Source organism: Caretta caretta, chromosome 9 (assembly GCF_965140235.1).
Source record: "Caretta caretta isolate rCarCar2 chromosome 9, rCarCar1.hap1, whole genome shotgun sequence".
In the NCBI taxonomy this organism is placed as follows: Eukaryota; Metazoa; Chordata; order Testudines; family Cheloniidae; genus Caretta; species Caretta caretta.
Window position 1 is genome coordinate 63301520 of NC_134214.1, and position 72089 is coordinate 63373608.

The 72089-nt window shown below is 43.7% G+C and overlaps 1 long non-coding RNA gene across 2 annotated transcripts; it reads right to left on the reverse strand.

Moving 5' to 3' along the window:
• Window positions 1-17313: 17313 nt before the first annotated feature.
• On the reverse strand, window positions 17314-59942 carry LOC142073289 (uncharacterized). Of its 2 annotated transcripts, none has more exons than XR_012670091.1 (4): window positions 59540-59942; window positions 54311-54427; window positions 53284-53330; window positions 17314-17450 (listed from the first exon to the last, which is right to left on the reverse strand). It is a non-coding gene; the product is annotated as an uncharacterized LOC142073289 (long non-coding RNA). The 2 variants fall into 2 exon arrangements; XR_012670090.1 differs by lacking the exon at window positions 17314-17450 and adding an exon at window positions 45258-46834.
• Between the last annotated feature and the right edge of the window lie 12147 nt (window positions 59943-72089).

Here is a 72089-nt window from a genome sequence, read left to right on the forward strand (position 1 = left end):
TTTAACAAAATGAACGAATAAACACAAGCAGTTTGTAAAGTTCCACCAAGTAGAGTTAATTTATACTTTTAGTACTCCAAAAATATGCCTTAAAAATTGACCCAGTCAAATGCAGACTGCCAATTGTTAACACTATGACGTGGGTGGATCTGGTTTTGTTATTTCTTATACTACCTCTTGTTGCTTTATGATTCGGACCCTCTTCTGTGGAACTGCACCTGTGAACATGTTTGATTAATTAATATTTTCCGGTCAGATGCTCTGTGCTGCAGATGCACCACTCATATCTTTGCAAATTTATTAGCTCTAATGCCACCTACAGAAACTCCGGCTGGTGACCTAAAGAAAAATGCATATTTGCCTTCAAGTTACACATTTCTGAAAATATATTCTGGGAGAAAAATGAGAAAATGTTACTTACAAATAATTGCATCAATTTCCTGAATGATCCATCCCAAGGAGTTTTTAATAACTGTGAGACATGTAAACTTTGGAAGGGAATGTGTGTCTCTGTGATTTTTCTTTACAGGAGTATCCTATAGAAACCCTACAAGTTACTTTTACAATTACCACCCTGAAAGGTCCTTTGTTGCAGCAGAGATGCCACCAATGTGTGTCTGTGTTATGGAACAACAGAATTGTTGCAATATCCATTATGCCCGGACATCGTCACATATTGATGCAACAGTCACATTGTGAGTCTGTTTCCTGAAGTTGCATCACAACATCTAAATAAACTCATGGCTCCTTAGCTGTCCTATGAGCTCATCTTGCCCCAGGATTTGGCATGTCCTGCAGATTTCAGGGCAATATGGCACTGAGAGCTTGACTTTGGAAGGGGGGAGGGGCAGAGCACAGACTTTTCAGAGGCCAGCTACTATCACTCAGATTTTTTTTAAACCAATAATTTAATAAACAAAAGCACCAACAGAAGTGAGTGAGAAGCAAGAGCAGATCCACCCACCTCTGAGACTTCTGAAGTAGAAGAGCAGCAGCAGGAACAGCAAGATAAAACAGCAGCCACCTACAGCGATGAAGGCAATGATGTAGACAGAAGAGACCTTTTCTCCTTCACTGTCTGATACATGAAAGAAAACATGCTGTATTTGTATTTTATAAACTAATACTCATATAGGTGTACATACATTTTCCATAGAGGATCCTCAATCAGGTAGGGTTAAAAAAAGAACTAGATAAATTCATTGGGGATAGGTCCATCAATGGCTATTAGCCAGGATGGGCAGGGATGGTGTCCCTAGCCTCTGTTTGCCAGAAGCTGGGAATGGGTGACAGGGGATGGATCACTCCATGATTACCTGTTCTGTTCATTCCCTCTGGAGCACCCAGCATTGGCCGCTATTGGAAGACAGGATACTGGGCTAGATGGACCTTTGCTCTGACTCAGTATGGCTGTTCTTATGTAGGCAGCAGTGTTAATATCAAATAGGTGACAACTACAGGTAAGATGCTGCTGGGTTAAGGTAATCAGTGGCACATTAAGAGCCAATTTTTCAGGCAAGTTGGAACCAACCATAAGGGAGCTTCTTTTCTTACACTTACTACTGGGATGTCTAAGCAGCTGTGAAGCCTTCGCTTCATCCTCTAAGATGGGATGGGTACTCAGTGATGCAAGGGCTTCTGTGGAGCCCTGCCTCATTCATTGCAAACCTTATGAGACTCAGGCAACGTAAGCTGAGAGCACCCAGCATTTCAGAGGCAAAGTGATCCTCCAAGTAATCCTGATTCAGAGATTCTAAGGCCAGATGATCAGCTAGTCTGACCTCCTGCATAAAACAGGCCATGGGGACCTACCCAGTAATGTCCGCATCAAGCCCACAACGTCTGTTTGAACTAGAACATCTTTTTGTTTTTTTTTAGAAAGAATCCAGTCGTGATTTAAAGACTTCAAGCGACAGAATCCATCATCCATCCCTAGGGAATTTACTCCAACGGTTAATGACCTTCATTGTTAAAACTTTGCACTTTATTTCTAGTCTGAATTATGCTAGCTTCAACTTCCAATTCCTGGATCTCATGGATTATGCCTGCTAAATTAAAGAGCTGTTGGAAAGCTCTTCCCCGTGTAGGTATTTGTAGACTGTAATCAAGTCAACTCTTAACCTTTTCTGGGATAAACTAGATAGTTTGAACTTCTTGAGGTATGACTTCCAGACATCAGATCATCCTTGTCAGTCTTTTCCGAACCCTTTCCAATTTTCAGCATCTTTTTTGACATGTGGTACCAGAAGTGGATACAATATTACAGTAATGGTCTCAGTAATGCTGTATGCAGAGAACAAAAGAATGGCCATACTGGGTCGGACTAAAGATCCATCTAGCCCAGTATCCTGTCTTCTGACAAAAAGAAAAGGAGGACTTGTGGCACCTTAGAGACTAACCAATTTATTTGAGCATGAGCTTTCGTGAGCTACAGCTCACTTCATCGGATGCATACCGTGGAAACTGCAGCAGACTTTATATACACACAGAGAATATGAAACAATACCTCCTCCCACCCCACTGTCCTGCTGGTAATAGTTTATCTAAAGTGATGGCCCACCTGATGATCACTTTAGATAAGCTATTACCAGCAGGGTGGGAGGAGGTATTGTTTCATATTCTCTGTGTATATATAAAGTCTGCTGCAGTTTCCACGGTATGCATCCGATGAAGTGAGCTGTAGCTCACGAAAGCTCATGCTCAAATAAATTGGTTAGTCTCTAAGGTGCCACAAGTACTCCTTTTCTTTTTGCGAATACAGACTAACACGGCTGTTACTCTGAAACCTGTCTTCTGACAGTGGCTAATGCCAGCTGCCTCAGAGGGAATGAACAGAATGGGTAATCACCAAATGATCCATCCCCTGTTACCCATTCCCAGCTTCTGGCAAAAGTAATAATGCTTTCCCACTCATAAAGGATATTCATATCCTTATGCATCCAAGGACCTCATTAGCCCTCTTACCTACAGCAATATACTGGGAGCTCATGTTCAGTTGGTTAACCACTGTGATCCCTAAGACCTTTTCAGTGTCACTGCATTCCAGGAGATAGTCTCTCATTTTGTAAGGGTGACCTACATTCTTTGTACTTTGATAAATCATCTCCTGTTTGTGTTAAAATGTGTGCTCTTCAACAAGCCCACCTTACCAAGGGATCCACGTCAGTCTGTATAACTGCCCTGCTTCTATCATTATTTAACACTCCACCAATTTTTATATCTTCTGCAAATTTTCCTGGCAATGAATTTATATTTGCTTCCTTAATCCTATTAGTAGGGCTCCATGTTTGTCACAGAGGTCATGGATTCCATGACTTCCTGCAAACTCTGTAACTTGTGCAGTGACCAGTCTGGCTGACCACAGGACCGCTCGAGCAGGGCTGGGGACACTGCTAGAGCAGCCCCAACCCTGGGGACAGCCACACCAGCCAATGCTGGAGTGGCCCCAGTCCTGGGGCCAGATGCACCAGCCACTGCTCTGGTAGCCCCGGACAGCTGGTCCTGGGGACCATCTGAGCAGAGGCCGATGCAGCTGGCCCTGGTGACCGCCTGAGCAGCAATCCTGGAGTGGCTGAAGCAGTGACTGGCCCCCTGGGGCTCCCTCCCCCACCCCCGGCAGTGGCTGGAGCAGCTGCTGACCTCCCGGGGCTCCACTCATGATGGCAGCAGACCCCCCGGGGCTCCCCCAGTATCTGGTGCCATGGGCAGTGGCCCCCCTAAGATTCAATCAGGGGTGTTTGATATAAGTCATAGACAGGTAACGGGCTGTGATTTTCTGTTTCTTCCTGTGACCTGTTTCTTGCCCGAGGCTGAGGAGGACCAGCAAAAATGTTTGTGTTCAGCTGAGACAAAATATTCACCTTTGTGCTGTGCTTTAAGTAGCACCTTTTACACCTGTGATTTAATCTGAGAGAATGTTGCTGTTGAAGATCTATTTAGATCAGAATCTGTGACATCATCTGAACTGTCTTGCCCACCTAGGTCTATGTCTGCTCACATGATAAATATTTGATTTCTGCACACCTCTCTTCCTGCTTGAATGTGGCATCAGGGATGGGTCAGCCTGCATCAGTGCTGAACACATTATAAATTGCCTACTTACTGGAACCTGCATTTCCACGGTTGAAATGAGGTTCAGATACAGTTAATGTGATATGTCTGGTTTGCTGTGGTACTTTGAAGGTGATGCTGTAGACTCCGCTGTCATTGAGCTGCAGGTTCTGAAGGAGCAGAGATGCATTTTCAGGGAAAAATACAGTCCGGCCTTGGTATGCGAGATGTGTATAATTATGTCCAGAGCAGTGAGTGGGAATCCCCTTGGCACTGACAGAACAGTTAGTCACTGTGTAGATGGTGAGTAGATCAGGGGTCTCACTGAAATTCCACTGAATTGACAGAGGATGGTAAAAAGACCTATTGAATTTATAGGAGACAGACAGAAGGACAGACTGACCAACAGTTGCATTGCCTGAACTTTGAGGGATTTCAATGAAGACAGGTTGGGAGAAACCTGCAATAAACAGACATATCAGCAAATCATCTGCACCTTATACCAGAAAAAAACATTCTAATTGAATACCGCTTTTCTACAGGGAAAATTGTAATCTGTTGGTGTTTTAAAGAGTTTATTTCATTGCACCTAGGTTTTCCTACATGAAACAGTAGAAATATTGTGGCAAAGCCTAGCACCATATTCTATATATTTTATTATTTTCCAATAACTTAATTGCTATCATAGGACTCAAGTAGGTTATAACAATGCTGCCGAAGGAGTCCGTTGGCTGGGAATTCTGATAAAAATTAAATCTGCATGTTGGGGGAGGGCAGCAGCCCCAGTTAATGCTCAGAAAGATGAGTCTATCATGTGGGAAATGATCTTTTTAAAATACCTTGACAACTTCTGTAACTACACAAATGGAACTGTTGAGCAATTCCGTGGCCCAGTTCAGTAAAGCAGTGGTTCTCAACCTTGCCAGACTACTGTACCCCTTTCAGGAGTCTAATTTGTCTAGCATACCCCCAAGCTTCACCACACTTAAAAGTTACTTGCTTACAAAACAAACATAAAAAGTATCACAGCACACTATTACTCAAATTGCTTACTGTCTCATTTTTACCATATAATTGTAAAAGAAAACAATTGGAATATAAATATTGTACTACATTTCAGTGTATAGAGCAGTATAAACAAGTCATTGTCCATATGAAATTTTAGTTTGTACTGACTTTGCTAGCGCTTTTTATGTGCATGTTGTAAAACTAGACAAATAGCTAGATGAGTTGATGTACCCCCGGAAGACCTCTGCTTACCCCCAGGGGTACATGTACCTCTGATTGAGAACCACTGCAGTAAAAAGCTGCTATCTGCCATGGGAGAAGGCATGCCCAGATTGCATTATTAGGGAAGGGGGGAGGTCAAAGCAAATCCTGCCTCCCAGAAAACCCTTTAACAATTTGTGGATCTATCAGGCTTTATCAAATGCCTCCCCCACACGAGCCTACTTGGGAGAGAAGCCCCGAAATGCCCCGGATGATCCAGGATTGGAGGGGTGAAGTGGGCAGGACATAGACACACACAGAGTGTGAACTTGAATCTCCAAAGGACCGTGCATGTAATGGATCTGAGCCGACTGGTATGAGCCTAACACACAGGTTTTAATTTGTGATTCCCAAACCAACAATCTTCTTCAATAGCTAACACCAAAGAAAGAGTTAACAGCACACAAATCCATGTAGAAAAGATCCCTGTATAATACAGCAGCCTTACTGTGTATATCATCTTTCAAACAACCTGTACTTCCTAGAAGCTAACAGAGTATAATAATACCACGCTGATTAAAATTACAGTCTTGCAGGCTATTAAATCCATTGCAAACAGAAACATCTTGGATGGCCACCATCTCATTTCCTCTTTCATCACATGACGTGAAACTAAGTGCTGTTCGTCACATACTGGGTTTAATCTAGTCCCAGTTAGTACATTTCTAATGAGACATTTTCAGCGCTCTCCCCTTCCCAGAATTACCAAAGAACAGCAGGAGGGAACAGCAAATCTGACTGCTCCTGTGAGAGTTCATGGCTCCTTAGACTCAGTGTACGTGGCCACAGCAGATGGTGCAGGAGGAGAGCCCTCATTACTGACCTCACTGTCCAAATGAACGCCTGTGATATGTCATTGCAGCCCAGGAAGGAAGTTACTGATGATCTGAGGATCTCTACACAATGCAGAAGGGCTTTCTTTGTAAATATAAAGAATTTGAGTTTTTGCCCATCATCTTCAACAGGCAACTACAGCTACTGAAATTTTGAAGTATAATTGGGGGGAATCAGAAGGACGCATCTACCTTAGAGAATTGCACTGTTGCAACTTGCACCAGTGGGACTGACCGAGCACAAGCCATCTCATTTCAGGTGCCCACAGAGCACCGCACCGACGCACAGTGCTCACTGCAGGTGCTGTGGATTATTGCACCTAGACCACAAGGGCCAGCACTGCTTCCAGGAGTGGGTATTTGATGTCTGTGGTTAAAGTGGTTAGAAGTGCACCAGTTCACTTTTTTTTTTGCTTTGTATAAGGGATGCTTCACATAGTTCTATCCTGCCTGAGATTTTGGACATGCGGGGGTGGGAGGGAGGCAGGGCTCTGCCTTCACCAATCACAAGCCAGGGTGGGGTGTTACTAGCCTTCCCCAAGTCACTCCTGGCATGGCAACCTCAAGTTTACCATGACGAGCACTGTTACTTTTGGGGGTGGTGCTCAAGCAGGAGAGAAGCTTGACGTTCTCCTCCTGTTATTTGTTTCATTTATAAATGTCCTAGTTTTACATTATGTTGTGTAACCCTTCTGCCTGGTCAGAGTTGGCAGCAACAAGGGCCAGGTTCACTATCTAGGGGTTCCATTCCAATAACACAATGCAAAACCAGCTCCAGCCCCCACCCAGTGACCTGGGACAAATATACACCACCCCCGCTGGGCGCCTCCAAGAGGCAATACTTCCCCTCTCGCAAGCACATAGTCTGAGTGTAACAAAAAGCCTTTTAATCACAGAGAGAAACCATGTGGCATTATGTTGGGGATTCATACAAACAGGATTCATAACACAACCCATGAGCAAAAACCCACCCCAAGCAAATTGGGGCATGCCCTTTCCCTTTGGTTCTTGAGTCCAGCAACCCAAAATCACCCAAAGTCCCAAAAGTCCAACGACCCAAAAGTCTCTGTCCCTGGTCAGGGCAGCCCCAGAGTTCAAAAGTTTATCTGCAGAGCTTTACCTCCCAACCTGGGTGGAGATGGGGGGGGGTGGTTTAAGGGGCACCTTACGTGGTCCAAAGCTGATGGCCCCACCTCTCCATGGGGCTCCGCTCTGCCAGCCACCCCATAGGCTGCTCTAGGCATCCAACAAACTGCTCTGCTCCACCAGCCGCTCCGCTCTGCTCCGCTCCGCTCGCCGTCCCGCAAACTGCTCTGCTCCACCAGCCGCTCCGCTCTGCTCCGCTCGCCGTCCCGCAAACTGCTCTGCTCCACCAGCCGCTCAGCTCTGCTCCACCAGCCGCTCCACTCGCCGTCCCGCAAACTGCTCCACCATATATCTTCAGGCTCCCCCAGTACTTAACACAACACTCAGTGATTTCAGCTCTTAGTAAATTTAGCTCTTTTGTGATTTCAGCTTGTAGTAGGGGAGCCTCAGTGCTGGTGCACTGTCAGCCCAAAGTGAATTCAGCTCAGCAGCCTGTAACTAGACTCCTAATGGAATCAAAATTAGCTATGATATTCCACAGTGGAGAGAGGAGGAAGTGCAATTAGCATGTAAGGCCCTCACCAGGGGGCCCATACCATCAAGTATCAACACCTGCTCCCAGCCTCTCTCAATTCACAGAGTTTTGGAACCCATGTCCCTTGCCTAGCAAGTGCTACTTAGTTGATGGCGAGTCCCTCCATTATAACAAAAGGCCAAGTACAGTTCCACTGTCCTTGATTCCCATAATCAGGGTAATAACAATTTATTCTTCCTGCCCCAATAACAGAGTCACTGGGGATCCCACAGCAGCCAAAGTGACCATTTGGGCAGCTGTGGCCTCGTTCTAGGTGGGGTGGGTGTGCCTATGCAAATGAGATCGGCCTCTGAAGTTCTTTTCCACAACTTGCCACACCTCACCACCAGATGTCAGGGTGGAGCTCATCCTGACTCTCCTTACATCTGGATAATAATTTTGTTTTGTTTGGGTTTTTTTTTTTTTTTTTGTGGTTAACCTGTTTCCTTCTCTTTTTTGGTCTCCCCTGATGAGACTGAGACAGGAGAGGTCCAGGCCTGGTTTTGGAGGGAGTACTTTATACTTCCTTACTCCCCTTCGCTGGTGCAACTAAGCCCAGAAGAAAAGGATGATAAAGTTTCAACAAAAGCTCAGCTCGGTCTATCATGCAGTAAACAATTTACAGCCAAACAAAGTGAAGGAAAGGCACGGATCATATTGTGTTGCAGTGTATTTCTTAGAAATGGAAAAAGAGACCAAACCAAATATGAATATATAATTTAAAGTGATCTGCATGGGAAAAGAAATATTGATTTGTGCCCTTTGTTGCTTCTTTAAGATGTATGAAATATGTTGGTGGCTTTTTGGAGAGGGGCTACGCTCTTTTTCTTCTGTTTTTAACTTAGAAATATAAATATATATTCAATTCTCTGCCCCAACACTTTCTTAATGCAGAATTAAGGTTAGCTCTCTTTCAAAGGGGATTAACATCTGGCAGTTCTGGGGTGGTTTACATAAAGTGGGTGAAATGGTTGAATATCATAGAATCATAGAATATCAGGGTTGGAAGGAACCTCAGAAGGTCATCTAGTCCAACCCCCTGCTCAAAGCAGGACCAATCCCCAATTTTTGCCCCAGATCCCAAATGGCCCCCACAAGGATTGAACTCACAACCCTGGGTTTAGCAGGCCAATGCTCAAACCACTGAGCTATCCAATATAGGCCAGGAGCAGACAGCTGGTGTTCACAAAGCCTGCCCTAAATGTGACTTTTGACTTATTAAGTGTTATGGGGCTTATTCCTTCACCCGCTCGCTTCCCTAGTCCTTCTCGCATGAACAGAGAGCAACAATACCCGAAGTCCAAAAATGCAAACAATTCAATGTTTATTGGGGTGAACTTCCAGCAAGCAATGATTCCAGTTTCCTTCCTTAGTGTCCCCTTTCCCTGCTCTGACACCACAGAACCTTGCCTGTGTCCCTGTTCCCATTCCCCCCTTTAGCAAAACATTATTCCAATTCCCCCACTCCCATTCCCCCCTTTTCTTTCTGATTGACTGCAGACTTTTAGTAAAACTTGAGTTCTGCTTAGCTATACCTCAACCAATCATTTTACTGAAATTTAACTAACCAATCCTAACATATTGTAACATGATTATTTAACCAATTATATCCCACAACCTTAATTAGTTTACACCCAGCAAAATTAATTATACAGCAGACTGGAACAATCACAGAACCAGACAGAGATTATACAGACAAACAATAGGGAAATGGGACTGCAGTGATAGAACAACAAAGAAATGAGGATTTCACATCCCAGCTGTTGATACGTGAGTTCTTGCCAGACGGGACGCTATCAAACTAAGTTTCCTCTTACATCTTCTAGGCACTTCCCTTTCTCTGGAGGTAATAGGCGTTATCAGGACAGGATTGTATTCCTAACAGCCCAGTAGCACTTTCTTTCAATGTGACCAGTTTGGAATGTAAGGATGTGACCATACGCTTCCCAGTTATGGCTGCCTCTGCTGCTTAGCCAGAGGCCTTAGCCTAAGAACAGGGCCTCAGACTGTTACAGTGAGAAAAGGCCTTATACAGGCAGACAGTGATTTTGATTCTTTCTTTCTTTTATACCTCTATAACTAGCTAAATGATGAACATATACCTAAATTCTTAAAGTATAGGCCTTTGCAGACAGGCCTGAATATCTATGTCCTAACAATAAGGACACAGTCTGGCCATCTCTCTCACTGTCCCCATGTGCTGTGTTCCCACAGTGCTCCATGTTTGGAAGGATACAGTGCTATGATGTCTGCCAGAGACAAGTTGTGACATTATTAAAAAGAGGGTAGCGGCACAAGGTGTTAACTGGCCCATTCATCTCAACAGATGTCCACGTCTACACCAGACCATGTTGTGGAACATCAGTTTTCAAGATAATCTCATTATGGCCCTGGGTTTCAGAGCAGTCGAATATTAAAAGTTGCTCCTTATTGGGGTGCTGGTGGCTCTATGTGAGAAAACCAAATGTGTACGAAGATGACCACCAGTATTCAAGATAATGCCACTGTGCACGTGGGTTTTAGAGCATTTTGAAAATTAAAAGAGGCTTATACTACTGGAGGCTCAAAAATATTACAAGAATCTTAGCATGTTGCTATCATGATTTTTTTTCTTCTGGGGACGTGTGTACCAGGAATCTCTTGCTAAATGACCTCAAATTTGGACCACTAACCCCAGCCTGGATTCCCATGAGTCACTGCAATTTCGAAGGCAATCTGAGTAAACATGTGGATTTTGGTTGGAGCACTTAGAAAAACTGGCTGTTAAAACAGTAAGCTGGCCTTGATCTGAATGATGACTTAGAACAACGCTTCCTCAGCACTCGTCCCCTTACGCCCCTACTCTACTTGCGCTACATTGATGACATCTTCATCATCTGGACCCATGGGAAGGAGGGCCTTGAGGAATTCCACCAAGTTTTCAATGATTTCCACCCTACCATCAACCTCAGCCTGGACCACAAGAGGTCCACTTCCTAGACACTGCAGTGCTAATAACCGATGGTCACATAAACACCACCCTATACCGGAAACCGACTGACCGCTATACTTAACTACATGCCTCCAGCTTTCATCCAGACCACATCTACATTGTCTACAGCCAAGCTCTAAGATACAACCACATTTGCTCCAATCCCTCAGACAGAGACAAACTCCTACAGAATCTCTATCAAACATTCTGAAAACTGCAAAACCCACCTGGGGAACTGAAGAAACAGATTGACAGAGCCAGAAGAGTACCGAGAAGTCACCTACTACAAAACAGGCCCAACAAAGAAAGTAACAGAATGCCACTAGCCGTCACCTACAGCCCCCAACTAAAACCTTTCCAGCGCATCATCAAGGATCTACAACTTATCCTGAAGGACAACCCATCACTCTCACAGACCCTGGGAGGCAGGCCAGGCCTCGTTTACAGACAACCCCACAACCTGAAACAAATACTCACCAGCACAACAAAAACACCAGCCCAGGGACCAAACCCTGCTACAGACCCCGGTGCCAACTCTGTCCACATAGCTATTCAAGGGACACCATCATAGCATCTAACCACATCAGCCACACCATCCGGGGCTTGTTCACCTGCACATTTACCAATGTGATATATGCCATCATGTGCCAGTAATGCCCCTCTGCCATGTACATTGGCCAGACCAGACAGTCTCTACGCAAAAGAATAAATGGACACAAATCTGACATCAGGAATCATAACATTCAAAAACCAGTAGGAGAACACATCAATCTCTCTGGTCACTCAATAACAGACCTCAAAGTGGCAATTCTTCAACAAAAAAACTTCAAAAACAGACTTCAACATGAAGCTGCAGAACTGGAATTAATTTGCAAACTAGATACCATCAAATTAGGCCTGAATAAAGACTGGGAGTGGTTGGGTCATTATAAAACCTAAACTTAATTTCCCCAATACTAATTTCTCCCTACTGTTACTCACACCTTCTTGTCAACTGTCTGAAATGGGCCACTCTCTTACAACTTCAAAAGTTATTTCTCCTCCCTTGGTATCCTACTGTTAATTGATTTATCTTTTTATCTTGTTAGACTGACCTAACACTTGGTAAGACAACTCACATCGTTTTATGTATTTATACCTGCTCCTGTATCTTTTACTTCATACATCTGATGAAGTGGGTTCTAGCCCATGAAAGCTTATGCCCAGATAAATTTGTTAGTCTCTAAGGTGCCACAAGGATTCCTTGTTTTTTTTTCTGATACAGACTAACACGGCTACCACTGAAACCTGCTCCATTATAGTGTTTCTAGCCTATGGGGTTGTGAAAAGCTTGAATATGTGACCAAGTGTAATCGATATAGTGAGTCTACAGGAAATTTGAAACAACAGCTCTCAGAAGGATCAACTGCCCCATCAATCTGAAATCTTCTGCTATTCCAACAAACGGCAAGGTCATAGGGAGTCACAGCAAATGGAGAGTCACAGGGTATGTCTATACTGCAGTTAGACACCCACGGCTGGCCAGACCAGCTGACATGGACTTGGGCTAAGAGGCTGTTTAATTTCAGTGTAGACGTTCGGGCTTGGTGCAACCACAGTTCTGGGACCCTACAACCTCATAGGCTCCTAGAACCCGGTAAAACATTTTTTGGTCAGGGGTATGAAAAAAACCTGACACTTCTGACAGACATAAGTTTCACCAACAAGCACCGGTGTGGGCAGTGCTATGTTGGTGGGAGAGTATCTCCTGCTGATATATATAAGGTCAGTGGCCATTGCAAGTCCTCAGTATATCTGAAAATCAGGCACCAGGTATCTCAGAAATGGAGGGACCAAAAAAGAAATAATAATAAAAAAGATCAATGAACACTTCTGAGAACATGGCTGTGTAAAATAATCCAGTTTACAATTATATACATTGTGGACACAAGAGGGTACTCTCCTTAAACTTTCCAGAGCCATAAATTTATCTGCAGAGCTGAGCAAAGATCAGAATTTCTGCACCCCAGGAAATTCTAATATTTCAAGCTTGGAGCCACTTTGGGACAAAAACAATCTTGAAACACTGAGAGTTTGTGCAGAATTAAAAGCTCTGAAAAATTTAAATTTGGAAATATTGAAATGTGTCATTTTGACATTGTCAATTGAAAGGAAATATTTCAAGAGTCCCAAATGAAAATATTTCATTTTGCTTTGCTCAGCTGACTGAAAACACTTTGTTTCAGACAGTTCCCCTATTGCAGTGCATTGCTTCATTGGAGTTGTAATTCAGGCTACCCAATGCCCTCGATCTCCCTGTGATGCTTTGTACCTTGGGGGGACACCCTACATCCCCATGTTCATCTTTAGAAAATGATTGTGTGGTATCCAATGCAAAGTTTGTCATGTTGGGTGTCTTCGGCAGGCTTATGATGCACTGAGCATGGTTGTTATAGTGATGTATAGTAATTGTTACAGTAACGCTATAGTGAGCTTATAGGTTATGATTTCATGTATATAGTTATGAGGCTGAAAATGTATTCTCACAGCTTAAAACAAGCCCATGCAAAACTCTCCAAGAACAGAGAGGCAGTTCATACCTCATCAGGGCATGGATGGGACAAACCCAGCCCAGCCTCACAGGAACAATGGACATGGCTTAGGCAGCAACAAAAGAATCTGTTAGACCAGGGATCGGCAACCTTTGGCACATGGCCCATCAGGGAAATCCGCTGGCGGGTCAGGACAGTTTGTTTACCTAGAGCAACTGCAGGTTCGGCTTATCGCAGCTCCCACTGGCCACGATTCACCATTCCAGGCCAATGGGGGCTGTGGGAAGTGGCACGGGCCAAGGGATGTGCTGGCTGCTGCTTCCTGCAGCCTCCATTGGCCTGGAACAGCGAACCACAGCCAGTGGGAGCTGCGATCGGCTGAACCTGTGGACCCTGCAGGTAAACAAACCGTTCTGGCCCACCAGCAGATTTCCCTGACGGGCCGCATGCCAAAGGTTGCCGATCTCTGTGTTAGACCCTTGAGGGAGTCACCCCCTTCCTTTGTTCAGTTTGGAACTGTGATGACGTAATGCTCACCTGACTCGGGGGGGAGGGGGGGAGGGGTTGGGAGGGCAAAGCCAAGAGGAAAGAAAGGACGTGATAAAAGGGAGAGACATTTTGCCATGCTCTCTCTCTTCCACCTACATTTACAGACACCACCACTCGTGGTGAAAACTCGTGGCGAACGGGGGAAGTCCCGGATGACTGGAAAAAGGCTAATGTAGTGCCAATCTTTAAAAAAGGGAAGAAGGAGGATCCTGGGAACTGCAGGCCAGTCAGCCTCACCTCAGTCCCTGGAAAAATCATGGAGCAGGTCCTCAAAGAATCAATCCTGATGCACTTGCATGAGAGGAAAGTGATCAGGAACAGCCAGCATGGATTCACCAAGGGAAGGTCATGCCTGACTAATCTAATCGCCTTTTATGATGAGATTACTGGTTCTGTGGATGAAGGGAAAGCAGTGGATGTATTGTTTCTTGACTTTAGCAAAGCTTTTGACACGGTCTCCCACAGTATTCTTGTCAGCAAGTTAAGGAAGTATGGGCTGGATGAATGCACTATAAGGTGGGTAGAAAGCTGGCTAGATTGTCGGGCTCAACGGGTAGTGATCAATGGCTCCATGTCTAGTTGGCAGCCGGTATCAAGTGGAGTGCCCCAAGGGTCGGTCCTGGGGCTGGTTTTGTTCAATATCTTCATAAATGATCTGGAGGATGGTGTGGATTGCACTCTCAGCAAATTTGCGGATGATACTAAACTGGGAGGAGTGGTAGATACGCTGGAGGGGAGGGATAGGATACAGAAGGACCTAGACAAATTGGAGGATTGGGCCAAAAGAAATCTGATGAGGTTCAACAAGGATAAGTGCAGGGTCCTGCACTTAGGATGGAAGAATCCAATGCACCACTACAGACTAGGGACCGAACGGCTAGGCAGCAGTTCTGCGGAAAAGGACCTAGGGGTGACAGTGGACGAGAAGCTGGATATGAGTCAGCAGTGTGCCCTTGTTGCCAAGAAGGCCAATGGCATTTTGGGATGTATAAGTAGGGGCATAGCGAGCAGATCGAGGGACGTGATCGTTCCCCTCTATTCGACATTGGTGAGGCCTCATCTGGAGTACTGTGTCCAGTTTTGGGCCCACACTACAAGAAGGATGTGGATAAATTGGAGAGAGTCCAGCGAAGGGCAACAAAAATGATTAGGGGTCTAGAACACATGATTTATGAGGAGAGGCTGAGGGAGCTGGGATTGTTTAGCCTGCAGAAGAGAAGAATGAGGGGGGATTTGATAGCTGCTTTCAACTACCTGAAAGGGGGTTCCAAAGAGGATGGCTCTAGACTGTTCTCAATGGTAGCAGATGACAGAACGAGGAGTAATGGTCTCAAGCTGCAGTGGGGGAGGTTTAGATTGGATATTAGGAAAAACTTTTTCACTAAGAGGGTGATGAAACACTGGAATGCGTTACCTAGGGAGGTGGTAGAATCTCCTTCCTTAGAGGTTTTTAAGGTCAGGCTTGACAAAGCCCTGGCTGGGATGATTTAACTGGGAATTGGTCCTGCTTCAAGCAGGGGGTTGGACTAGATGACCTTCAGGGGTCCCTTCCAACCCTGATATTCTATGATTCTATGATTCTATGACTACCACCAAGTGACTGAAACGCTCAAGGAAGAGACCCTGACTGAAAAGTAACCAGCCAGCCTGTGGTGAGAAGCATCTAAGTTTTTAAGGACACAGGAAGTGTTAAGATCAGCTTAGAACGTGTTTTGCTTTTATTTCATTTGACCAAATCTGACTTGTTATGCTTTGACTTATAATCACTTAAAATCTATCTTTATAGTTAATAAATCTGTTTGTTTATTCTACCTGAAGCAGTGTGTTTGGTTTGAAGTGTCAGAGGCTCCCCTTGGGATAACAAGCCTGGTACATATTAATTTCTTTGTTAAATTGACAAACTTATATAAGCTTGCAGCGTCCAGCGGGCACAACCGGACACTGCAAGACGGAGGTTCCTCGGGTAGCGTTTGGGACCGGAGATATTGGCTAGAGTCATTCACTTGCAAGTAGCTGGGAGCAGCTTACATGCCAGAGGCTGTGTGTGAACAGCCCAGGAGTGGGGGTTGTCACAGCAGAGCAGGGTAAGGCTGGCTCCCCGAGTCAAGGATTGGAGTGACTTAGCAGATCACCAGTCCAGATAACACCAGAGTGGAACATCACACTCCACAATGAGCCAGACTCTATGGTTGGACCATGTCTCCATGATATACCTGCACCCATGTGACTCCCATGATGCACCACAGCATTCAGTGACTGGGAAGACCGTTGACTCATAGGACAAGTGTGACCAGGGAGCTCAGCCCATAGGAGAGAATGGGTACCTGAACTGTGACTCCCAGAACAAAATGAGCCACAACAGAAAGAAACAATTTTATTTTGAACTGACTCTAACCAAAATGTTTTGGGTAATTTCAGTCCAAAGTATTTCCATGTAGGTTGAACCGAAATGGAGTGTTCTGTTGCCACAATTTTCATGGATCCCTAAAGCCAGGCCTTTTTGGCTAGAGAATGAACCATGGAGAGGCTGTGATGCCAGGAAAAATAAATAAACGTTCAGCACGGGTTGTATCAGTTTAATATACCAAGGGTTTCTTCACAGTGAAAGGGAAAGAAACTTACTTTAAAAAGAATCTAAGATTCTCTGTTACATTTTCAGGCTCCCAAATTAAGGGGAGCCCATGGACATGAACTTCCTGCGAAATGAAAAATTTAAACAGTTGCAAAAGGAAGACCTTCTTTCCCCAGATAAGTAGCAATTCCATACCCCACTCACCGAATTCATATTATCTTCACTCCATGTTTTCAAAATTACTTTAGAATGAATAAAGAGCAGCTCATTCCAGGATCTTCACAGAGCACCCAGACCACAGCAAAGCCTAGAACAAGATACAATAAGTTTCTTATTCTGGATACTACCTGGTGGCTCCAAATGCTACACATACTACATATCATATGCACCCAGAGTGGTAGTGGAGCAAGTACACAACAGGGTACATGTCATTGGAACTCATATTAGTGCTGAAGATGTCCCGTATTCTTTGGGGCTGGAACCATCTTTACGTTGTGTTTGTACATTGCTTGGTACAATGGTATCCTGATCCCTGACTGGGGCCTTCAGGCTCTACCCGAGTACGAAGAGACAGTAACGATAATCTACAGGTTTCAGTGCCTCAAGCTGCACCTAAACAGATGAGTCCTGAGTTCACAAAGACACTTTGGATTTAATCCATCATCCATTTACATGTGTAGAATACACTCTTCTGAAGAGCTGGGAAGTCTGGAAAAACCATCTAAGCAATATTGCCATTTCTGTGCTGTTCCCATTAAATAGGATAATTTGATTATTTACAGCAGCACTCCTGGACTGCATGGCTCCCAGAGTAATTGCATGTGCTGATCATGCCTAAAACCAGCTCCATATGTTGGGGTTACAGTTGCTGTTAAGAGAAGATTAAAGAGGCGTATTCAGTCTGTGACTCTGATCTGCGCTGCCTCTGCCCAGCTTCCTCTCCAATCTTTGCATAAATTGTTGATACCGTCCTTGGTGACGAGCTTTCCATGTGAGATTCCTCATGATTTGGGACCTAGATAAAAAACAAACAAAAACCCCCACTGAGTTAAGAAACTTGTTCATGGGGATCAGTCTTGATTAAAAAGAGATTTCTTGTTATATTTATGTATCTCTTTATCATATAACACCAAGGAGCAACAATTGGTTCAGCAGCTGTTCCTTCTCCATCCTCCTCCCTTGAGCTTAAAGTTGGGCCAGGAACTACTGACTGCAATTGAAAACAATAAAATCAGGGACAAATTAAGTTTACAGAGGCCAAGACTGACATTGTGACATACTGCAAAAGTACTGTCATCTAGTGCCCTGGACCAATCAATGTATGCAAAACAGGCTCAGCCAATCAGGGACATAGCTCAAATCACATGGTAGAAATAACATGATCTTTCTCCCATGTGCTTACCCCATGGACCTATCCCTAAAGACCAGGCCCAAACTCGGGACACGCCTTGCACAGCAGATTGGTGCAGAACACAAATATCCAAAGAGAGGTAAACATTTGCAAAAAGCCTTTTATGGAGAGATCACAGAAGCTACCACAGTAAGAGCAGAGCAGTGCTGATTGGCTGAGGCAGTTTGAGCTCAGGACTGAGATCAAGCTCATTTGTGACTCAAGTTGAGTCAGTCACACATGGGCCTGTTTGTTGGTGGGTCAGTGGAACTGTCTGAGCTTTTAGTCTGTAGTGGATGTCACAGGGAGCAAAAGGAGTGTTAGTGGGAAGGATGAGAGTCAGCTATGCAGAGCTTGGGGGGAGGGAAGGACAGGCAGAGAGAGATGGGGGATGGAGATGGTGACATATGCGGGACCCAGTATCCGCACTTATCTCAGCTTTATATAAGTTTGTGTTTAGCATGTGCATGGTGGTTCGTGCAGCTTTGGTTTTAAAGTGAGCTGGTTCCTTCATCCCCAGCAGCAGACAACTTAGTCTTACAAAGACAGGCATCAACAGGGTATGTAGAAGCAGCACAGAAAACCACACCTTGCAAAACTATAGCAACCCTTGCTATTGCTGCAAGAAAATCATGAAACCACACTGACCCTCAGCAAGGGGAAACAACCACCCAGAAGAACCAATGTCAGCAGCTGCAAGAGCGTCGCTGCTGAGGAATGTGATCAGAGTGAGAAAGACTGAGAAGGAGAACTCCTGTAATGCCGAGAGAGCTAATGGGGAGTTTTTACATAGTGCCTGGCAAATGGGGCCCTGGGCTGGATAGCCGATAGGTGCTATATACTAAATATAAATACTAAATAATAATCAATGATCACCACCATTATCCAGGCATCACAGAACAGATTTGACCTCCCTCTCAGATTAACAATTCTACTTCCCTTTTACAAATGCTAATTCCCATTCATATCTGTGTCCTTCTCTAGTGAATTCACCTTTGCTCACTCACAGAAATGCTGCAAAAACCAGTTAATAATTCTGGAGCAGCGTCAGAGCTCTGCCTCTGTGGGCTCATGCTCGCTCTGGCCAGCCAGCTGGGAGGGGAAGGCTGCAGGGTTTGCTGAAGAGGCCTCCAGGGCCACAAAACCCACAGTTTCAGCAGCCAGGTTTCAATAGCCTGCATGAAAGTTAAGCACTCCTCTTCCCCGAAGGCCCAACCTCCAGTATCTGCCGCCATGTCTGGGGCAGGGAGGAGTGTTAACGGCCGATGTCAATACTCCTACATCTCAGCACTCACATAATGCAAAACTGTATGAAGCTTGCAGATGTTGTAAGTACTATTCAATGGGCATGTCTAGACGAGAAAAACAGGTCAAGATTCAGAATGTGTTAGCCAACATATTAGTGTAAACAGGGTTTAGCATATTTAAAAATGTACTCTGTCTTCATGGTCAACCATCAGTTTCCCACTAATGTTTTAAATGTGTTAAACTCAGTCTACACTAAATGGTAAGTGGTGTTTAAAATGCTTTAAACCACATATTTTCCCAGTCTAGCCATTGTGCACAAGGGTTGCAGAATCATATCTCAATAAGTACTATGCAGAAAATAGGCATTACTAGTTAGGAGCATCCTGACAGCAGCCTATCATTTCTTTCTGCCTTTTTCTGTTATGTCCTGTGAATGATGTATATTGTTGGGAAGTAACTCTGGGTGTGCAGATTGTTTGCAAACAGCTTGTTACAAGTATTCAAAATTCTTGATTGGATACATGGATGATGTCACTTACAGAACCAGGCTTCTGGTGCAAATGCTTATATTTGTTTGTTCAAAATTTGCCTTCTTTAAATATTTTCCCAAACTTGCTTATGAACCAAATCCCTTGCTGCTCTAAATCAGCAGTGTTCCATTGGAATCAACTGACTTTTTAATTGATTTAGCTTAATTTGGTCAGGTAATGAATTAATCTAAAATAACACAAGCCAGTTGTAAACTGATCTAACTAAGAGTGTCCACACAGGAATTTACATCAGTTTAACTAACTCAGCTTAAAAACTGATTTTAGCCAAACCAGTGAAACTTGTGTGTGGAGACCAGATCCCCGTGTTTTATTATGTTTTACAGTACCTCTTCTTGCTTTATGATTCGTGTCCTCCTCTGCTGAACTGCACCTGTGAAAATTGTTTGAATAGTTAATATTTTATAGTGACAGGAGCTATTCTGTGCTTCAGTTAAATCACTTGCATCTATGCACTGTGCTTTTGAAACCAAAGACATCCAACAGTGACACAAAGAGAAATGGATTTTTGCCTTTGAGTTAGAGATTTCTCTGTGTGTGTGTTCTGGGAGCAAAAGTTAGTTGCAAACAATTAATCTCACATTCTTGAAAGATCCATTGGAAGGTGTCTAAAGAGCATGGGACTGATTCTCTCCTCACTAACACCAGTTTTACACTGTGTCTGCAGCAACTTCAGTGGCATTACTCCTGATTTCCACTGGTATAAGTGAGAGGAGAAACAGGCCTTTAGGCAGGGGTGAAAGTAAAACTGAGCTCTTACTGGTGTGGGACCTCCCCGGGCCCCCCGGAAGGGGCGGGGCCTCGGGCGGAAGGGGTGGGGCTGGGATTCAGCATCCCCCAGCCAGTCCATCTGCGCTCCCTGGCTTGCGCCGCCAGGGGCTCCAGCAATGATTTAAAGGACCCGGGGCTCCGGCTGGTGCTGCTGCGGTAACGGTTGCGGCGGCCGGAGCCCCGGGCCCTTTTAAATCGCGGCCCCGGGCCAGCGACTTCTTTTGCTCCCCCCGACCCCCTGGGGCAGCTACTTCTTTTGTTGGCAGCGGGGTTGGGGGGGGGCAAAAGGAGCAGCGTTTTAACAACGTCGCTGCCCCTTTTGCGCCCCGCCCCCATCGGCGTCCCTGCCGGGTTGTCACTGCCCCCTTTTGCATCCCCCCATTGGCAGCCCGGCTGGGAGGGACCTGGCAGGGCCGCCGATGGGGGGTACAAAAGGGACAGCGACGTTCAAGTGGCAGCACTTTAAAGTCCGCGGTACAGGCCGGTACTGGCAGCTACCTTTCACCGGTACGCCATACCGGCCTCTACCACCTTCCTTTCACCCCGGCCTTTAGGTTTAATCATTTGAACTACCTACAGTATTTTAGTTACATATCCCTCAAAAATACTGTGTCTCCCTGTGACATTTCCTTTTGGGGGAGGTCCTAAAGTGTCACTCACAACTTTCCATCCCTATTGTACTAGAGACATCACCTGTGATTATTTGTGATATGGGACAATATATTGTTGCAGTGCCCTGAGATTGAGCTACAAACACACCAAAGTTTGCACCTTGAGTCACAACATGGAGACAACGTTGCATGGCACCAGCACAATGTCTTTATATTCAAATGTGATCACTTTACATAAGCTATTACCAGCAGGAGAGTGGGGTGGGGAGAGAGAAAACCTTTTGTAGTGATAATCACCCATTTTTTCCACGGTTTGTGTGTATAAAAACGTCTTCTGTACTTTCCACAGTATGCATCCGATGAGGTGAGTTGTAGCTCACGAAAGCTTATGCTCAAATAAATTGGTTCATCTCTAAGGTGCCACAAGTACTCCTTTTCTTTTTGCGAATACAGACTAACACGGCTGTTATTCTGAAACCTGTCACTTGGATTTGTTTTTTAAAATATTTTTGAAGAATCTGAAGCACCAACAGCCGTGAGTGAGGTGTACGAGCAAGACCACTCACCCTTATGCTGTCTGCAGCAGAAGAGCAGCAACAAGAGGAGCAGGAGAAAACTGAAGCCTCCAGTGATCTGAAGTCCAAGGAGAAGGTCTGGAGACTGAGTTGTTTCATTTCCTGTTCCGACATATAAAAGGAAATAAGTTGTCTGAGTATTTTATAAAGAAATAACTCTAATGGCTAATGTATATTTTTCAGAGAAGGTCTTGGTAAGTCACAGGATTGTGCTGAACTCAGGCAGCAGTGCTAGGACAGCATAAGTCCGTGGTTCTCAACCTTTCCAGACGACTGTACCCCTTTCAGGAGTCTGATTTGTCTTGTGTACCCCCAAGTTTCATCTCATTTAAAAACGACTTGCTTACAAAATCTGACATAAAAATACAAAAGTGTCACAGCACACTAGTACAGAAAAATTGCTCGCTTTCTCATTTTTACCATATAATTATAAATCATTGTATTTACATTTCAGTGTATAGTACATAGAGCAGTATAAACAATTCATTGTCTGTATGAAATTTTAATTTTACTGACTTTGCTAATGCTTTTTATGTAGCCTGTTGTAAAACTAGGCAAATCTCTAGATGAGTTGATGGACCCCCTGGAAGATCTCTGCCTACCCCTGGTTGAGAACCACTGGTACACATACCCCTGGTTGAGAACCCCTGGCATAAGTGATGGTTTCAGATAATGTCTCTCAGCACTTGCTACCTGGATGACTATGCGGCTGTGGAGCCCTTGCTCCCGCTACACCTTGAAAGATGTGCATTCAGTGACACAAGGGCTTCTGCAGAGCCCGGCCTCATTCACTGCATGCTTAGGAGACACAGGAAGAGGGATTCAGCTGCACAAATAATTGATTTCTCAGTTTATGGGTAAGAAAAAGGTGCCCACCTTAGGACTTCTAGCCTAGTAGTGAAGGCACTTGTTTGGGATGGCAGAGACCCAGGTTCACCCCTGAGCCCCGGGGCTCCCAGCCGCCTCTGCAGCTGGTAGCTCTGGGATGATTTAAAGGCCCTGGGGCTCCCAGCCACAACCGGAGCGCCAGGGCCTTTAAATCTTGAGTTAAAGGCCCCGCCTCTTCCGGTTGAGGCCACGCCCCGCTCAGGACTCCGGCGTACTGGTAATTCCTTTAAGTTACTTTCACCCCTGGTGTCATCTCAGATTAGTCTGTAGCCTGGAAGTCAGGGCCCTCTCCAGGAAGAGGGGAGATCTTCATTCACATCTGTGGTCAAAAGCAAGGATTCAAGCTTGGGTCTCCCACGTCTCAAGTGAGTGCCCTAACCACTGGGCTAAAGGTTATAAGGTAAGCAGTAGGAACTCCTCTTCCTCCAGCTGTTTTGTGACTCTAGACCATCTTGCCCCCCAATTTTTATTTGTTTATTTTGTTCTGGCTGAAATTATTCAGCAAATTCACGTCAAGTTTGAAAGTAGTTTTTGGTTGACGCAAAATGTCATTTTTGATTAATAAACGATTTGTCTGAAGATGTTCACCCAGCTCTAAGTGGGAGTTCAGAGCAGTGAGCACGTCACAGCACGTGCTTGGAGAATCGGACCCTAGCGCTCCGTGTCATTCCCTGAGCACAGGAGTGCATCCTCGGTTTATTCCGATGACTGCCAAACAGTGCTAAAAATCATACTGTCCATTCTATACATGCATGAAATGCAATTTCCAAAGGAACATCAGAAAGGCCATACTGGGTCCGAACAAAGGTCCATCCAGCCCAGTATTCTGTCGTCTGACAGTGGCCAATGCCAGGTGCCCCGGAGGGAGTGAACCTAACAGGTAATGATCTAGTGATCTCTCTCCTGCCATCCATCTCCACCCTCTGACAGACAGAGGCTAGGGACACCGTTCCTTACCCATCCTGGCTAATAGTCATTAATGGACTTAACCTCCATGAATTTATCCAGTTCTCTTTTAAACCCTGTTATAGTCCTAGCCTTCACAACCTCCTCAGGCAAGGAGTTCCACAGGTTGACTGTGCGCTGAGTGAAGAAGAACTTCCTTTTCTTTTTTTTAAACCTGCTGCCCATTAATTTCATTTGGTGGCCCCTAGTTCTTATATTATGGGAACAAGTAAATAACTTTTCCTTATTCACTTTCTCCACGCCACTCATGATTTTGTATACCTCTATCATATCGTCCCTTAGTCTCCTCTTTTCCAAGCTGAAAAGTCCTAGCCTCTTTAATCTCTCCTCATATGGGACCCGTTCCAAACCCCAAATCATTTTAGTTGCCCTTTTCTGAACCTTTTCTAATGCCAGTATATCTTTTTTGAGATGAGGGGACCACATCTGTACGCAGTATTCAAGATGTGAGCGTACCATGGATTTATATAAGGGCAATAAGATATTCTCCGTCTTATTCTCTATCCCTTTTTTAATGATTCCTAACATCCTGTTTGCTTTTCTGATTGCCACTGCACACTGCATGGACATCTTCAGAGAACTATCCACGATCACTCCAAGATCTTTCTCCTGATTAGTTGTAGCTAAATTAGCCCCCATCATATTGTATGTATTGTTGGGGTTATTATTTTTTCCAATGTGTATTACTTTACATTTATCCACATTAAATTACATTTGCCATTTTTTTTTGCCCTATCACTTAGTTTTGTGAGATCTTTTTGAAGTTGGACTATAACTCCAATTAATTAAACTCAATGTTCACTGACATGTTTAAAAGCATTCGTCCTCAATGAGCACTAGCTCCCTGCCAATTTCAGTTTTCTATCCCTAACTTTTTTTGGCACCAGAACTATTAAATGTGGGCTGTAAGAAACTTTTTGTTATGAAGAAAGTATATTTTTCCATTTTCCAAAATTGCTAAACTAGTTTTGCTCAATCTTTCCAAAACAAGTAACCTTTGATCAGACACCACACCTTGAAAATTTCAACTTAATCAGTGAAAGTTTGGGAAAGTTATGAGAACTAAGAATAGAACTTTAACCTTAGCTGGCACAAGCATGCCTGCTTAATGAACGGCACACAGCAATATGATATAGGAAGTGAGGAGGTGTTCTTGAGCAGTACTGTGCCTTAGAGAAGATTATTATTACATATTGTCTGGATTCCATATATTTACTTCCCATTGTTGTGTAACAGCCACAGGCTAATTCTGATTTTTGCGTCATGTTTTATTTTGGTTTTCACTTGAAACAACAACAAAACTGATGCCTGGTTGAACTCTACACTAGAGTTAGGTTAGGTCGACGCAAGGCAGCTTATATCGACCTAACTATGGAAGTGCCTACACTCAAATTTCACTCTTGCTGACGTAAGTGCCCCACTACACTGACTTAATAACTCCACCTCCAGAAGAGGCATAGCATCAAAGTCAATGTAGTTAGGTCGATGCAATGTGAGTGTAGACACTGTGTTACTTACGTTGACTATTACTGGCTTTAAGGAGCCATCCCACAATGCCCCATACTGACACTATCGATAGAAGCGTTCCTGGTGAGGATGCACACTGCCAATACAAGAAGCAAGTGATGTACGCACAAGTGATGTAATTATTGCAGTGGCTGTATGATGAAGTAAGTTACCTTACTTGTAGCGTACACATGGCCTGAGAAAGAGAACCATCCAGCTAGCCTTAGACTTAATTCACTTTTATCTACAGATGACCCTGAAACTAACCCATAGATATGAATATGCCCAAATGATGAGTGCTCTCCAAATAGTGGGCCAAACCAAATCCCCAAATCTAAACAACCTCAAATACTGGGGAAGTTGGGATCCAGATTAAAATTCTGGAGGCTGGACCTACATCCAGTTTTATCAAAAGAAGATGAATTCATCTTTTAAAGTTTAACAGCCTCTTGGAATCATACTGAGCAGAAAAAGATTTACATTCAGTACTAATTAGTTTGATTCAGTATTGTCACTGTGAAAAATGTTTGAAATGAAATTTGAAACCGCACAAACTCAGCTATTTTTGGGTTTTGTTACAACCTGGAAACTCAGACTGGGGTCCTCAGAAGGTTCACATATCTTTCCAGAAAACCTAGGCTGACTTATGGCTTTGCTCTGAAATCATGCACAATTCCACATGGCTCTAATGCAAAACCAAATGAAATGTGATGATTTTGAATTGACGTTTCATTTGAACATAAAATTCAAGGTAAAAACTCAAGGGGTGAGAGGCTGTCTTGGACATGTGAAGTTTTCTCTGCAAAATATGAGGAAGCTCCTCACAGCAAAAGGTGCTCAGGTCTATGGTAGACACAAGGCAGTTTGAATTGACCATGGTCATTGTCTAGAACTGTTCTTTTGGCCAAAATTTGCCAGGTGCTATTGCTTTAGAGAAGAAAGATCCCTGTTTCCTTTCCAATCACGGTCTAGGATCCCATATTCCTTACATCACAGTTGGTCAAATACCATGTGGATCTTCCACCACTGGTGATCAAGCCTCCTGTTCTCACATTTCATTGGTCATTGTTTATCAGTAAACCATGACAATCTGTGTGGGTAATGGAGAGGAAAGGGATATTTAGGACCAATATGTTAATGGATGTGGATAGAAGATGGTCTTTGACCATTCCATTGACAGACTGGGCTCATGGGGTATGTCTACACTGCAAGAGAAGGTGTGACTGTAGCACATACCCATGCTAGCTTTAAACTAGCTATCGTGGGTTACAATAACGGTGAGGACATGGTGGCACAAACCCACCCAGGAGCCTAGGTACGCACTCAAGTTGCTAGCCTGTGCCACCACATGTACATTCTTGTTACCCCTGATAAAAGATCTTAAGAATGAAGTGGCTGAGCTGCTAAAAATCATGATTAAAGCCAGCTAATTGTATCATTAAAAAAGCTATTGAGCTATGGAAAGTATTATTAATGTACTTATTAATAAATGCTAAATGTAATACAGATGATCCTGTAAATTACAGTTAAATGAGCCTTACTTCAGTATCAGGTAAACTGATGGAATTGATAACTATAGAATGTTATAAGACACCTAGATGAATGTCATTGGGTGAGCTGGTCCTATAAAAGGGGTTCAAGGTCCTACATTAGCCCTGTTCCAGTCCTGGTTCTCAATTCCTGGTCCCTGTTCCTGATCCCAAGATTGTGGCATTCTGGGACTTGTAATCCAAAGGGACCATGAAAATAGCAGACTGGGGAGCAATGTATCCTGGGTAAAGGGGCAGGAATATAAAATAACTTCTTTTACTCTAGTAAGAGAGTAAAAGAGAGACCAGGGAAGAGCCAGGCTCTATTGTGATGGTCTCTACCTGACGGAAATAAGACCTGTTATTGGTTTCTCCAAGCAAAGGCCCAATAAGGGTTAAAAAAAAACTTGGCCGGGGGGGGGGGGGGGAACTAGAGAGACTTCGTAAAGCAACTTGACAAAGAGCTTTGTTTTGGGCTACAAAACTAGAGACTGGGGGAAACCTGGAGAGATCAATAGCTGTTTATGAGTCTCCATCACAGAGTTCTGCAATTAACTCAGTTTTGTTGGTTTGGACTCTTTCTTTTATCCCAGTCGGAAAGGATCTTTGGGGTTTGGCCAAAGGACTACACTACCCTAATGAGAAAGGGGAAACTGAGGCAACAGCTGCTCTATGATGACATTACCTTTGATATAATTAACATGATCTGAGAGAGACCAAACAGTTTGGCATTTGGGAAGGAACATTTCTCTCTCGACTCTGCTAGAATTCTCCCAGGGCATCAATAAAATAATACTTGTTATTAGTTACTTGTACTTTCCAAAATCCTTTGTAAAGTCCTTCACAAGTGGCTATTATGACAAGTAGTGATGGGGTGAGAGGTAAAGTTCTGCCATATATTGGAAACTGGTTAAAAAATAAAATCAACAAAGTGCAAGTACAACTCTTCAGTATGTAGTATAGATGATTACTATTATTAATGGAAGTGTCCAATATATATTAGGCATGCTTCAAACACTCAAGACGGATGGCACCTGCTTTGGTTGTGCCTGAAGGATCCACACCAGGACCGATGTTTATGTATTAATGATCTGGAGAAGGGAGTCAACTGTGAAGTGAGTGGCCAAATTAGCAGACAATACAAGATATTTAGTTTAGTCACAATTAGAGAAGACTGAAGAACTGCTGAAAGATTTAGCTAAATTAGATGACTGGGTAATGATATAGTAGATGAGGTTTAATGTACATAAGCACAAAATGATGGCCATTGGAGGGATCTGCTTGTCACTGTTACCAATGGACAGACAGACTTCCTCAGTGCTGTGTGTATTGTAAGTTACATACATACCACTGCCTGTGTTTCCATGGTTGAAATGAGGTTCAGATACAGTTAATGTGATGTGTCTGGTTTGCTGTGGTACTTTGAAGGTGATGCTGTAGACTCCGCTGTCACTGAGCTGCAGGTTCTGAAGGAGCAAAGATGCATTTTCAGGGAAAAATACAGTCCGGCCTTGGTATTCAGAATGTATAAAATTATTTCCAGAGCAGTGGATGGGAATCCCCTCAGCACTGACAGAGCAGTTAGTCACTGTGTAGGTGGTGAGTGGATTAAGGGAGTTACTGAAATGCCACTGAATGGATAGAGGAAAGGGAAATGGTTCCTGGAGCCTGTAGGAGACGGGCAGAAAGACAGAATGACTGATAGTTCCATTGACTGAATCCTGAAGAATGTCAATGAGAAGAGCGTGGGAGGAACCTGCAGAAAACACACAGACAGAGATCAGCAAATCTGCACTTGGCACCAGAGAAAACTTCCCCCTTACAATAATTCATAGTGTCTGTAGGAAAATAATAACCTAATGCCATTGGTAAAGACAGCTTCCCACAAAATATGCAGTGTTACAAACTGCACCAAAACTGGGCACACGGAGGTAAACTCTAGCTGCATGTGTCATGTTTTATTATATTCCAATCCAATCATGGTTACACCATCAATACTGTAGCTCCAAGGACATTGCTTTCCAGGGGTACACTGGGCTGCAAATTTGAACACAATGAAATCTGCATGTGAGGAGAAGGCAGCAACCTTGGTTCATTCTGAACAACAAATCTCCAGGGCTACGCTCATCCCCAGAGACATCCGGGGCTGCTCCAACTGAAACCGGTGGAAATTGTGCATATACATCTGAGGAGATGGTTGGACCCCATGAAATCTCTTAGAATAAAGCTGTTTCCAGGGTTTCAATGAATGAACCAACAATGGGCAGGGTCATGACAGTAATAGCGAGAAATGCAGTTCCATCATTTTGGGAAATAGGCTCTCTTAGAATAACCAAAAGAGCTCTCAAGAATGTTTCGTTTTTACTCATTTAATAAAAAGAGTAAGGGTTGATGGGTTACTCTCTTGGCATCTGCACTGGGAGAAAGAGGGAGGGTGAAGTCCAGCTGACTCCTGCCTTTCAGAAGACCCTTTAAGGACTTGGAGATGTAATGCCTTGTACCAAGCCAGCCCCAAAGACCTTGCTTGGTGCAGAGACCCCTTGGTACACTCTGGAGACGCCACAGGGGAGATGGAGGAGGTTGCTTAGGACTAGGTTAGTGGGGGATGGGTCACTCCCTTCCAAAGACATCGAAAGGAGAGACTGGGCTTGGAGGTGCCAGGGAGAGGAAGAGGGAGAGGACCTTCTCCTTGGAAGTTCAAGTTAATCAAACTTCATCCTCTCAGTGATGTTGCATGTGACAGACCTCTGCCTACTGCTGTGAACCCAGCCCACACTGTGTGAGCTCCGAACCAACAGAAATCAGTGGGGTTCAAACAGCATTCATACTAATCTACAGGGAAATAAATTGAGGTACATTGTAGTAGTTAACAGCAAATGAACCCATTCAGAAGGGATGTCTGTACAATAAAACCTAATCATATGCTGCACCTTGCATGCTCACTGTTCTCCCAAGGCTTAACTGACTAATACAATCAAACCATTACAGGCCATTAAATTAAATCAAATACAAACAGAAAACCTTTTTTGGACAGTACGAACCAGTTCCCTTTTCCTCACATGATGTGAAACTATGTAAATGCTGATTACAATTTAGAAACAACGCAGAGCCTATTCGTCAAGTTCAATGTAGGACATTTTCAGCTCTCTCCCCTTCCTGTACTTACCGAGGAACAGCAGGATAGACCAGCAGCTCCTGCGTGACTTCATGTCTCTTCAGAATCAGTAGATGTGTTTGCAGCAGAGACAGTGCAGGAGGAGCCCCTCATTACTGACCTCATAGTCCAAGTGAACGTCTCTGAAATATCATCTCAGCCAGGAAGGAAGTTACTGATGCTCTCAGGGTCTCTACAATAGGCAAAGGGATTTATTTATAAATGTAAAAGATTCAGCTTTTTGCCCCCATCACTTGAAACAGGTATGCAAAATTGTAGACGTTTTGAAATAGAATCTAGCTGACCTCTTCCTAAAGTTAGTACTTACTAAAATAAGGGCTGAACCTCAGTGTGAGCCAAATTCTGTTCTCAGATACACTGGTGTAAATCCACAGTAACTCCACTGAAGTCAACGGATTTACATTGGAGTAACAGAGCAGAATATGACCCTTTGCTCATAATTCCACACCCACTGGGCTCAAGCTCTGTATTGCATTGCTATCTCTGACAGGAGATCAACCGTAACACTTTTCAAACTTTATCTGAAGAGGCAGTGTTCTTTAACAAAGAGACTATTTCTTAAGCTGTGGCAGGGCATTTGTATTTAATAGATGCAACAGTAAAACAAAGTTTTAAACAGTCTTGAATAAAAATCATTTTCCCTTTCAACCTGGTTACACTTCTTTGGTACCCGTGATGTCATAATTCTATTTCCAGTTTTCATAGGTTCTGAAGGAAAAACAAAGCAGATAAGACCAGGCCTTCTAATATACAAAAACAAGCAGGAAAAAAAAATCAGACCGTCTATAAAAAGAAGCACAAAATCCCATAAACACCATTTTTCTCTTAGCTAAGATATTTAAAAATTCTTAACACAGCAGCAAGTACGATTAACAATTGCTACCTTGCCTCACAATGCAAATTATTAAAAAATATCAGTAAGTTACATTTGAAGGCTCTGATTTAGGAAAGCATCCTTAGTATCAGGAAAATATTTAAGCACATGGTTAACTGTAAGCGTTGTGCTTACCTTCAAAAGAAGTTAATGGGACCGAAGTACATAATTAAGGCTCCAATTCTGCAAAAGTTTGCTTATGTGATTAACTTTACCCACTGTAAATAATCCCAACACTTCAACAGATTTACTTACAGTGCTCAAAGTTAAGCAGCATATGAGCAACTTTTTGCAGGACTGGGACCTAAGTGCTTTCTAGAATCATGGCCTAAAATAGGTTTTAGCTTGGGTCCCATTCTAGAATGTATCACTTCATAGATTTCAAAATAATCAGAGAATGTACTTTAAAGAAAAACATAGCTGGATCCTCAAACTTAATTCAGGGGAAACACTACATAAGACCACTAATTAATCAGAAAACTTTGGGGAAAGTGCAGGGGGTTGGGGACGGGGAGGATGCACTGAAGTATGCTTATATAGATGGGAAAATACTTTCGTTTAGCTCTTAATTTTCTGGGCCTAGTACATATTTACAAATCTCTCATGGTTTAGCAGAGACACCTCCATGCTACTTTCAGCACAAGGATTACCTAAACTAACATTAATCCATGTTACAGTAAACCCATCTAACAGGTTGTAGTCCATGTCTCAGTAGTTACTCAGTTTTACACAAATAGAATTAGCAGCCACCAAAAATTAAATACCCTGATCTCCATGTCTGTGGAAAGATAGAGCACAACAGTATTTAGAACCACATCTCAGAACACATCCTTTACAGTACCTAAGTGAGTCCTTCTGTATTCTGGTATATTAACCAGTATAGCTCCTTCAAGAATTCTGTTCCTAGGAGAAACACTAGTTGTTAATTTCAGTCATGTGTCATAGCTGATGATTTACTAACAAAGAGTCAAATCATCACAAACGTTGAATGAATGTATTTTGCCTAATGCCAATAATCCATCCAACCATTTTGAAAAGAAAATATCCATGTTATCGTTTTGTTTCTGTAACACCAGTTGAAAGGAAATTACTCTCTCTAAAGTTATTCTTGAGTATCTACCTTCTGAGTTACTTGAGATGTGTCACACTTCACCAAAAAGCCAAAACATGGTTCATAACTAGGCGTGGAATTTTCAGGGTCTGTTACTCAAGTGTCCTTCTCCATAGCCATGATGAAAAAAACCCTTCAATTTTACTCTTAATTCCACACAAAAAGATTCTAATTATTGTTCAATTTTTTATTCTGATGGAAAATTCCTAACCGGCTCTACTGAAAATCAAAATAATTTTCCATTTTCACTTTTCTAACAACCTTTTTTTTTCTGAGAAAGGCAGACACTTTTTGGTGAAAAATTGAATTGTTCTAAAACTGTCCAAAAAACTTATAATAGATAATTTTAACCCTATCATAAAGTCCAGTCAGCTTCCTACTCTTGGTGAGGTGTTAACTTCAGTGTCTCTCTGGGCCCAAATAAATATTGAGGAGGGACTATAAGAAACAGTCAAACCCCAGGTTTCTAAGAATTTCTATCAGTCTTGCTTCCAATAAATACAGTAAGAATGTATAAATATGAGAGCACTTTTGGACAAGGATAATGAATATTCTGTCCATCCATCCACTCACCCATCTAACTAACAGTCAAGGCACATCCTCATCCCCATGGAGCTGAAACCCTGTTTGTAATTTTCCTTGGCCATTGGTGTCTATAATTGGTAATGTCAGATGACATGAAACTGATACGAAAGGGAAGGGGACATCATTTCAAGAGAAGGGGACATGAAACTGGTACGAAAAAGAAGGGGACATCATTGAACCTGGTCAGTTCATAAATAGAACTGACCAGATTCAATTAGAGGAGCAAATTCTGCTATCAGTTAATGAGTGCTGCCCCATAGGTTTCAACAAGCTTGCAAGTTCTGACAGTGAAATTTGGCCCAGTTACTTTGAGACTCAAGCAAAAATCCGTTGTTGCATGGGGTGAATGAAATGGTGCAACATCAACCCATGCACAGAGACTTCTTATTGTTCCAAGAGGAATCTCCATATCACCAGAAAGAGACATAGGCAACACAACAATTTAAATATAATTCAGTGTACTGAATATTAAAGATGTAAATATTTCCTGTGGAATTCTATATATACAAGACAACCCCCTGTAGACAACATGTTTGCCCCCTCAGTCAGACACACGGCCGGCCCTTCAAGAGCTCATGCTAACCACAATGATAACGCTGCTTTAGGTAAAGTGACTCCAGTTTCCTGCTTCACTGGTCTTGAGACTGAGAAAAAGGAGGGCTTTCTCTTCTTGTGTTTTCACAGAGCTATGACCACCAGGTGTTTTAAACAGAGGGAAAGCCCTCTTATCACCTAACCCAATCTTTGTCACTACCGTGGCCGGTGGACATAGCTATGTGACAAGCCTGTTATTTTACACAACACATTTGATTTACATCTTGCTGGGGCCTACAGAGACATATTTTATTACCCAACACACAAACCTACATTATTATTGCAGTAACAGATTCAGGTCCAGTTCTGCTCTTACATACTCTGGAGTAATTCCAGTGACTTCCATGGCATTCCTCCAGAGTACTGAGAGCAGAACATAACCTTAAACCTCCAAATATCCCACCAGGCATAGTGAAGCCAAAGTTTAGCCAACATTTAGTACTGATTGAAGAATGGGTTTTATCCCTCCACTAGTTCACATCTAGGTTGTGTCTGCATTTGAGTTTTTGTCTTACCCATAATTATTCCCAACAGATGCAGACTGACTGGTGGTGGAAATGGCAGAGGTGCGTGGTTTGGAGATGGCACATGCATTTTTTCCAATTGTGTCATCTAGATCTGCTCAGGGAAGGTAGTAAAAATGTCTGCATATCGTTGATGCTGTAGCATCCACCGTTGGTACCAGTGGTGGGGCTGCACTCACTGGGCATTACAAGTAATGTACTGTAGACAAGGCTCTGACGAAGAGGCATGTGAAGGGAGGAGAATGGATATTCTCTCCCTCGGAACATATTACATTTGTAATATTGCTATGCAATAAATAGCACTGAAGATAACAAAGGGATTAACTCTGAGCTATCATAGTTAAGAGTTTCAGAACTCATGTTCTGTCATATTTTCCTGTCTCATCCCATACCGAGGCCAGCTAGATGGACATCCCATAGGGCTGTGTGGAAAATACACCCAACAATCTGTGAAACTTCATGAAAATAATCACAATTTCATTCTGGGGCATACACTGCCTCATACTATAAATTGACACTTGATTGAGCCTTCTTTCCCAGCAAGGGACTAGGCCAGTGAAATAAGGCTGCTTTCAGTGAGCAAATGAGAGAATGGAAATGGGACTTCCACTTCTCCCTCAATTCCTCTCATTCTGGTCTAATCATTTTGAATAGAGTCTCTGAAATTTGTACCTTGTGCCTTTAAAACCCCCTCACATTTCTGTAAATAATTACAGTTGTACAAAGCAGTAAATTCAGCTACACAGATACAACTTCTGGGGCAGCAGCCTGAAGGTGACAAACATGCAGAGAGCCGTTCAAAGCAGCAGCGGCAAATATGTTGTGGTCGTAATAGATGCCACAAATTCAGCCCACGCACAAGTAGCAGCTAATAGAGCAAATGTGGTAATGGGTCGACTCTTTAGAATAGAATATGGGTATATGTGCATGAAATGAGCTCAAGCAGAGCATTTACAGACTTTTTTTTTGCTCTTTTTTTTAATTCTTTTTTTAAAGGAATGAAACATATTTGCTGGCTAATCTTAATATTTTCTGAAGCAAACATTCTCTACAGTCTGAAGTGTCTGCTGAGTGCACTGGGTCACTACTGGTCAAAACCTTATACAGAAAAACATAAAAACCATAAAAAATTGCTTTGCCTAGTTCAGTTCAATGTGATTTGTGAGGGCCTGTTATCCATCACTTGCAAATATTTAGTTGACTGCTGGGAATTTCTGACAACGCTTGCAAGTGCCAGGAGTTTCCCAAAATTTAGTCCCCATGATTATTCATCCAAAAACCTGTTACAGAAGTTAATTTTAAAACTTTTCAATGATCAAGTCAGAGAACAGCAACAATACCATGCAACTTAGGCAACCACTCATACCACACCCATGCTGAATGCCAGATACACTAATGGAACAATTTGCAAGTAATTAATAGGCTGAAAATTTTTCATAGAAACTATTTGGTGAATACTTACAAATAATGAATATGCATGCAGAAATCAGGAACATTTCTCAAATGATTTGCTAACCAAATGGGATAACATGGTTTTGGTAATTAAATGTTCATGGTAAATAGGCCCAATGGCCTGTGATGGGTTTTTAGATGGGGTAAGATCCAAGTTACCCGGGAAAGAATTTTCTGTAGTATCTGGCTGATGAATCTTGCCCATATGCTCAGGGTTTAGCTGATCGCCATATTTGGGGTCGGGAAGGAATTTTCCTCCAGGGCAGATTGGAAGGCCCTGGAGGTTTTTCGCCTTCCTCTGTAGCATGGGGCACGGGTCACTTGCTGGAGGATTCTCTGCTCCTTGAGGTCTTCAAACTACAATTTGAGGACTTCAATAGCACAGATATAGGTGTGAGGTCTTTTTTAGGAGTGGTGGGTGAAATTCTGTGGCCTGCATTGTGCAGGAGGTCAGACTAGATGATCATAATGGTCCCTTCTGGCCTAAATATCTATGAATCTATGATGTGGTGGCACAGGCTTCAGCATGTACTAGCAACCTGAGTATATAACTCAGCTTGTACTCAGGCACCTAGCCTGTGCCCCCATGTCTTCACTACCATTGTTATACATGTTAGCTAGATTAAAGTTAGCACTGGTGTTTGTAGATTCCATGGCCAGAAGGAACATTGTGATCATCTAGTCCAGGGATTGTCAACCTTTGGCATGTGGCCTGTCAGGGAAATCCGCTGGCAGGCTGGGATGGTTTGTTTACCTGCATAGTCCACAGATTCGGCCAATCGCAGATTCCACTGGCTTTGGTTCACCGTTGCAGGCTAATGGGGTGGCGGGAAGTGGTGGCTAGCACATCCCTCGGCCTATGCTGCTTCCCACAGCCCCCATTGGCCTGGAAGGGTGAACTGCGGCCAGTGAGAGCTGCGATCAGCTGAACCTGCAGATGCAGCAGGTAAACAAACCGTCCTGGCCCACCAGCGGGTTTTCCTGACAGGCCGCGTGCCAAAGGTTGCCGATCCCGGATCTAGTCTGACCTTGTATATAACACTGACCAGAGAACTGCCCTAAAATAATTCCTAGAGCAGAGCTTTTAGAAAAACCATCATCCAATTTTGATTTAAAAATTGGCACTGATGGAGAATCCACCACAACCATTGGCTGGTACATTTTTCCAAGGGTTAAATTACCTCACGGTTAAAAAATTATACTGTATTTCCAATCGGAATTTGTCTAGCTTCAACTTCCAACCACTGGATTGTGTTAGATCTTTCTCTGCTAGATTGAAGAGCCCATGATCAAATATTTTTTCCCATGTAGCTGCTTGTAGATATGATCAAGTCCCCCCCTTAACCTGCTCTGTAAACTAACTAGATGAGCTCCTTGAGCCTATCACTGTGAGGCAAGATTTCTAATGTCTATCTGTGCTACAATTGCACCCTCATATTGCAGTGCAGACATACCCAGAGCCCTTAATTCAGCCCTACATTGGCTGTGGAGATCCTCTGCATGAAGAGTATCCTCAGGGACTCATTTCCACCCCATTTAAGGCCACCTTATGCTGCCAGAACAGCACAAAGGGACCTTCCTGTGAGTGATTATCAGGATCTGCTGGTGCAGCCTCCGTAAGCATTACATTCTCTGCAAAAGCTCAAGCCCAGCCTTTGGCACTCCACTCTGTTTTACTGAGCGATAATATTGACGAGACTTACCTGGGTATTAAGAACATAAGAACGGCCATACTGGGTAAGACTAATGATCCATCTAGCCCAGTATCCTGTCTTCTGGCAGTGGCCAATGCACCACTGGAATTGTAGGTGAATAATTACCACCACTTGCTTTGCGACCAGGGCTAGCCTTACCATAAGGCGAACTGAGGCGGCCGCCTCAGGTGCCAGACTGTGGGGGGATGCCACTAGGACCCAGAGTGTAGAAAATTGTGTCTGCTGCTGGTGCATATGTATTCTCTCTGCTCTAGATGCACAGAGATGGTGGAGTGCTGTGCAGGCAGGAGAAAAGGTGAGAGGGAATAAGAGAAAGCAGCAGGAGCTGCAGGGAGAGAGAGGAGGAGGAGCCTCTTATGTACCTCTCTAGCACCCCCAGGAGCCTGGACTGATTAACACCAGCTTCTCAGGGAGCTTCCTGTTTCCTGCTGCTTCCCTGAACCCACTTGAGGAGAACAGGCAGTCAACTGAAGTAGTAGGAGCCAGTTAGGCCCTTAAAACTCTGATATCTTCCCTCACTCAGGCCCTGCTACCAGCCTGCTAATCTGTCCCCTTCAACTGAGCGTTGAGAGCCACTATAGCTGGCACAGAACAGCAGTCATGAGTGAAAGAAGAAAACACCCTTCTGGGGCAGCATTCAGAAAAAGAAAGAAAGCAAAGGAAGCTTTTCTATCTAAGCAGGGAGGAGCTCTCCTGAGATACATAGACACAAATGTTCACAGTGAGCCTTCCGGCCCCAGTGAGGATGTGAGTGGTGAGGAGATGCCTGATCTTCCAGTTAAAGTGCAGGGGACCTGGAAGCTACTGCAGCATCCATATCTCCATCTCAAATGGATGTAACCATGCACATTCCTGAAGAAAAGTGTAGATCAGAGAAGAGTGTGGTGGAGGCACAAGGGACAGCTGCTGCTGAGTTTAGTTTCTTAAGTCTAGATGATCCAGGACTGTGGACCCACTTGAGCAGTAGCCTAGGGAACTTCCTTGTACTGCATGGGCCACAGCAAGTGAAAAACTTCATGTTCCTCAAAGACAATGAAAATAGAAGTTTCCATCCAACACATTACTGGCGTGAAATCCCCAATGGTGACGAAGTGGAGAGCCCATGGCTTACGTACTCAAAAACCCAGAATGCTGTATAATGTTTTTGTTGCAAACTCTTCCAGTCTAATGTTCCAGACACATTGGGTTCTACAGGAACAAAGGACTGGAAAAAATCTGGCTAGAAATCTAGCATGCCATGAGAAGGCAGCAAATCACCAGAGAGCATTCCATAGGTGGAAAGAGCTTGAGATGAGACTAAGGTTAAAGGCCACCATAGATGATCAGCTTCAAGAGAAGATTGCATCAGAGTCTCTTTACTGGCAAAATGTTCTGAAAAGGCTCATTGACATTGTGAGAATGTTTGCTACCCAAAACCTAGCACTGCATGGCACTTCAGATCAGCTGTATGTGCCAAACAATGGAAACTTCCTTAAAATTGTAGAGCTGATGGCTGAGTCTGATGCTGTACTCCAGGAGCATCTAAGAAGATTCACCACCCAAGAAATGTACACATACCACTACCTTGGAAAAACAATTCAAAATGAGATCATACAGTTACTGGCAACAAAATTCAAACAGACAATTGTGGCAGATCTGAAGTCAGCAAGATATTACTCTGTTATTCTGGACTGCATACCTGACATCAGCCATACGGAACAAATGAGTTTAATGGTGCGTTTTATAACAACAGCGGAACCTAGTGAAAATGTCCCTGCAATGGTGACTGTCAGAGAGCATTTTCTAGAATTTATTGACATTGATGATACCACAGGAGCTGGTATGACAAATATGCTTCTTAAAAGCTGGAAGATACGGGAATTGCGATAGCTGACATGAGAGGTCAGGGCTACGATAATGGTGCCAACATGAGAGGAAAGAACAGAGGGGTGCAGACACAGATTCGAGAGTTAAACCCTCGAGCTTTTTTGTCCCATGCAGGTCTCATGCATTGAACTTGGTGGTCAGTGATGCAGCATCAGCTTCTAGTGAGGCTGTTGAATTTTTTAATGTAATTCAAAGCATCTATGTATTTTTCTCTGCGTCAACTCATCGATGGAAAATTTTGAAGCAACATCTGGGAACATCCTCTCTGATACTGAAACCACTGAGTGCCACAAAATGAGAAAGTCGAGTGGAGGTGATAAAGCCGATCAAACACCAAATTGGGAAGATAGTTGCCATTATGGAGGATAATGCTATGACAGGAACTGGGAGAACAGTGGCAGAGGGAAATGGAATCACCAGAAACTTCAAATTTCTGTGTGGCTTAGTGTTGTGGCATGACATACTGTTTGAAATAAATGTTGTAAGCAAGAGACTCCAAGGTGTTGACCTTGATATATCTGGAGCAATGGAACAACTGGACAAAGCAAAGTCATACCTACAGTCTTACCGGTCAGATGCGGGATTTCAAAACGTTCTGAAGAGTGCACAGAAGTTGGCAGAGGAACTCCACACTGAAGCAATTTTCCCACCCATTCAGCAATACAAGAGTCACTGAAGAAGAAAGAAAAGGAGTACTTGTGGCACCTTAGAGACTAACCAATTTATTTGAGCATAAGCTTTCATGAGCTACAGCTCACTTCATCGGATTTTGATTATAAGGCATGGAATAATCACATAAGAGACCCCAAATAACAATTCAAAGTTGAATTCTTTAACAAGGTGCTAGATTGTTCAATATAGTCAGTTGAAGAACGTTTCATGCAGCTCAAGGAACACAGCAGAATATTTGGGATGTTGTAGGATATTCCAAAACTCCTCACTGTAGCTGAAGAAGACCTACATCAGCAATACGGGGCACTAGAGACAGTGTTGACATATGATGACATGCACAATATTGATGCGAGTGATTTAGGTGATGAACTGAAAGCCCTTTCAAGATACATTTCAGCAGGATCAACTCCAAAGACTGTTCTGGAATATATGTGCACAAATAAGATGACCACCCTCTTTCCAAATGCTTTTGTTGCTCTGCGCATACTTCTAACACATCCTGTAACAGTTGCCAGTGGAGAATGCAGCTTCTCCAAGCTGAAGTTAATAAAAACACATCTACGCTCCACAATGACACAGGAGAGGCTTGTTGGCCTTGCAACCATCTCAATAGAGCATGAGCTGGCCCTGACTGTGGACCTTCAGGAAGCAGTTCAAATCTTTGCAATGAAGAAGGCATGGAAAGCACCACTTTGATTATTCAAACAGATAAAAAATGCCAGTGTTTACTATGCAGACAAGAAAAGTTACATTTACTGTCCAGGCATTTGAAAGTTAAGTGTTACTTAAAATTTTTGAACAAGGCATTTTAAGTTGTTAGTTCTCCTTTATTGGGGTAAGTAGCAGAGCAGTACCATGAGAGGAGTAGAACAGGCAGAAGGCAGAACTGAGACCATTCAAAGTTTTGGCCCAAGCGAGGGGGGATGGAGGCATCATTTGAGCTCCCCGCCTCAGGTGCCAAAATGTTGTTGACCAGCCCTGTTTGGGACCCCAAATTTTGGCTCTCTCGGGGTATATTTTGACCCAAGGCCATCCCCGAGTGCCTGCGAAAAGTGCTGGGTGGAGAGTACTTGAGAGAGAAGTCCTCAGTTCGCTCAGTGAGGGCCTTATTCACTGGTGCTTTGTGACCTGCAAACTGGCCACAAAGCAGCTGACTGGCTGAGTCCTCTCCCCACTATCCATTCTGGTAAGGTGCCTGCCTGGAAGGCACTGAGGTAGCTTTATTAACTCTCCACTCACTTTGGTGGAGCTCTCAGAAGAATGAGTGAGAGGAGGTCTGATGTTATCTGATTACAATATGACCATATAGAGCATTGTTGCAACCACTGTTATATATTTGGAGAAAATCTCATGCAAAGGTTTTTGAGTGAGGTGTCTATAAAAAGGTTATGTTTTGCTGGCTATGATTATGCTATCTGTATGCATGTATCATTTTTGTATGTGAAGTTATAAGTATTGGAATATCCACCAGCTTTATGGAGATTGTCTGTCCCATTCTTTGCAGTTCACCCTAATTGAGTGGCCACAGCTATCCCCCACTGGGACACCAGTCACAGCCAGATATACCATGTAAGATATCTGCAAAAAGTTATAATTTGCCAGATATGATCATCTTGTTTATACGTTTGTATCACCTTTGTATTATGAGTTATAGATATGTATTGTGACAGGGTTGGGCCAGATGGCTACAGGACAGTGATAGAAGGCAGATATATTAGCCCCAGATTAAGCAGGTCCCTTTTCCCTAGGTAATATAACAGGGTGGTTCCAGAACAATCAGGAACTTGCTGGAACCAGTTAAGGCAGGCAGGCTAATTAGGACAACTGCAGCCAATTAAGAAGCTGCTGGAATCCATTAAGACAGGCAGGCTAATCAGGGCACCTGGTTTAAAAAAGACCTCACTTCAGTCAGTGAGGGGTGCGCAAGGAGCTGAGAGTGAGAGGGTGTGCTGCTGGAGTTCTGAGGAGTACAAACACTATCTGGCATCAGGAGGAAGGTCCAGTGGTGAGGATAAAAAGGTGTTGGGAGGAGGCCATGGGGAAGTAGCCCAGGGAGTTGTAGCTGTCACACAGGTGTTACAGGAAACACTGTAGACAGCTGTGATCCACAGGGCCCTGGGCTGGAACCCGGAGTAGAGGGCGGTTCCAGGTTCCTCCTATCCCCTCCAACTCCCTACTAGATACAGGAGGAGTTGACCTGGACTGTGGGTCCCACCAGAGGGGAAAGTCCCTGGCCTGTCCCCCGACCCACTAGGTGGATCAGCAGAGACTGCGGGGATTGTTCTCCTTCCGTTTCCCTATGCTGCCCAGTGATGAGGTTAGCTGAGTGAACGGCAGGTTTGAGCCACTAGCAAAAGTGGCCAAACTGAGGGCTGCCATGAATCTCTGAGGCGAGCAAATCTGCCAATAAGTGCAGGACCCACCAAGGCAGAGGAGGAACTTTGTCACAGTATGTTTGTCCGTATTTCAAACTTGTGCTATGCTTCTGGGTGACACCCCCAGACAGTTTGGCACCAGCGCTGCCTGGCCTGCTTGATGGCCCATTAAGGACCATCAGCTATACAATTGACCCATTGAGAGAAGGGAGATACACCTTATGACTCAGCAAGGCATGCAGGGACATGCCTATGGAGAGAACTCTAAGGCTTCCAAGCCATGTGCAGGGCAGCTTGTGTTTGAAACAAAGGAAGCACAGGCCGCATGACAAGAGACTATAAAAGGCAACTGTGTCTTCTCCATTTTGTCTTCAATCCTGCTTCTTACCTCTGGAGGAATTTTGCTACAAATTGAAGATCTGAACAATGGACTGAATGACCCATCCAAGCTGTGGATGTACTCCAGAGACTTGATTTAAGCCAGCAGTTTACTCAATCACTGCTACAAGCCTGAACCAAGAACTTTGCCATTACTGTATGTAATTGATTCCTTTAACCAATTTTAAGACGTTCTCTCTCTCTTTGTAAATAAACCTTTAGATTTTAGATACTAAGGGATCGGCATCAGTGTGATTTTTGGGTGAGTTTTAAATTGCAGTTAATATTTTTGAGTTAATCACATGAGTTAACTGCGACTGAATATATATTAATCTTCTTGATATCTTATTACTTAGTTTTTTATCTTTTGAAAAGATACTGGGTTGGCATGGATTTTATTTTCAAAGCTAAGCAGTGCGCATGTTCGCCTTAGCCTGCTTTCCATTGCCATATCACTGTGGCTTGCCATAAATAGAAACAGTGGTGGCTAATTTCTATTTTGGTAAAAATAACTGGTCATTGCTTTGTTACCAGCTGATCTTCGGTAACCCAAGCCCAGCTCCTCAAAGGCATTTAGGTCATGGGAGTTAGGCACCTTTAAGAATCTGGACCCCAGTTTATGTATTAACAAGACATTTTTAAAAAATCATTCTGCCCTCTCTCTTTTGTTTATAACAGATATAGTTGTATTTTTTATTTAATATTTTAGTTTTTTGTTTTGGTCTCCTGGGCATTTTTCCGATCACTGCCTAGAGGGTCAGAAAGGAACTTCCCAGAATTTTTCCCCTCTTTAAAAAGAGGGGTTTTCCCTCTGGGTTTTTGCCTTTCTCAGGAGAACTACTCAGGACTAAAAATATACTTTGCCAGTTTGACTCAGTTAATTTGTTGCTAATTTGACTCAATAAATTCACTGCCAGTTGGGCTCAATAAAAAACTTTCACTTTGATAACTTGGTGCCTTTTATTTCATTTGTATATCATTAATCCCTTGACTGCTGCCTGACCACAAACATGTCTGAGAAAAAGATTTAACATAAGATCCATTTGAATACATGCAACACTGCAGGAAAAAACTGGCTCCACCCAGCCAAAATGGAGCAGAGGAGCCTTTCCCAAAATGCAGACCACACCTATTACCATTAATCCCTGTTGGGTGTAAAATTTTATGCTTGACCTTGAGGCATCAAACCAAAGTCTCTTGCTCCATGATAGGTGGTAGCTGCACATGTAACATATGTTACCCATGTTCCATACATGGTACTCACACAACATCTGGGCGGATGCTCTGCTCCTATCACAACCAGTGTTTTCTTCTTAGTTTATGTTGTAATGTGACATCCAAGTTGCTCCAGGGGCTGTCTGGCAAGTTACTTACTGTTCCTGCAGGTAGGTCAGTGCAATTGAGCTTCTTTTCCCCTTCCACACCTGACTGGCATGTGGTGAAAGAGTGTCTTGGCTCCCTTCCACTTGATGCATTGTGGTTGGGCATCAGAAAAGAGAGTGAGGGAATGGTAACCAAGAGTAAGAGAGGGGACATAGACCCACAGGATTCCACCTAAACCAACCCCTCGTATTTTGACTCACAACCAGTGGAAAGTTAAGGAGGTGCTAAGTGCTTCTGGAAGCACAGCTGGCTGTTAGGCCAAAGAAGGCATTCCTTTCTTCCAAGTAAGTAAAATAATTCACAAACAACCCTACAGAAAGAAATGGTATATAACACAGCACAAATATGTCCTACCCTAAGGGCAAACCTCTATGAACATTACAGCTGCTTGGAAAAACAGGTCTTTTTCTCCTGTGGTTTTAGCAAATCCATTTTTCATTTTAATCTAATTTTTCATTGGAAAAGGTTGACTTTCTTGCAAAAATATTGAAAATCAAAGTATTTTGGTCAAAAACTAGAATGTTGATTCAAAATGTCACTGTCTCATATCATGGAGGTTGGTTTTATGCTCCCATTCTTTTCCCTGGGCCAGACTGTTGGGTCAAATCACACCTCCCATAATGCACCTCTTTTTCCCCTCTTGGTGAGCAGTGTGGGTTCATCATAGGAGTCATGGGCCATGGTGCCACATGAGATATGTAGTCCAGATAGAGACCCCAAAGAAGAGAGTGGGAGCAGAAGGCACCCAAACTACAACTTATACAAGGCACAGAGCCACCATTTTGAATAAAATACTTCAGGTTTTGGCCCAAACATGTCAATTTTCAGGCATTCCTTTTTAATGGGAAAGTAAGCTTTTGCAGAAAGGTTCTTTTAGCAAAAAATTTTGATAAGTTGAAAACCCAAGTTTTTTTAGAAAAATAGTGAGCTGACATCCATGGCACTTTAGCCTTGCATGTGACTCCCCCTCTCAAACCTCCCATAGTGGGTAAGGTATTAGACAGATCTCCAGGTAGTATCATTCTGGTGGCCTTAGACTGGTCCAGGAGACTCTGCACAAAGAGCTACCAGAACTCTTTACAGTAATCCTTTTGACTTCCTTTTTGGTCATTACTTGACTTAGCTTACATCTGTACAAAGCAGGTGCTAAGATCATCTTATGAAGACAGGGCTAGCTACCTTGTAAGACATCTGGTTAGCACAGAGAAATTACATTTTTCCATTATATTTGCTATTTCATCATCCAATTTGGTACACAGTAAACCCCAATTCAGAAAACTGTCTTTTTAACTGAAGAAAACATTACCTTCTCCCCATCCCCACATGTGGCGAGACGGAGGCACTCTGAACTACCTTTTGGGTGATTGGTTGTTTTCTATCCAACAGCTATACCAATCTAGAGTATTCCAGAGTCTAAATAGCTTATATGCCCATGGCAAGCAGATAGCGTCTACAACTTTTGCAGCTCACAAGTAAGGGAAAGAGCAAATCAACAGCAGCAAGGGGGGTTCTATTTAACTATCACTTTTCAACAATATTGCAGGCACATATAAACACTAAAGCAAGACAGATGCATATTATAGATGAACATAAAATGTATTGTACCCTCTACCTCACAGCACCCCTCTGAGGTAATATTCATTGATGTATGTGAGACACTCAGGTGCTAGAGAGATCTAATAAGCATCTAGATAGAATGCTATAAATTAATTCAAAGCAAATTAAGTAAAAATAGAGAGAAAGCAAAAATAGAATTAAAAAAATTCTAGAAATGTGATATGTCATAGATGACAAATATGATTAAGTAGATAGATAAGTGAATAAGTAATCTAGTAGTGTACAGGACCATTAGGAGTATATTTATTAAAACTACTGCACATGACCAAATGCCATTGTATTTTTTTCTTCTATTAGACAACTGTATCTAGATACTAGCGCCAATATTTTCAAACTTAGGTGCCTTCAATAGGAGCTAAAAGGGGACAGCACCACTGTTCCCTCTAAGCTGTGCGCGTGTGCACACACCCTAAACCCCACGCACACGACGAAACACCGCGCGCACAAAAAATGAAATACTACATTGGAGCCAGGCCGAAATATCATTTACGGGCGACTTTTGACATTGTTCACCCGCCATCTATCAACACAGCCACATTCTACTAGCTGGCAAGGGGGGGAAAGGGAAAGGAGGGCAATGAATCATACCCCTCCCCGCCAGCATTTTGAACGTGGAATGTTGATCACATTGGGACGGTCGGGACCCACACATCTCCTTGTAGTCTGTTCATTTGTCTGTGTACAAACTCAAGTACGTGCGAATAAGTCAAAATGCCTGGCCGTAGTTGCTAAGGAACTGCAAAGATTTCCCAAAAATGAACAAAGGTAAGTGTTGTTTTTGTGATTGAAATCTTTCAAAGGCATTGGACTTCATACATTTAATCGTGATGTTTTACCATTTCCCCATGTTTTTTTGCCGCAGATGCATGGACATGATCGGAGCGATGCACAAACTTCCGGTATCCTGATCTGAATGATCTCCCGTTTGCCCTTTTGTCGAGTCATGCTGTTAAGCACATTGAAATAGTAGCCATATAATAAAAGTATTAATTTTAAATAAACCAATCTGGTAAAAAATCAATCCCAAAATGTCACTGTCTAGAGGTCTAAAGCATAAAAGAACAGCGACTTCATTTAAATCTGGATGGCTAGATGAGACTATAGAGACAGTTAAACCAAAGTCACATAGTGTAATGCTTGTTAAACTTCGTGAAATGTTCACATATGATGAGGACAACGGAGTGGTTTGTGTATCTTGTTGAGATGCCAGAGCTTCGGGACAATTTTCAACAGGAAGAATGTGGAACGATGTATGGTAGCTGGATTTCTTAAAGCGTCATCTGTCAAGTAAGTCTCATATAGATGGTGTAACAAGACTTAGAAACAAAAACCCTTCCTTACGGAGAGGATTGCTTAGCATGATTCTTGAAAGTCCAAATGCTACACATACTACATATCATAGGCACCCAGAGAGGTAGTGGAGCAGGGACACCCAGGGTACATGTCAATGGAAAACATATTAGTGCTTAAGATGTCCCATATGCTTTGGGGCAGGAACCATCTTTATGTTGTGTTTGTACATTGCTTGGCACAATGGTATCCTGATCCCTGACTGGGGCCTCCAGGCTCTACTCCAGTATGAAGAGACAATAATGATAATCTACAGGTTTCAGTGCCTCAAGCTGCACCTAAAACAGACGAGTCCTGAGTTCAGAAAGATAAGTGACATCAGTGGATTTGGATTTAATCCATCATCCATTTACATGTGTAGAATACACTCTTCTGAAGAGCTGGGAAGTCTGGAAAAACCATCTAAGCAATATTGCCATTTCTGTGCCGTTCCCATTAAATAGGATAATTTGATTATTTACAGCAGCACTCCTGAACTGCATGGCTCCCAGAGTAACTGCATGTGCTGATTATGCCTAAAACCAGCTCCATATGTTGGGGTTACAGTTGCTGCTAAGAGAAGCTTGTAGAGGCGTATTTAGTCAGTGACTCTCATCTGTGCTGCCTCTGCCCAGTGTCCGCTCCAATCCTTGCATAAATTGTTGATACCGTCCTTGGTGACGAGCTTTCCATGTGAGATTCTTCATGATTTGGGACCTAGATAAAAACAAACAACCCGCCCCCCCGAGTTAAGAAACTTGTTCATGGGGATCAATCTTGATTAAAAAGAGATTTCTTGTTATATTTATGTATCTCTTTATCTATTTATATCTCTTTATCATATAACACCAAGGAGCAACAATTGGTTCAGCAGCTGTTCCTTCTCCATCCTCCTCCCTTGAGCTTAAAGTTGGGCCAGGAACTACTGACTGCAATTGAAAACAATAAAATCAGGGACAAATTAGGTTTACAGAGGCCAAGACTGACATTGTGACATACTGCAAAAGTACTGTCATCTAGTGCCCTGGACCAATCAATGTATGCAAAACAAGTTCAGCCAATCAGGGACATGGCTCAAATCACAGGGTAGGAATAACATGATCTTTCTCCCATGTGCTTACCCCATGGACCTATCCCTAAAGACCAGGCCCAAACTCGGGATACGCCTTGCACAGCAGATTGGTGCAGAACACAAATATCCAAAGAGAGGTAAACATTTGCAAAAAGCCTTTTATGGAGAGATCACAGAAGCTACCACAGTAAGAGCAGAGCAGTGCTGATTGGCTGAGGCAGTTTGAGCTCAGGACTGAGATCAAGCTCATTTGTGACTCAAGTTGAGTCAGTCACACATGGGCCTGTTTGTTGGTGGGTCAGTGGAACTGTCTGAGCTTTTAGTCTGTAGTGGATGTCACAGGGAGCAAAAGGAGTGCTAGTAGGAAGGATGAGAGTCAGCCATGCAGAGCTTGGGGGGAGGGAAGAACAGGCAGAGAGAGCTGGGGGATGGAGGTGGTGACATATGCGGGACCCAGTATCCACACTGATCTCAGCTTTATACAAAAAGAAAAGGAGTACTTGTGGCACCTTAGTGACTAACAAATTTATTTGAGCATAAGCTTTCGTGAGCTACAGCTCACTTCATTGGATGCATTCAGTGGAAAATACAGTGGGGAGATTTATATACATAGAGAACATGAAACAATGGGTGTTACCATACACACTGTAACAAGAGTGATCACTCGCATGGCCCCACAGTATGCCAACATTTTTATGGCTGACTTAGAACAACGCTTCCTCAGCTCTCGTCCCCTAATGCCCCTACTCTACTTGCGCTACATTGATGACATCTTCATCATCTGGACCCATGGAAAAGAAGCCCTTGAGGAATTCCACCATGATTTCAACAATTTCCATCCCACCATCAACCTCAGCCTGGACCAGTCCATACAAGAGATCCACTTCCTGGACACTACGGTGCTAATAAGCGATGGTCACATAAACACTACCCTATACCGGAAACCTACTGACCGCTATTCCTACCTACATGCCTCCAGCTTTCATCCAGACCACACCACACGATCCATTGTCTACAGCCAAGCTCTACGATACAACCGCATTTGCTCCAACCCCTCAGACAGAGACAAACACTTACAACATCTCTATCAAGTGTTCTTACACCTACAATATCCACCTGCTGAAGTGAAGAAACAGATTGACAGAGCCAGAAGAGTACCCAGAAGTCACCTACTACAGGACAGGCCCAACAAAGAAAATAACAGAACCCCACTAGCCATCACCTTCAGCCCCCAACTAAAACCCCTCCAATGCATCATCAAGGATCTACAACCTATCCTGAAGGACGACCCATCACTCTCACAGATCTTGGGAGACAGGCCAGTCCTTGCTTACAGACAGCCCCCCAACCTGAAGCAAATACTCACCAGCAACCACACACCACACAACAGAACCACTAACCCAGGAACCTATCCTTGCAGCAAAGCCTGTTGCCAACTGTGTCCACATATCTATTCAGGGGACACCATCATAGGGCCTAATCACATCAGCCACACTATCAGATGCTCGTTCACCTGCACATCTATCAATGTGATATATGCCATCATGTGCCAGCAATGCCCCTCTGCCATATACATTGGTCAAACTGGACAGTCTCTACGTAAAAGAATAAATGGACACAAATCAGACGTCAAGAATTATAACATTCAAAAACCAGTCGGAAAACACTTCAATCTCTTTGGTCACTCCATTACAGACTTAAAAGTTGCAATTCTTCAACAAAAAAACTTCAAAACCAGACTCCAACGAGAGACTGCTGAATTGGAATTAATTTGCAAACTGGATACAATTAATTTAGGCTTGAATAGAGACTGGGAGTGGATGGGTCATTACACAAAATAAAACTATTTCCTCATGTTTATTCCCCCCCCCCCCACACACACACATACACATCCCGCACTGTTCCTCAGACATTCTTGTCAACTGCTGGAAATGGCCCACCTTGATTATCACTACAAAAGGTTTCTTCCCCCCGCTCTCCTGCTGGTATTAGCTCATCTTAAGTGATCACTCTCCTTACAGTGTGTATGGTAACACCCATTGTTTCATGTTCTCTGTGTATATAAATCTCCCCACTGTATTTTCCACTGAATGCATCTGATGAAGTGAGCTGTAGCTCACGAAAGCTTATGCTCAAATAAATTGGTTAGTCTCTAAGGTGCCAGAAGTACTCCTTTTCTTTTTGTGAATACAGACTAACACGGCTGCTACTCTGAAACCTAGCTTTATACAAGTTTGTGTTTAGCACGTGCATGGTGGTTCATGCAGCTTTGGTTTTAAAGTGAGCTGGTTCCTCCATCCCCAGCAGCAGACAACTTAGTCTTGCAAAGACAAGCGTCACCAGGGTATGTAGGAAAAGCACAGAAAACCACACCATGCAGAGCTATAGCAACCCTTGCTATTGCTGCAAGAAAATCATGAAACCACACTGAATCATAGAATCATAGACTATCAGGGTTGGAAGGGACCTCAGAAGGTCATCTAGTCCAACCCCCTTGCTCAAAGCAGGACCAGTCCCCAATTTTTGCCCCCGATCCCTAAATGGCCCCCTGAAGGATTGAACTCACAACTCGGGGTTTAGCAGGCCAATGCTCAAACCACTGAGCTATCCCTCCCCCCAAAGGACTTTACCTGGGGTGTCTGCAGCACACAGACAGCACCGAAATCATTCCAGCCCTGTGCTCTTCCTGGCTCGCCCCTAACAGGAGGGCAAACACCAGGCTGAGACCCAGGCTGCCTCTGGGATTTCATAGAAGGGACCTCTGGAGGTCACTAAGTCCAACCCTGGACCAATCCCCAATTTTTGCCCCAGATCCCTAAATGGCCCCCTCAAGGATTGAACTCACAACCCTGGGTTTAGCAGGCCAATGTTCAAACCACTGAGCTATCCCGCCCTCCTCACTGAACTAGCCCGCAACCACCCAGAAGGACCAATGTCAGTGGCTGCAAGAGTGTCCCTGCTGAGGAAGGTGATCAGAGTCAGAAAGTCTGAGAAGGAGAACTCCTGTAATGCCAAGAGAGCTAATGGGGAGTTTTTACATCGTGCCTGGCAAATGGGGCCTGGATATCTGATAGGTGCTACCATGATACTAATACTAAATAATAATCAATGATTACCACCATTATCCAGGCATCACAGAACAGATTTGACCTCACTCTCAGATTAACAACTCTCCTTCCCTTTTACAAATGCTAATTCCCATTCATATCTGTGTCCTTCTCTAGTGAATTCACTTTTGCTCGCTCAGAGAAATGCTGCAACAAACCAGTTAATGATTTTGGAGCAGTGTCAGAGCTTAGCCCCTGTGGGCTCATGCTCGCTCTGGCCAGCCAGCTGGGAGGGGAAGGCTGCAGGGTTTGATGACGAGGCCTCCAGGGCCACAAAACCCACAGTTTCAGCAGCCCGGTTTTAATAGCTTGCACGAAAGTCAAGTGCTCCTCTTCCCCGAAGGCCCAACCTCCAGTATCTGCCGCCATGTCTGGGGCAGGGAGGAGTGTTAACAGCTGATGTCAGTCCTCCTACATCTCAGCACTCACGTAATGCAAAATTGTATGAGGCTTGCAGATGTTGTATGTACTATTCAATGGGCATGTCTAGACGAGGAAAACAGGTCATGATTCAGAATGTGTTAGCCAACATATTAGTGTAAATAGGGTTTAGCATATTTAAAAATGTGCTCTGTCTTCATGGTCAACCATCAGCTTCCCACTAATGTTTTAAATGTGTTAAACCCAGTCTACACTAAGTGCTGTTTAAAATACTTGAAACCAGGGGTGGGCGAACTTTTTGGCCCGAGGGCTACATCTGGGTATGGAAATTGTATGGCAGGCCATGAATTCTCACAAAATTGGGGTTGGGGTACAGGAGGGGGTGAGGGTTCTGGCTCGGGGTGCGGCCAGAAATGAGAAGTTCAGGGTGTGGGAGGCTGCTCCGGGCTGGGGCGGGGGTGCAGGGGGAGGTGAGGGCTCCAGCTTGAGGTGCAGGCTCTGGGATGGGGCGGGGGATGAGAGGTTTGGGGTGCAGGAGGGTGCTCCAGGCTGGGATCAAGGGGTTCAGAGTGGGGTGGGGGGAGAAAATCAGGACTGGGGCAGGGGGTTGGGGCGCGGGAGAGGTTCAGGGGTGCAGGCTCTCAGTGGCGCTTACCTCAAGCAGCTTGTGGAAGCAGCGGCGTGTCTGCCCTCCGGCTCCTGTGTGGAGGCGTGGCCAGGCGGCTCTGCGAGCTGCCCTGTCCGCAGGCGCCACCCCTGCAGCTCCCATTGGCCTCAGTTCCTGGCCAATGGGACTTCCGGGGGCGGTGCTTGGGGCGGTGGCAGCGTACAGAGCCCCCTGGCTGCCCCTATGCATAGGAGCCGGATGGGGAACATGCTGCTGCTTCCGGGGGCCAGGATACATGTGTGCAGACCGGCCCCTGATCCCACTCCCTGGCTGGAGTGTGGGAGCGGGGCATGCCCCAGACCCCATCCTCCAGCTGGAACTCAAGGGCCAGATTAAATCGGCTGGTGGGCCAAATGTGGCCTGTGGGCCATACTTTGCACACTCCTGCTTTAAACACCTATTTTCCCAATCTAGACAGAGCCATTGTGCACAAGGGTTGCAGAATCATATCCCAATAGGTACTGTACAGAAAATAGGCATTACTAATTAGGAGCATCCTGACAGCAGCCTATCATTTGTCTCTGTCTGTCTCCTAGATTAATTTAAAAATAGCTCTATCATTTCCAGTAGCCATGAGCACAGCTCCGAAGTGATATATGCAGTGATGTAAATTACTCGATAGATAGGTGAGAGGCAGAAGATAAGTGAAAGAGGCAGAGTACAATTATCTAATTTGTGCTAATGAGATAATCCGTGGATATGCAAAATGAAAATAGTTCTGTTTGTATGCAGAGTGGTCAGAGATTTCGGCGTGTGGAAGGGGTAGAACAACAAGAAAAGGGGATGTGAATGATCATAAAGGAGAACATCCAAATAAGCGTCTTCTGTGGAAACAGGCCAAGAATGACTCATAGAAAGGGGCAAATCAAAGGCAACCGCTACCTTTGCAGTCCATCAGGGCCAGAGTCTAGTGCCTTGCAGGGCATGATGCCGTTTGCATTTACTGTGGTTAGTGTTTGATTATGCATTTGCTTAGTTCTTGGTGTTTCAATCTCTGTAATGAGTTTTGCTGTGAGAATGTTAGGTCAGAGTCCCAAAATGTTGTCAGCAATATCTTGGAGAGCTGGCTGCTGGTCACATTCATTGCAAGGAAGAGCCTACAGTCTCGTAAAAGCAGCTGGCAACATAGAAGAGCCAGGCTAGCGAACTGCATTGGGAATGATGCTGCATTAGAAGAGCAGCAGAGGAAGCTGGAGCTGTGAGGAATTATTGTAGACCATTTTCTTGTCATTTCAGTGTTTGTGTTTGAATTTCACATTTACAGCCCTATGATAATGTATTTGCATATTTAGCTATTTTTGTGATTCCCCAAAATCTAAATAAAAATGTACAGCTGATCATTTAAGCACATAACAAGTAGAAATAGCTCACTAATGCAACCTATAATTATTATTACTAATTCCCTTAATTAGTTTTAGAGCTGAGCAAATATTTCATTTGTAATCATTTTTAGAAATTGTCTTTTTCTCTTATGTCCTGTGAATGATGTATATTGTTGGGAAGTAACTCTGGGTGTGCAGATTGTTTGCAAACAGCTTGTTAGCAAACAGCTTGTTACAAGTACACAAAATTCTTGATTGGATATATGGATGATGTCACTTATAGAACCAGGCTTCTGGTGCAAATGCTTATATTTGTTTGTTCAAAATTTGCCTTCTTTAAATATTCTCCCAAACTTGCTTATGAACCAAATCTCTTGCTGGTCTAAATCAGCAGTGTTCCATTGGAATCAACTGGCTTTTTAACCGATTTAGCTTAATTTGGTCAGTTAATGAATTAATCTAAAGTAACACAAACCAGTTGTAAACTCATCTAAGAGTGTCCACACAGGAACTTACATCAGTTTAACTAACTCTGCTTAAAATCTGATTTTAGTTAAACCAGTGCAATTTATGTCTGGAGAAACCATATCCCTGTGTTTTATGATGTTTTATAGTACCTTTTCTTGTTGCTTTATGATTATTGTCCTCCTCTGCTGAACTGCACCTGTGAAAGTTGTTTGAATAGTTAATATTTTACAGGGACTGTAGACATTCTGTGCTTCAGACAAAACACTTGCATCTATGCAGATTTGTTAACTCTTGTCACACTGTGCTTTTGAAACTGAAGACATCCATCAGTGACACAAAGAGAAACGGATTTTTGTCCTTGAGTTAGAGATTTGTGTGTGTGTTCTGGGAGCAAAAAGGGAAAATTTATTTACAAATAATTAACCTCACATTCCTGAAAGATCCATTGGAAAGTGGCTAAAGTTTATGGGACTGATTCTCTCCTCACTAAAACCAGTTTTACAGTATGTGTCCGCAGCAGCTTCAGTGGCATGACTTCTGATTTCCACTGGTATAAGTCAGAGGAGAATCGGGCCTTTAGGTTCAATCATTTAGATTAACTATAGTATTTTAGATACATATCCCTCCAAAATACTGGTGTCTCCCTGTGACATTTCGTTTAGGGGGCGGTCCTAAAGTGTCGCCCACAACTTTCCATCCTTCCACCCTCAAAGGCTCCATATTGCCCTGGAGACATCACCTATGATTATTTGTGATATGGGACAATATATTGTAGTGCCCTGATTTTGAGCTGCAAACACTCCATTTACATCTTGAGTCACCGCATGGAGACAATGTGTTGCAATACTGCATTGCATCAGCACAATGTCTTTATATATAGATGCCCTGGAGTCAATCTGTGAGTCTTTATCCTGACACTATGTCAGCTAACCCTAAATAAATCCATGTCTCTTTAGTTGTCTTGTGACAACTTCCCCACGGTTTCCCAGTGGAGCAGGAGCATCCTGCCCATTTCAGGACACAATGTCATGGGAAAGCTTCACTCTGGCTGGGAGGGCAGCACATGGACTTCCCAGAAGCGAGTCAAGGTCACTTGGATTTGTTTGTTAAAAGGTATTTTTGAAGAATCTAAAGCACCAACAGCCGTGAGTGAGGTGTACGAGCAAGACCACTCACCCTTATGCCATCTGCAGCAGAAGAACAGCAACAGGAGGAGCAGGAGAAAACTTAAGCCTCCGGTGATCAAGAGTCCGAGGAGAATGACAAGAGGTGGATTCATTTCATTTCCTGTTCCTGACATATAAAAGGAAATAAGTTGTCTGAGTATTTTATAAAGAAATAACTCTAATGTCTAATGTATATTTTTCAGAGAAGGTCTTGGTAGGTTACAGGATTGGGCTGAATTCAGGCAGCAGTGCTAGGACAGCATTAGTCAGTGGCTCTCAACCTTTCCAGATGACTGTCCCCTTTCAGGAGTCTGACTTGTCTTGTGTACCTCCAAGTTTCACCTCATTTAAAAATGACTTGCTTACAAAAATCAGACATAGAAATACAAAGGTATCCCAGCCACTATTACTGAGAAATTGTTTCCTTCTGATTTTTACCATATAATTATAAAATAAATCAATTGGAATACAGTATAAATATTGTACTTACATTTCAGTGTATAGAGCAGTATAAACAACTCATTGTCCGTATAAAATTTTAGTGTGTACTGACTTTGCGAGTGCTTTTTATGTAGCCTGTTGTAAAACTAGGCAAATAGCTTGATAAGTTGATGTACCCCCTGGAAGACCTCTGCCTACCCCTGCTTGAGAACCACTGGCGTAAGTGATGATTTCAGATAATGTCTCTTGCTACCTGGGTGACTATGCAGCTGTGGAGCCCTTGCTCCCCCTACACCTTGAAAGATGTGCACTCAGGGCTTCCGCAGAGCCCGGCCTCATTCACTGCACGCTTAGGAGACACAGGAAGAGGGATTCAGCTGGGCAAATAATGGATTTCTCAGTTTATGGCCCACCTCAGGACTTCTAGGCCAGTGGTGAAGGCACTCACTTGGGATGGCAGAGACCCAGGTTCATATCCCCTCTTTGGGGCAGGAATCTGAACCCAGCAGCTCCCCCTCCTGCCGAGTGCCCTAACCACCAGGCTATTGGCTATTCTGGGGTGAGGCTCTCAAACTCCCCTGCTGAAGCTGTTAGACTTTGTATTGACTATTCACTGGAGCAGAGACTTGAAGTCGTGTCACCCCCATTTCAGGTGAGTGCGAGAGTCATTCTCTCTTGCTCTCCGGCCCAGAGGCCATTCAAGTATTTAACACAAAGTGGCACAGCTTCAACAGAAGAGAGCGCCACCCCAAAATAGGCTGTAGCCTGGAAGTCAGGGCCCTCTCCAGGGGAGGGAAGATCTTTATTCACATCTGTAGTCTAAAGCAAGGATTGAAGTTTGGGTCTCCTATGCCTCAAGTGAGTGCCCTAACCACTGCGCTAAAGGTTATAAAGATAAGCAGTAGCAACTCCTCCTCCTCCTCCAGCCGTTTTCTGAATCTAGACCCCCCCATCCCAATTTTGTTTATTTTGTTCTCTCTTGAACTATGCATGTCAAATTTGCAAATAGTTTTTGGTCAACCAAAATGTCATTTTTTGATGACTAAACTATTTGTCCAAAGACATTCACCCAGCCTAGTGGGAATTCAGAGCAGTAAGCACTTCACAGCAGATGCTTGGAGGATCAGACCTTAGATCTCTGTGCCATTCCCTGAGCCCAGAAAAGATATTTATGCTCAAAAGTGTTTCACTAGGCAGACAAGTTCACATGTGTATTGTATCCTAAGTTTACTCAGATCATTGCCAAAAAAGTGCTAAAAATCATGCTGATCATTCTATGCTTGCACAAAATGCAATGTCCAAAGGATTATAACTCCATCAAATTACACCCAGTGTTCACTGGCATGTTTAAAAGCATTTCTCCTCAATGAGCACTAGATCCCTGCCAATTTCAGCTTTCTATCCCTAACTCTTTTGGCTCCAGAGCTATTAAAAGTAGACTGTAAGAAACTTTTGATCACGAAGAAAGTATATTTTTCCATATTCCAGAATTGCTGAACTGTTTTTGCTCAGTCTTTCCAAAACAAGTAACCTCTGATCAGACACTACACCATGAAAATTTCAACTTGGTCAATGAAGGTTTTCGAAAGTTATGAGAACTAAGAATAGAAATTTAACCTCAGCTGGTACAAGCACACCTGTATTAATGAATGGCACACAACAATACAAAACAGGAAGTGGGGAGGCGTTAGTGAGCAGTACTGTGCCTCAGAGAAGATTATTATTACACAGTGTCTGGATTCCTTATATTTACTTCCCATTGTTGTGTAACAGCCACAGGCTAATTTTGATTTTTGCTTCTATGTTTTATTTTGGTTTTTACTTGACACAACAACAAAACTGATGCCTGGTCTACACTACAGTTAGGTCGACGCAAGGCAGCTTACATCAACCTAACTGTGGAAGTGCCTACACTTACATTTCACTCTCACCAATATAATTGCCCCGCTACACTGATTTAATAACTCTACCTCTGTGAGAGGCATAGTGTCAAAGGCAACATAATGAGGTCTATGCAGTGTCAATGTAGACATTGTGTTACTTACATCGACTGTTACTGGCTTTAAGGAGCCATCCCACAATGCCACTTACTGACAGTACTATCGATACAAGTGCTCCTGGTGAAGACACACACCGCCAACACAAGGAGCAAAGTCTAGACACGCACAAGTGATGTAATTACTGCAGTGACTGTATGATGAAGTAAGATACCGTGACCTAACTTTGTAGCGTGCACACGGCCTGAGAAAGAGAACCATCCAGCTAGCCTTAGACTTAATTCACTTTTATCTAGAGATGAGACTGAAACTAAACCATACATATGAATACCCCCAAATGTTGGGTGCTCTCCAAATAGTGGGCCAAACCAAAAACCCAAATCCAAATAACTTTAGATATTGGGGAAGTTGGGATCCAGATTAAAATTTTGCAGGCTGAACCTACATCCAGTTTTATCAAAAGAAGACGAATTTGTCTTTTAAAGTTTAACAGCCTCTTGGAATCATACTGAGCAAAAAAAGATTTACATTCAGTACTAATTAGTTTGATTTAGTATCGGCACTGTGCAAAATGTTTGCAATGAAATTAGAAACTGCACAAAATTCAGCTATTTTTGGGTTTTGTTACAACCTGGAAACTCAGACTGGGGTCCTCAGAAGGTTCACATACCTTTCCAGAAAACCTTGGTGAACTTTTGGCTTTGCTCTGAGGTCATGCAAAGTTCCACATGGCTCTGATGCAAAACCAAATGAAATGTGATGATTTTGAATTGGTTTCATTTGAACACAAAATTCAAGGTAAAAACTCAAGGGGTGAGAGGCTGTCTTGGACGTGTGAAGTTTTCTCTGCAACATATGAGGAGAGCTCCTCACAGCAGAAGGTGCTCAGGTCTGTGGTAGGCACAAGGCAGTCTGAATTGACCATGGTCATTGTCTAGAACTGTTCTTTTGGCCAAAATTTTCCAGATGCTCTTGCTTTAGAGAAGAAAGGTCCCTGTTTCCTTCCCAATCATGGTCTAGGATTACATATTCCTTACACCATAGTTGGTCAAATTCCATGTGGCTCTTCCACCACTGGTGATCAAGCCTCCTGTTCTCACATTTCATTGGTCACTGTTTATCAGTAAACCATGACAATCTGTGTGGGTAATGGAGAGGAAAGGGATATTTAGGACCAATATGTTAATGGATGTGGATAGAAGATGGTCTTTGACCATTCCATTGACAGACTGGGCTCATGGGGTATGTCTACACTGCAAGAGAAGGTGTGACTGTAGCACATACCCATGCTAGCTTTAAACTAGCTATCGTGGGTTACAATAACGGTGAGGACATGGTGGCACAAACCCACCCAGGAGCCTAGGTACGCACTCAAGTTGCTAGCCTGTGCCACCACATGTACATTCTTGTTACCCCTGCTAAAAGATCTTAAGAATGAAGTGGCTGAGCTGCTAAAAATCATGATTAAAGCCAGCTAATTGTATCATTAAATGAACTACTGAGCTATGGAAAGCTAACTATTTATTAATGTATTTATTAATAAATGCTAAATGTTATTACTACTACAGAGTAACAGAAGATAGCCAATTTTGTACCTATTTTAAAAGATGCAATACAGATGATCCTGTAAATTAGAGTTAAATTTGCCTTACTCCAGTATCAGGTAAACTGATGGAATTGATAACTATAGAATTTTATAAGACACCTAGATGAGTCTTTTGGGTGAGCTGGTCCTATAAAAGGGGTTCGAGGTCCAACTCTAGCCCTGCTCCAGTCCTAGCTGTCAATTCCTGGTCCCTGGTCCTGATCCCAAGACTGTGGCATTCTGGGCCTTGTAATCCAAAGGGACCATGAGAATAGGAGACTGGGGAGCAATGTATCCTGGGTAAAGGGGCAGGAAAAGAAAATAACTTCTTTTGCTCTAGTAAGAGAGAGACACTAGGGAAAAGCCAGGCTCTATTGTGATTGTCTTTACCTGAAGGAAATAAGACCTGTTATTGGTTTCTCCAAGCAAAAGGCCCAATAAGGGTTTAAAAAACACTTGGCCGGGGGAGTGAGGGGGGTGGGCACGCTGGCTATAGGGACTTCGTAAAGCAATTTGACAAAGAATTTTGTTTTGGGCTAGAAAACAGAGACTGGGGGAAACCTGGAGAGATCAATAGCTGTTTATGAGTCTCCATCACAGCGTTCTGGAGGTAACTCAGTTTTGTTTGTTTGAACTCTTTCTTTTATCCCAATCGGAAAGGATCTTTGGGGTTTGGCCAAAGGACTACACTACCCTAATGGGAAAGGGGAAACTGAGGCAACAGCTGCTCTATGATGAAATTACCTTTGCTATAATTAACATGATCTGAGAGAGACCAAACAGTTTGGCATTTGGGAAGGAACATTTGCCTCTCGACTCGATGTGGTATAGATGGTTAATATTATTAATGGAAGTGTCCAATATATATTAGGCATGCTTCAAACACTCAAGACGGATGGCACCTGCTTTGGTTGTGCCTGAAGGATCCACACCAGGACCGATGTTTATGTATTAATGATCTGGAGAAGGGAGTCAACTGTGAAGTGAGTGGCCAAATTAGCAGACAATACAAGATATTTAGTTTAGTCACAATTAGAGAAGACTGAAGAACTGCTGAAAGATTTAGCTAAATTAGATGACTGGGTAACGATATAGTAGATGAGGTTTAATGTACATAAGCACAAAATGATGGCCATTGGAGGGATCTGCTTGTCACTGTTACCAATGGACAGACAGACTTCCTCAGTGCTGTGTGTATTGTAAGTTACATACATACCACCGCCTGTGTTTCCATGGTTGAAATGAGGTTCAGATACAGTTAATGTGATGTGTCTGGTTTGCTGTGGTACTTTGAAGGTGATGTTGTAGACTCCGCTGTCACTGAGCTGCAGGTTCTGAAGGAGCAAAGATGCATTTTCAGGGAAAAATACAGTCCGGCCTTGGTATTCAGAATGTATAAAATTATTTCCAGAGCAGTGGATGGGAATCCCCTCAGCACTGACAGAGCAGTTAGTCACTGTGTAGGTGGTGAGTGGATTAGGGGAGTTACTGAAATGCCACTGAATGGATAGAGGAAAGGGAAATGGTTCCTGGAGCCTGTAGGAGACGGGCAGAAGGACAGAATGATTGATAGTTCCATTGACTGAATCCTGAAGAATGTCAATGAGAAGAGCATGGGAGAAACCTGCAGAAAACACACAGACAGAGATCAGCAAATCACCTGCACCTGACACCAGAGAAAACTTCCCCCTTATAATAATTCATAGTGTCTGTAGGAAAATAATAACCTAATGCCATTGGTAAAGACAGCTTCCCACAAAATATGCAGTGTTACAAACTGCACCAAAACTGGGCACACGGAGGTAAACTCTAGCTGCATGTGTCACGTTTTATTATATTCCAATCCAATCATGGTTACACCATCAATACTGTAGCTCCAAGAACATTTCTTTCCGGGGTACACTGGGCTGCAAATTTGAACACAATGAAATCTGCATGTGAGGAGAAGGCAGCAACCTTGGTTCATGCTGAACAACAAATCTCCAGGGCTACGCTCATCCCCAGAGACATCTGGGGCTGCTCCAACTGAAGCCGGTGGAAATTGTGCATATGCATCTGAGGAGATGGTTGGACCCCATGAAATCTCTTAGAATAAAGCTGTTTCCAGGGTTCAATGAATGAACCAACAATGGGCAGGGTCATGACAGTAATAGCGAGAAATGCAGTTCCATCATTTTGGGAAATAGGCTCTCTTAAAATAACCAAAAGAGCTCTCAAGAATGTTTCGTTTTTACTCATTTAATAAAAAGAGTAAGGGTTGATGGATTACTCTCTTGGCATCTGCACTGGGAGAAAGAGGGAGGGTGAAGTCCAGCTGACTCCTGCCTTTCAGAAGACCCTTTAAGGACTTGGAGATGTAATGCCTTGTACCAAGCCAGCCCCAAAGACCTTGCTTGGTGCAGAGACCCCTTGGGAGAGGGAGGAGCCCCACAGGGGAGAGGGAGAAGGTTGCTTAGGACTATGTTAGTGGGGGATGGGTCACTCCCGTCCAAAGACATTGAAAGGAGGAAAGGAGGGACTGGGCTAGGAGGTGCCGGGGAGAGGGCTTTCTCTTTGGAAGTTCAAGTTAATCAAACTTCATCCTCTCAGTGATGTTGCATGTGACAGACCTCTGCCTACTGCTGTGAACCCAGCCCACACTGTGTGAGCTCCGTACGGACAGAAATCAGTGGGGTTCAAACAGCGATCACACTAATCTACAGGGAAATAAAGATAAGGTATGTTGTAATAGTTAACAGCAAATGAACCCATTCAGAAAGGAGGCCTGTACAATAAAACCTTATCATATGCTGCACCTTGCATACTCACTGTGCTCACAAGGCTTAACTGATTAATAAAATCAAACCATTACAGGCTATTAAATTAAATCAAATTCAAACAGAAAACCTTTTTGGACAGTACCAACCAGTTCCCTTTTCCTCACATGATGTGAAACTATGTAAGTGCTGATTACAATTTAGAAACAATGCAGAGCCTGGTCACCAAGTTCAAGTTAGGACATTTCCAATGAGGCATTTTCAGCTCTCATCCCTTCCCGTACTTACCGAGGAACGGCAGGATAGACCAGCAGCTCCCGCGTGACTTCATGTCTCTTCAGAATCAGTATTTGTGTCTGCAGCAGAGATAGTGCAGGGGGAGCCCCTTGTTACTAACCTCATAGTCCAAGTGAACATCTCTGAAATATCATCTCAGCCAGGAAGGAAGTTACTGACGCTCTCAGGGTCTCTACAATAGGCAGAGGGCTTTATTTATAAACGTAAAAGATTCAGCTGTTTGCCCCCATCACTTGAAACAAGTATGCAAAATTGTAGAAGTTTTGAAATAGAATCTAGCTGATCGCTTCCTAAAGTTAGTACTTAGTAAAGTAAGGGCTGAACCTCATTGTGGACCAAATTCTGTTCTCAGATACACTGGTGTAAATCCACAATAACTCCACTGAAGTCAATGGATTTACATTGGAGTAGAAGAGCATAATCTGGCCCTTTGCTCATAATTCCTCACCCACTGGGCTCAAGCTCTGTATTGCATAGCTACCTCTGAGCCCTGGTCCACACTAAGAGTTGAGGTTGAATTTAGCAGCGTTAAATCGATTTAACCCTGCACCCATCCACACGACAAAGCCCTTTTTTCGACTTAAAGGGCTCTTAAAATCGATTTCCTTACTCCACCCCCGACAAGGGGATTAGCACTGAAATCGGCTTGCTGGGTCGAATTTGGGGTATTGTGGACACAATTAGACAGTATTGGCCTCCAGGAGCTACCCCAGAGTGCTCCATTGTGACCGCTCTGGACAGCACTCTCAACTCAGATGCACTGGCCAGGTAGACAGAAAAAGGCCCGCGAACTTTTGAATTTCAATTTCCTGTCTGGCCAGCGTGGCAAGCTGCAGAGCTCATCAGCAGAGGTGACCATGATGGAGTCCCAGAATCGCAAAAGAGCTCCAGCATGGACCGAACGGGAGGTACGGGATCTGATCGCTGTTTGGGGAGAGGAATCTGTGCTATCAGAACTACGTTCCAGTTTTCGAAATGCCAAAACATTTGTCAAAATCTCCCAGGGCATGAAGGACAGAGGCCATAACAGGGACCCGAAGCAGTGCTGTGGGAAACTTAAGGAGCTGAGGCAATCCTACCAGAAAACCAGAGAGGCAAACGGCCGCTCTGAGTCAGAGCCCCAAACATGCCGCTTCTATGATGAGCTGCATGCCATTTTAGGGGGTTCAGCCACCACTACCCCAGCCGTGTTGTTTGACTCCTTCAATGGAGATGGAGGCAACACGGAAGCAGGTTTTGGGGATGAGGAAGATGATGAAGTTGTAGATAGCTCACAGCAAGCAAGCGGAGAAACCGGTTTTCCCGACAGCCAGGAACTGTTTCTCACCCTGGACCTGGAGCCAGTCCCCCCCGAACCCACCCACGGCTGCCTCCCAGACCCGCCAGGCGGAGAAGGGACCTCTGGTGAGTGTACCTTTTAAAATACTATACATGGTTTAAAAGCAAGCATGTTTAATGATTAATTTGCCCTGGCATTTGCGGCTCTCCTGGATGTACTCCCAAGGCCTTTGCAAAAGGTTTCTGGGGAGGGCAGTCTTATTCCGTCCACCATGGTAGGACCCTTTACCATACCAGGCCAGTAGCACATACTCGGGAATCATCGTAGAACAAAGCATTGCAGTGTATGTTTGCTGGCATTCAAACAACATCTGTTCTTTATCTCTCTGTGTTATCCTCAGGAGAGTGATCTCATTCATGGTCACCTGGTTGAAATAGGGTGCTTTTCTTAGGGGACATTCAGAGGTGCCCATTCCTGCTGGGCTGTTTGCCTGTGGCTGAACAGAAATGTTCCCCGCTGTTAGCCACGGGGAGGGGGGAGGGGTAAGGGGCTAGCCACGTGGTGGGGGGAGGCAAAATGTGACCTTGGAACGAAAGCACATGTGCTGTGTATGTAACGTTAACAGCAAGGTTTACCCTGAAAGAATGTACCCATTGTTCTATAAAATGGTGTCTTTTAAAATACCACTGTCCCTTTTTTTTTTCTCCACCATGTTTCAAAGATCTTCTCCTTCCCAGAGGCTAGTGAAGATTAGAAGGCGAAAAAATGCACTCATGATGAAATGATCTCTGAGCTCATGCTGTCCTCCCACACTGACAGAGCACAGACAAATGCGTGGAGGCAGACAGTGTCAGAGTGCAGGAAAGCACAAAATGACCGGGAGGAGAGGTGGTGGGCTGAAGAGAGTAAGTGGCGGGCTGAAGACAGGGCTGAAGCTGAAAGGTGGCAGCAGCGTGATGAGAGGAGGCAGGATTCAATGCTGAGGCTGCTGGAGGATCAAACCAATACGCTCCAGTGTATGGTTTTGCTGCAGGAAAGGCAGCAGGAGCACAGACCGCCGCTACAGCCCCTGTGTAACCAATCGCCCTCCTCCCCAAGTTCCATAGCATCCTCACCCAGACACCCAAGAAAGCGGTGGGGGGGCCTCCGGCCACTCAGTCACTCCACCCCAGAGGATTGCCCAAGCAACAGAAGGCTGGCATTCAATAAGTTTTAAAGTTTTAAATGTTTAAAGTGATGTGTGGCCTTGTCCTTCCCTCTTCCACCACCCCTCCCGGTGCTTCTCTCCTCCACCACCCCTCCCGGGATACCTTGGCAGTTATCCCCCTATTCGTGTGATGAATTAATAAAGAATGCATGAATGTGAAGCAACAATGACTTTATTGCCTCTGGAAGCGGTGATCGAAGGGAGGAGAGGAGGGTTGTTAGCTTAAAGGGAAGTAGAGTGAACCAAGGGGCGGGAGGCTTCATCAAGGAGAAACAAACAGAACTTTCACACCGTAGCCTGGCCAGTCGTGAAACTGGTCTTCAAAGCTTCTCTGATACGCACCGCGCCCTCCTGTGCTCTTCTAACCGCCCTGGTGTCTGGCTGTGTGTAACCAGCGGCCAGGCGATTTGCCTCAACCTCCCACCCCGCCATAAACGTCTCCCCCTTACTCTCACAGATATTGTGGAGAGCACAGCAAGCAGTAATAACAGTGGGAATATTGGTTTCGCTGAGGTCTAACCAAGTAAGTAAACTGCGCCATTCAGGGGTAGGCTGGGTCCCCAAGGATAACTAGAGGCATTTCAATATCCCCAAAGGTTATTTTCTGGTCTGGGAATAAAGTCCCTTCCTGCAGCTTTTGAAACAGAGCAGAGTTCCTGAAGATGCGAGCGTCTTGTACCTTTCCCGGCCATCCCACGTTGATGCTGGTGAAACGTCCCTTGTGATCCACCAGAGCTTGCAGCACTATTGAAAAGTACCCCTTGCGGTTTATGTACTCGCTGGCTTTGTGCTCCGGTGCCAAGATAGGGATATGGGTTCCGTCCATGGCCCCACCACAGTTAGGGAATCCCATTGCAGCAAAGCCATCCACTAGGACCTGCGCATTTCCCAGGGTCACTACCCTTGATATCAGCAGATCTTTGATTGAGTGGGCTACTTGCATCACAGCAGCCCCCACAGTAGATTTGCCCACTCCAAATTGATTCCCGACTGACTGTCTGGCGCTGCAAGCTTCCACAGGGCTATCGCCACTCGCTTCTCAACTGTGAGGGCTGCTCTCATCTTGGTATTCATGAGCTTCAGGGCAGGGAAAAGCAAGTCACAGAGTTCAAAGAAAGTGCCCTTACGCATGCGAAAGTTTCGCAGCAACTGGGAATCGTCCCAGACCTGCAACTCTATGCGGTCCCACCAGTCTGTGCTTGTTTCCCAAGCCCAGTTCCACCACATGAACCTGCCCCATTAGCACCATGATGTCCACATTGCCAGGGCCCGTGCTTTGAGAGACGTCTGTGTCCATGTCCTCATCACTCTCGTCACCATGCTGACATCGCCTACTCGCCCGGTTTTACTTTGCCAGGTTCTGGTGCTGCATATACTGCTGGATAATGCGTGTGGTGTTTAATATGCTCCTAATTGCCAAAATGATCTGAGCGGGCTCCATGCTTGTCGTGGTATGTCGTCTGCACAGAAAAAAGGAGCGGAACAATTGTCTGCCATTGCCCTGACAGAGGGAGGGGCAACTGACGAAATGGCTTACAGGGTTGGCTTACAGGGAATTAAAATCAACAAAGGGGGTGGCTTTACATCTTTACATCAAGGAGAAACAAAAACACTGGTCACACAGAATGGCCCCATCAAGGATTGAACTCAAAGCCCTGGGTTTAGCAGGCCAATGCTCAATCCACTGAGCTATCCCTCCCTCTGGTATTTCAGGCAGGACTTCATGGAGAGAGGGAGCGGGGGGGATGAGTAAATGAATACAAAACAAATCTGGTCTATTTCTTGTTTTGATTCACTCCATCTATCTTTTACATCTTTGGCTGGCAGCAGATGGTGCAGAAGGACTGCTAGCCATCCACACCTCCTGGCTGCTGGGCAGAAGATAGGATAGGTACAATAGGACTGCCTGCAGGACTAAAGAGAATGACCTGGTCAAGTCACTCTAGTCCCTGCACCCATATCTGCCCAGGCGCTCCTGTCCGACCTTACTGAGGTGGCCAGGAGCACCTCGGACACAATGACAATGGTTTTCAGGCCTATTGCATCATCTGCTGCCACAAGGCAATGGGTTGCTGCTGCTGTGTAGCCATGCAGTACCACGTCTGCCAGCACCCAGGAGATGTACAGTGATGGTTACCTGAGTGGGCTCCATGCTTACCGTGGTATGGCGTCTGCACAGGTAACTCAGGAAAAAAGGCGCAAAACGATTGTCTGCCCTTGCTTTCACGGAGGGAGGGAGGGAACGGGGGCCTGACGATATGTACCCAGAACCACCCGGAACAATGTTTTAGCCCCATCAGGCACTGGGATTTCTACCCAGAATTCCAATGGGCAGCGGAGACTGCGGGAACTGTGGGATAGCCACCCACAGTGCAACGTTCTGGAAGTCGACGGTTGCCTCGGTACTGTGAACACACTCTGCCGACTACATGCACTTAGAGCATTTGTGTGGGGACACACACAATCAACTGTATAAAAACGCTTTCTACAAAATCGACTTCTATAAATTCGACCTAATTTTGTACTGTAGACATACCCACAGAGGAGATCAACCATAACACTTTTCAAACTTTATCTGAAGAGGCAGTGTTCTCTAACAAAGAGACTCTGTCTTAAGCTGTGGCAGGGCATTTATATTTAATAGATGCAACAGTAAAACAAAGTTTTAAACAGTCTTGAATAAAAATCACTTTCCCTCTCAACCTGGTTACATTTCTTTGGTAGCCTTGATGTCATAATTCTATTTCCAGTTTTCACAGATTCTTGGAGGAAAAACAAAGCAGATAAGACCAGGCCTTCTAATATACAAAAACAAGCAGGGGAAAAAAATCAGACCTCTTGTAAAAAGAAGCACAAAATCCCATAAACACCATTTTCTCTTAGCTCAGATATTTAAAAATTCCTAACACAGCAGCAACTATGATTTAAAATTCCTACCTTGCCTCACAATGCAAATTATTAAAAAATACCAGTAAGTTACATTTGAAGGCTCTGATTTAGGAAAGCATCCTTAGTATCAGGAAAGTATTTAAGCACATGGTTAACGGTAAGCATTGTGCTCACCTTCAAAAGAAGTTAATGGGATCTAAGTACATGATTAAAGCTCCAATTCTGCAAAAGTTGCTCATGTGATTAACTTTACCCACTGTAAATAATCCCAACACTTCAACAGATTTACTTACAGTGCTCAAAGTTAAGCAGCATGTGAGCAAGTATTTGCAGGACTGGGACCTAAGTATTCTGGAATCATGGCCTAAAATAGGTTTTAGCTCGGGTCCCATTCTAGAATGTATCACTTCATATATTTAAAAATAATTAGAGAAAGCACTTAAAGAAAAAAATAGCTGGATCCTCAAACTTAATTCAGGAGAAAGGCTATATAAGACCAGTAATTAATCAGAAAATTTGGGAGAAAGTGAGGGTGGAGGGGAAAGGAAGGAAGCGGGGAAAATGTACCTAAGTAGTGTTTAATGGACGTATGCTTATACAGATGGGAAAATATTTTCATTTAGGTCTTAATTTTCTGGGCCTAATACATATTTACAAATCTCTCTGGTTTAGCAGAGACACCTCCATGCTACTTTCAGCACAAGGATTACCTAACCTAAAATTAGTTGATGTTATACTAAACGTATCTAACATGTTGGAGTCCGTATCTCTAGCAGTTCCTCAGTTTTACACAAATAGAATTAGCAGCCACAAAAAATTAAATACCCAGATCTCCATATGTGTGGAAGGATAGAGCACAACAGTATTTAGAACCACATCTCAGAACACATCCTTTACAGTACCTATGTGAGTCCTTCTGTATTCTGGTATATTAGCCAGTATAGCTACTTCAAGAATTCCGTTCCTAGGAGAAACACTAGTTGTTAATTTCAGTCATGTGTCATAGCTGATGACTTACTGACAAAGAGTCAAATCATCACAAAAGTTGAATGAATGTCCTTTGCCTAATGCCAATAATCCATCCAACCATTTTGAAAAAAAAATATCAATGCTATCATTTTGTTTTGTTTCAGTAACACCAGTTCAAAAGAAATTTACTCTCTCTCAAGTTGTTCTCGGGTATCTCCCCTCCGAGTTACTTGAGATGTGTCACACTTCACCAAAAGCCAAAACATGGTTCATAACTAGGCGTGGAATTTTCAGGGTCTGTTACTCAAGTGTCTTTCTCCATAGCCATGATGAAAAAAATCCCTTCAATTTTACTCTTAATTCCACACAAAAAGATACTGACTATTGTTCGCTTCCCAACCAGCTCGACTGAAAATCAAAATATTTTCCATTTTCATGTTTCTAACAACCTTTTTTTTCTGAGAAAAGCAGACATTTTTGGTGAAAAATTGAATTGTTCCAAAACTGTACAAAAAACATTTAATAGAAATTTTTCAAATAACCCTATCATGAAGTCCAGTAAACTTCCCAGTGTTAGTGAGGTGTTAACTTCAGCGTCTCTCTGGGCCCAAATAAATATTGAGAAGGCACTATAAAAAACAGTCAAACACCAGGTTTCTAAGAATTTCTACCAAGTCCTGCTTCCAATAAATACATTAAGAATATATAAATATGAGAGTACATTTGGTAGGGGATAAATGAATATTCTGTCCGCCCATCCATCCACCCATCTAACTAACAGTCAAGGCATATCCTCATCCCTATGGAGCTGAAACCCTGTTTGTAATTTTCCTTGGCCATTGGTGTCTATAATTGGTAACATCAGATGACACAAAACTGATTCAAAAGAGAAGGGGACATTGTTTTTAAATAGAACGGATCGGGGTCAATTAGAGGAGTAAATTCTGCTATCAGTTAACGAGTGCTACCCTATAGGCTTCAACAAGCTTGCAAGTTCTAACTGACAGTGGAATTTGGCCCAGTTACTTCGAGACTCAAGCAAAAACTCGTAGTTGCATGGGGTGAATGAAATGGTGCAACATCAGCCCATACACAGAGACTTCTTATTGTTCCAAGAGGAATCTCCATATCACCAGAAAGGGACATAGGCAACACAACAATTTAAATATAATTCAGTGTACTGAATATTAAAGACAATAAATATTTCCTGTGGAATTCTGTATATACGAGACAACCCTCTGTAGACAACATGTTTGTCCCCTCAGTCAGACACACGGCCCTTCAAGAGCTCATGCTAACCTCAATGATAACTCTGCTTTAGCTAAAGTGACTCCAGTTTCCTGCTTCACTGGTCCTGAGACTGAGAAAAGATGGGGCTTTCTCTTCTTGTGTTTTCACAGAGCTGTGACCACCAGGTGTTTTAAAGAGAAAGCCCTCTTAACACCTAACCCAATCTTTGTCACTACCGTGGCCAGTGGACATAGCTATGTGACAAAGCCTGTTCTTTTACACAATGCATTTGTATTACATTGCACTGGGGCCCACAAAGACGTATTCTATTATCCCCCACACAAACCTACATTATTATTGCAGTAACAGATTCAGATCCAGTTCTGCTCTTACATACTCTGGAGTAATTCCAGTGACTTCCATGGCATTCCTCCAGAGTACTGAGAGCAGAACATAACCTTAAACCTCCAAATATCCCACCAGGCATAGTGAAGCCAAAGTTTAGCCAACATTTAGTACTGGTTGAAGAATGGGTTTTATCCCTCCACTAGTTCACATCTAGGTTGTGTCTGCATTTGAGTTTTTGTCTTACCCATAATTATTCCCAACAGATGCAGACTGACTGGTGGTGGAAATGGCAGAGGTGCGTGGTTTGGAGATGGCACATGCATTTTTTCCAGTTGTGTCATCTAGATCTGCTCAGGGAAGGTAGTAAAAATGTCTGCATATCGTTGATGCTGTAGCATCCACCGTTGGTACCAGTGGTGGGGCTGCACTCACTGGGCATTACAAGTAATGTACTGTAGACAAGGCATTGATGAAGAGGCATGTGAAGGGAGGAGAATGGATATTCTCTCCCTCGGAACATATTACATTTGTAATATTGCTATGCAATAAATAGCACTGAAGATAACAAAGGGATTAACTCTGAGCTATCATTGTTAAGAGTTTCAGAACTCATGTTCTGTCACATTTTCCCGTCTCATCCCATGCTGAGGCAGGCTAGTTGGATGTCAGGTAGGCCTGTGTGGAAAATACACCCAACAATCTGTGAAACTTCATGAAAATAATCACAATTTCATTCCGGGGCGTACACTGCCTCATACTATAAATTGACACTTGATTGAGCCTTCTTTCCCAGCAAGGGACTAGGCCAGTGAAATAGGGCTGCTTTCAGTGAGCAAAGGGGAGAATGGAAATGGGAATTCCATTTCTCCCTCAATTCTGATCTAATCATTTTGAATAGAGTTAACATCCACCATCTGTCCCTGAAATTTGTACCTTGTGCCTTTAAAACCCCCTCACATTTCTGTAAATAATTACAGTTGTACAAAACAGTAAATTCAGCTACACAGATACAACTTCTGGGGCAGCAGCCTGGAGGTGACAAACATGCAGAAAGCCATTCAAGGCAGCAGCGGCAAATACGTTGTGGTAGTAAAAGATGCCACAAATTCAGCCCACGCACAAATCGCAGCTAGTAGACAGAGCAAATGTGGTAAAGGGTCAGCTCTTCAGAATAGAATACGGGTATATGTGCATGAAATGAGCTCAAGCAGAGTGTTTACATGGACTTTTTTGCTCTTATTTTTTTATTCTCTCCTTTTAAAATAAAGAAACATATTTGTTGACTAACCTTAATATTTTCTGAAGGAAACGTTCTCTCCAGTCTGAAGTGTCTGCTGAGTGCACTGGGTGCAAAGCTGGTCAAATCCTTAAACAGAAAGACATAAAAACCAAACACACTGATTAGCAAATTGCTTTGCCTAGTTCAGTTTAATGTGATTTGTGAGGTTGTTGCCGGCACCCAGTGCCGAGAGGCTGAACAACAGCTTGAATTGGTTCGTTACCCGGTGTGCTACACCCAATAATCACAACGAGGTGGAGAAGCAGAAAAGTTTATTTGCAGCTGCAAAAAGGTACAGGGAGAATAAAATCTCAAATCCTGCACCCAGAGCAGGAAGTTACACAGGCTTTTATACATCCTTTTCCCCAGCATACTTATCCAATAGCAAGCTGCCCCAAGTATCCATATAGCCAGCCAATCCAGTTCCCAGCTAGTTCCCTGATTCTCTGTATCATTTGTTAAACTATACATAAAGCTGCTTTATTCAGCATTGTTCTTCCATATCTGCCCTGTTTGGCCTTGCTTAGTTTCAGGCAGTCTGACTCTGCAACATATTGTTGCAGATCCTCAGCATAACTGCTGTGTGTGCCTCCAGGCGGGGGGGCCAAGGACACTTGGGCCTAGTACGCAGAGCTGCTTGCGAGTGCCTCCAGGCGGGAGGGGGGGCCAAGGACACCTGGGCCTAGTGGAAGGGGGCTTCATCGACACTCGTGGTCTTCCATCCCCTCGAGCTACCTAGTGGCCATGCCCCAGTGTCCCCAACAAGGTCCTTTTATCCACCACTTGCAAATATTTAGTCGACTGCTGGGAATTTCTGATAATGCTTGCAAGTGCCAGGAGTTTCCCAAAATTTAGTCCCCATGATTATTCATCCAAAAACCTGTTACAAAAGTTATATTTAAAACCTTTCAATCATCAAGTCAGAGCACAGCAACAATACCATGCAACTTAGGCAACCACTCACACCACACTGGGGCTGAATGCTAAATATACTAATTGAACCATTTGCAAACTATTTGGTGAATACTTACAAATAATGAAAAATGCATGCAGAAATCAGGAACAGTTCTCAATAGATTTGCTAACCAAACTGGAGGTCATATTCTTAACTAATGTTCTTTGTAGCAAATAGATCAACCAGCTCTGCTCAGCACACTGGGGTTTAATAGTTTAAGGTCTCTTGAAACGACCAGTACCCTTGCAGCATATTCAGCTTTAATTGTTGGACAGCTGAGGGTGGATAGCCATATTAACTGGGCCAAATAGGAAGAAATATAGCACTTTTCATGGTTTTTTTTGGGGGGGGTAACCATTTTAGGAAATAAGTATAGTTCTCTCTGTTACCACACTATTAGAAGCTTAGCTACTGTTTGAGAATTTAATGTAAATGTTCAGTGACTGGGACAGGAGTGTGTTGAACTGGATCACTGAAAAGTTGTGTAGTGCAACGGTGGTAGGGTTGCTAGGTGTCTGGATTTCGATCGGAATGCCCAGTCAAAAAGGGACCCTGGT